This window comes from Alosa sapidissima, chromosome 22 (genome assembly GCF_018492685.1).
Source record: "Alosa sapidissima isolate fAloSap1 chromosome 22, fAloSap1.pri, whole genome shotgun sequence".
NCBI lineage: Eukaryota > Metazoa > Chordata > Actinopteri > Clupeiformes > Clupeidae > Alosa > Alosa sapidissima.
Genome location: NC_055978.1, coordinates 6,527,993 through 6,598,690, shown reverse-complemented (window position 1 = coordinate 6,598,690; position 70,698 = coordinate 6,527,993). Strand labels below are relative to the sequence as shown.

At 40.0% G+C, this 70,698-nt stretch overlaps 1 protein-coding gene, 3 long non-coding RNA genes and 1 pseudogene across 8 annotated transcripts; 3 read left to right on the top strand and 2 right to left on the bottom strand.

Moving 5' to 3' along the window:
• The first annotated feature begins 6,987 nt into the window (after window positions 1-6,987).
• Window positions 6,988-7,086, top strand: LOC121697957 (annotated as a pseudogene).
• Window positions 7,087-27,602: 20,516 nt separating this feature from the next.
• Window positions 27,603-38,995, top strand: LOC121697205. Of its 2 annotated transcripts, XR_006026407.1 has the most exons (3): window positions 27,603-28,806; window positions 30,158-30,250; window positions 38,985-38,995. It is a non-coding gene; the product is annotated as an uncharacterized LOC121697205 (long non-coding RNA). The 2 variants fall into 2 exon arrangements; XR_006026406.1 differs by lacking the exon at window positions 38,985-38,995 and having other exon boundaries at window positions 30,158-30,989.
• On the bottom strand, window positions 32,368-34,268 carry LOC121697204. Of its 2 annotated transcripts, XR_006026405.1 has the most exons (3): window positions 34,045-34,134; window positions 33,204-33,961; window positions 32,368-33,079 (listed from the first exon to the last, which is right to left on the bottom strand). It is a non-coding gene; the product is annotated as an uncharacterized LOC121697204 (long non-coding RNA). The 2 variants fall into 2 exon arrangements; XR_006026404.1 differs by having other exon boundaries at window positions 33,204-34,268.
• LOC121697203 lies at window positions 37,530-38,746 on the bottom strand. Its single transcript, XR_006026403.1, has 2 exons — window positions 38,245-38,746; window positions 37,530-38,035 (listed from the first exon to the last, which is right to left on the bottom strand). It is a non-coding gene; the product is annotated as an uncharacterized LOC121697203 (long non-coding RNA).
• A 1,124-nt stretch (window positions 38,996-40,119) lies between the features above and the next one.
• LOC121697195 lies at window positions 40,120-46,563 on the top strand. Of its 3 annotated transcripts, none has more exons than XM_042078604.1 (6): window positions 40,120-40,650; window positions 40,876-40,992; window positions 42,435-42,691; window positions 43,512-43,730; window positions 45,124-45,342; window positions 46,163-46,563. In XM_042078604.1, exons 2-6 carry the CDS (start codon window positions 40,956-40,958, stop codon window positions 46,406-46,408), a joined length of 978 nt encoding a protein of 325 aa, XP_041934538.1. In that variant the 5' UTR covers window positions 40,120-40,650; window positions 40,876-40,955; the 3' UTR covers window positions 46,409-46,563. The 3 variants fall into 3 exon arrangements, with proteins under 3 accessions (XP_041934538.1, XP_041934536.1, XP_041934537.1); XM_042078602.1 differs by having other exon boundaries at window positions 40,833-40,992; XM_042078603.1 differs by lacking the exon at window positions 40,120-40,650 and having other exon boundaries at window positions 40,784-40,992.
• Window positions 46,564-70,698: the final 24,135 nt, after the last annotated feature.

Here is a 70,698-nt window from a genome sequence, read left to right as displayed (position 1 = left end):
AAAATGCCCAGATCCGTTTATTAGGTGCCACGGATGTCTATCAAATGTGTCTGTGCATAGCTCATCATCGTCTTGCTTTCACCCCTGTTCTGTGATTGGTTCCCTATCTCAGGCGAAAATTTGCTCCATGGTCTCCAGGCTGCCTTAGCAGCATGAATCAAATCGCGCGCAAGGCAGCATGGGAACACCCAGGCTATGAAATAACCTCTTCTTAATATTTTATTATATGTTGTATTGTATTGTATTATGTTGGTTGGATTAATAGCCTACGGTTGGCAAAGAAAAGTCATTTTCCTACCATGGGTCTCCAACACACGTTCTCAAGCTCATTCTCTTGCCGCCCCTTTTGAGCTAATGGCCAGAGGCTGAAGCCTACTACATTTAAACACAATTGTTGCGACTCAAGGCATTCCAGCCTACGAATTTTATTTTTAAAAAAAATACTAAATCATGCATAATTAAACAATAACTCAATTTAGGCTACTTGGCTATGCAAAAAGGTTTCCATTACAGCACAACCCCTATTCAATGAAGGGCTGCCTTGTCTCGCAATAAACAGCAGTGTAAATCCAGACACTTTTTCAACTGCATGAAACTTAACAGTGAACCATCAAATATCTTCCAGATTTCAGTGCCCATCAGTCCCAACATTTAGCAATATAATCAAACAGTCCAAAAGTACATTAAATCCCAAACCAAACCGAAAATGCTTTTGATAGTCTACAGTTATGCATGCCGCTCCAAACGAAATGCATGTCTAAAGCCTGCCTCGAATACCAGCCTGCCTCAAATAAAGATGATGATAAATGATTTATGCTAAGCAAGTAGCCTGGATTATTTTATGATTGTTAGTAGACAAACTGGCTTCAGATATCCAACAGAGTGAATATGAGATTGTGCAGTCTTACAGTACTGTAGATGGCTGTGGTTAGTGTATGTGATGCTGTTAATGGGGAGTTTTACAGTTAGCGCAAATCCTATATGTTATTATTTATTTAGCGTACCTATAAGGCTTTTTTCCTTATCAAAAGTAAGGGGGACGACGGCTGTCTCTTCAGCACTGCGTGGGACATATCCATATCCCCCACGTCCCCCGTGCCTCCTGCGCCCCTGAGTAGTAGTAGTAGTAGTAGTAGTAGTAGTAGTATGTGCTTACCTTTCTGTATAGATGTTGACTGATCAGCAGCCACATTACTAGGATCTGTTGGTAAACCAATATACACACCACCATAGTTCCTAAAACAGACAGACAGACAGATAACACACACACACACACACACACACAGTGCATATTCAGTGGTGCGTGATACAAACAAACATTAATAAACAAAAACGTTAGACAAGAAAGTAATAGTATTACAAACTTAGACTTTTCTTCATCTGGTGACGTTTCTTCTGTCCTGTATGAGGAAAAACAACACTTTCAATCACAATATATCACAATATACCACACACACACACACACACACACACACACACACACACACACACACACACAATGTCATTTTGTCACACTTTACTTTCTCATTCTTTTCCTATTTTTGAAACTATATTGATTTGTGCTGACTCATCCTTTATGCCTTGAACAGCATGACAATGACCTTATTATTATTACTATCGGATTTCACTCCTTAGAATGTCAATGTATAGACAGACATCTAAGTGACGCTAGAGTATTTGTTCCCGACCTCAGTCACTAAAATGCTCTAAACTAATGTAGTACATAACATTCTCTCTCTCATACATTTCTTTGTCCCACCCAGCAAAATGAATATCCTAATTTCACCCTTTACATACATCCCAGAAATGTGAAATTCAGTTGATTTAGGAATTTTAGGGAGTGTGTGGGACATTTAATTTGGAATACTTTTTATCTTCTTTTACTATTTTCTTACAACTGCATGGTTTATTCATGAAAGGAAAAGTGCGTAGAAATAGCTACAGGTGCCTGTGATAACGTGTCCTCACCAGACACGATGCGCGCGAACATAGCGATAAAATCCGTTTAATTACATTGTTTTTGATTGGAGTGTCCTGACTGCAATGCAATGTTTTGAGAGAACTTTTGTCGGACGCCCGTGTCTATTCTTATTCTGTCGCTCTGCTATTTTAAATGAAAAATATGACACAATAGAAGGGCATATTTACACAATAGAAGGGCATATTTAACGGATTCAGTGTAGGCAGATGGTCGCTCAGATCCTGTTAGGACAAGGTGTAAGGAGGTTATAAGTAAGTATAATCCTCTTTTGATCCCATGAGGGAAATTTGGTCTCTGCATTTATCCCAATCCGTGAATTAGTGAAACACAAACAGCACACAGTGAACAAACAGTGAGGTGAAGCACACACTAACCCGGAGCAGTGAGCTGCCTGCTACAGTGGCGCTCGGGGAGCAGTGAGGGGTTAGGTGCCTTACTCAAGGGCACTTCAGCCGTGGACGTGGGCATTGGAGAGCAGTGCTCAACCACTTCCCCAGCCCACATTTTTCCTACTGGGTTGGGGAGCGAACCGGCAACCCTTCAGTTACAAGCCTGAAGCCCTCACCAGTAGGCCACGGCTGCCCCTTTTTTTATATAGGTAAGGTGGAAACACTATGAAAATTATGTATTCTTGGTGTTGATATAAACAGTAAACCACAAGAGGCATATATTCCCACATATTAGGGAAAAGGCAATGTCTCAGCTGTGCATGGCTGGACAACTGGAAAACAATTCCTCATCCCCATCTTAAAAACATGCTGTATTCCAGAATAGAATGGAATAGAATTATAGAACTATAGAATAGTCAAGTATATGCCACACTCACACATCCTTTGATCCCTCTGTATGACCTGTGGAGCACAGAGAAAAAGAGGATTAACCTACAATCTGGACCCTCACACATCACATTGACCACAGATGCACAGATTGATCGAAGAGTCTAGCATGTCATAATTTTGGGGGAATCTCCGAAGATTCCCGTGTTGACACTGACACTATGACAATATGCGACCCATATGATAGGCTCCTGACCAAGATGTGCTGAGAATTTATGGATTTCTAGTTGGACATAGTCAATCCCAAAAGAGAGTTCTCACAATGAAGCAGGTGCGGATGACTGCCGGTGCTCTTGGTTAGTCGACCGAAGAGTTGGATCGTTGTGGGTGTAAACAAGGAGTGGGAACTGGTGTGGTTGTGACAACAACTGTGCCAGCTGGGAATTGAACTTTCTACTTTTCTAGCTACAGTGGGTGGGTTTACATGGACACTATTATTCTGATTAGAATCTAAACTAGATGTACCGCATAGCGGTACAAAATATGACCGCCGCTCAGTCCTGTACATCCGTTCCGCGAAAATAAATCACACTAATCAATTTGTCTCCATCTTTTACTCCATCCCCCACTCTTGAAACTTTTGTGTATGCTTGTTTGGCATGCCTGTGTGTGTGTGTGCGGCTGCACAGAAAGTAGCCTACTGGCGCTGAAAAGGTGAATAGATTGTAGAATAGCCAAAGAAGTTGTAGCATTGTTATAAAACCTTTAAAATCTCTAAACAATCACAAGTAGGGCAGTTCATCACAGTTCATCCATTGCAACTGGATTGATGAAAGGTCACTTACACCTGTAGGCTACATTGTATTTGGGAAAAGCAAAAGGTATCAGCATAATATATTTTATTTATTTATTTATTTATTTATTTATTTATTTATTAATAAATAAACAAAGACATCTCTGTCAGTTCCATGCCGTTTTCAACAGCTATCAAAAACAAAGGTCATTTTTGGATTGATGGATTTTTTGTGAATGTTTCTTCTTCTACATAAGATTTTAGTCATCTTTAGTTCATGTGATACTTTATTGTCAATGCACAAATTAAGTAACAGTAGTCTGAAACGAAATGCTGTTTTACATCTAACCAGTGGTGCAAATAACTGACATGTCCAAATGGGCGTCGCTAGACTGTTCATACACATTTTAACAGGCCAAATTTGAAGAGCTGTTGTCCGTTATTGTTCGTGCAAATATAGGCTGATTCATGTTCCCTTACATTGTGTAACTGAGGTCCATGGCTTGTCTGGCTTTCACCAGACCAAGCTCAATCTTTTAAGAAATAAAAAAATAAATAGCGGGCAGATCAGGCTGGGTTCACCCAGCCTAGTCCATAGATGCCCAATATTGTTTAATTTTCCGATTGAGATATCCACGCTCTGGCTATTCTAAATGCAAAAATGCATCAGGGAGTTATAACAAAACTGTAATTAACAAACTAGATCCTAATAGAAAGCTGTTAGCTTCCCTAAGCTACAGGTAGGCCTATAAGGTAGGCCTATTTACAACATAAATTGTCAATAGGCTATGCTGGCGACACAAATAAAATCTCCTTTGGAAACCAATGGCTTACGCCTTACAGTATCAAGCGGACTTAAACTGCCATATCGTGGCGAAAAATTTTAATAAAATTCACGCAGCTCCATGAGTCAAGGAAAGCGTGAATGAAGTAGCCACTTCTAAATGGGACCCACTACACAGTAGCTTAAGGTGTGTTGCTAAAGCAGCCATAATGAAATGAAGGTGTCATTGTTTGGATACTTCACACACACGTGCTTTTTAATCTCACAGACTACAACTACCAAGCTGGAATCAAAGCACATCAATTCCCCTCTCACACCCTGCACGCACTTAAAACAAATAAACAGGCGTCTCAGTCTCACGCATGTATAGGCAAAACTATATCAGACCGGTGTAACGTTGGTAAATCTTCCATTGCACAGAATGATTTTTGTAGCACGTGCAACAAATGACAGTCAAAAGATACAATTACAGTGCTGCTATCAATTTGCTTGGTATAACCGCATTTATAGTTTTCTACAAATGCAATCAAATTGGCCTCCATCACTCAACCAACGCTAACGGTAACATTATTGTACCTAGGTCCTTATTGATATTATTAAGATTAACGTACCTGCAGTAAAAACCAAGCATGTCCAATAAACATTCTCATATTTATTTCGGCTTCAAGAAGAAATGGGAATTACATTTCATGTGAACATCGTCCTATCCTTATTAGACGTTCTCTGTGGTAAACTACAGTCCTTGTAGGAAGCGTCCATTGTTTTTCCAACCCACTTTTAACTTCCAACAAAATTACGTTTCACTGCAACGATGCGCCATCTAGTGGACAAACGACTGCCAATACTGGAAATGCAGCCATGATGATGATGATGAATATTTGGCTTTCTTTTAATCCTACTGAATTTGTAAATATGTATCGGCCGTTCTAATACCGATAGTATGTGCGTGCCTGTGTGTGTGTGCATGTGTATATGTGTGCACCGCCATCTACAGGCCAATGAGTGTACAGTCACTAAATGTACACATAACCTAAATTTTTTTAGACCCCCCCATGGATGAAATTTTACGAAACTTGCATACCCCCAGAGAATGTCAGGCAGGCCCGGAGTGAGTAATCGGGAGAATCGGGAGAATTCCCGGTGGGCCGCTTCACTTTTGGGCCGAGGGAAAAATATTAACATTTGCCACGTTAATCTATCTTCTCTTAAAGTTGGCTACACACGTTCGCATCCTATGCCTAATACCGCAGTCTCTGCACGGGTTGTTTTCCCCTCCCAAGAAGAGTTAATTGGTTGGGTCCATAGCCGTCTTTTCTAAAAAGTTTTCTCAGATACCAGCTGAGCCGGCCCTACCGTAGTGATAAGCGTCAGGGAGGATGGATGGTAGAAAGAGGTCATGAGGGACTGGAAAGCCCAGGTAAAAAATTCGAAAAGTATTGGAGGAAAATGCTGCCAAATGTGCCAAGCTTCCAGATTTTTTTTGAAGAGGACAGAATAAGTGGCAACTGGTAAATTAGCCATGATTATAGCGCCGTAGGCTAGCCTAATTATTGGGCTAATACTGGACGTGGGGCTATATACCCACCAAATTTCATGTGCACCGGTGTTTCGGTGTCCCGTTCGGTGTCCCGTTCCTACTGGTCAGGGTTTGAACCGGCAACCTTCCGGTTACAAGTCCGAAGCCCTAACCAGTAGGCCACGGCTGACCCAGCTAAGCCTAGCCACCTTAGCCCAGCTCTTTAGCCACTACACTACTATTGTCCATGGTGTGCGTGCATGCATATGTGTGTGTGTCAGTGTGTGTGGCTGTGGTCATGTGTATATGAGTCTGAAATGTTTTCAGGTCTCTGATTGGCCGACATTACAATCTGTTTGATTGACGTGTTCTTGACAGCCTTTAATTTAAAGTAACACGCCACCGTTATGAAATTGGGTTATTCACTTTCTCCACTAGACCTAAATAAGTGAGCAAAAAAAGGTTTGTCTCCATGCATGTATTATCTTAGTATAGTATATGTATTATCGCTAGCTTAGCTTAGCATAGTGAATGTGGAATCTCTCGTCGCCGGATAGAATATCATATATATATATATATATATATATATATATATATATATATACAAATTTTATGTGTGTGTGTTTGCTGTACGGAGATAGGATAATTTAATAAGAGCTGATAAAGCTTGAAAAGATGACCTTCAGGTTTTTGTATGTCTTTTGCACACACACACACCCACACACATCTGCCTAATGTTTGATGAGTCATTGATTAGAGAGAGAGAGAGAGAGAGAGAAGTCTACATTTGCGAAAACATGTAAGGGCTCAAACACTATCTTTCTGAACAGATTAGGCTGAACTTCATTTGATTTCATCACACGGATGCTTTGTTGTTATTGTTGTTGGCTCACTTTATATACAGTACTGTATACAAAGTGAGCCAACAACAATAACAACAAAGCATCCGTGTGTCAAATGAAGTTCAGCCTAATCTGTTCAGAAAGATACTGTTTGAGCCCTTACATGTTTTCGCAAAAATTTAAAGGGGATGTTGATACTGCTGTCTTGTTGCCACTGGGCAACGCCTTGGAGTCACCCTCATGTCCACGACCGGCGCCGTTCATGCTCTCCGTCCAGCGTGCCCTGTGGCAGCCATCGCTCGTGTTTCTCTTCATCTCGTACAAATCTTTCGCCTTTTACTAAAGATTTCCGTGGAGGGGAACTGCCCCGAGTTTACGGTATTCTCTCTCATCGCTCCCCTCTCTCTCTCTCTCTCTTTCTCTCTCTCTCTCTCTCATCAATGACTCATCAGACATTACAGACATTAGGCAGATGTGTGTGGGTGTGGGTGTGTGTCACTAAAAGACATACAAAAACCTGAAGGTCATCTTTTCAAGCTTTATCAGCTCTTATTAAATTATCCTATCTCCGTACAGCAACACACACACACACACACACACACACACACACACACACACACACACACACACACACTTTCAACCTCTCTCTCTCTTTTTTAATCTATCTCCTCTGATGCAACAACATAAATTGCAATACAGTGATTACAATCAGCAGCCAAACTCAATCAATTATTCATGATTCAATCAAACCACTGAATTCATGCAGATAAGAGTTAAACATGAGGTCAGCTATGCATGCAACCTGTGGAAGGATACGCTTAAGCTGTGGACTGCTGCTGCTAATATATGAGAAATTCTAAAACTGATACTTCCGGTCCTTGATTGTGATTGGCTGAATCGCGTTCGATGCCGTTGTAAAATGCAGCATAAACATACACCTTGACCACATTTCGTTCCATATTACTGCGCTACCATAACTTGATGCATACTGTAAGTTAAAGTAGCTGCGTATCGAAGTTGCCTGGCAACCATTCAGATAGAGGAACTATATTTATTGCCGATTATCTATGAATAAATCGTTAAATTTTTTTGTTGCTGTGCCTTGGTTTAATGAAATCTTGCCAGATATGTAGTAACCGTTTTAGAAAATGCTAGCGTGTTAGTTAGTGCCTAACAACACCCCTTAGCTGTTCTACATTCAGTGTAACCTGAGCCTCTCAGGCCTTGTTGCTTAAATACACACTTCTTACAGTAACACACACATATTATAGCATTAACACACACTTCTTACAGTAACACACACATGTTATAGAGTTAACACACAGTCCTTACAGTAACACACACATATTATAGCGTTAACACACACTTCTTACAGTAACACACATATATTATAGAGTTAACACACCCACACCTTAGTCCTCCTCCTTCCTCCTTAGTTTTAGATCGGTGTGTGTGTGTGTGTGTGTGTGTGTCAACACCCGTGTCAACACCAATAAAGTCTTTCAAATTACTCCTTTTAAATTCCTTATCGTAACAATATATACATTTTACAACATGAATGGGCTCCATAGAGACAAACTCACAACAAGGGAATTCCAAAGTAAATCACTTCCACTAGAAAACACAATGTGAGAGCGTCTATCACAAGTACTTGCAACCTGTGTATATATAATGAATAATTTTCATTCCCTCTCTCTCTTCTCTTTTACACACACACACACACACACACACACACACACACACAGACACACACACACACACACACACACACACACACACACACACACACACACACACACAGACACACACACAGAAAGAGAGAGAGAGAGAGAGATAGAGAGGAAATAAAGAGAGAGGTCAGGAATGGACAAAATGAACATCCGTAAACGTGAGTTGATGGGTCTCACTGTCTCAATGTTTCTCAACTATACTCACACCCTTACTCTTAAGTGATACAGACTAATATGTGCACACACACACACACACACACACACACACACACACACACACACACACACACACACACACACACACACACACACGCACTCAGTAAGAGGGAGCTCAGGAGTGCTCCTGGGCACCTCATGAAACACAGATTCTCCAGCTAATTCAATCTGAAGACCATATGAATCATAATTGTTTTTCTCAGTCTCACGTTCCTGTTCTTCTGGATATCTGCTTTGTCCTTGTCATTTTTTATCTTTTTCTCCCTTTCTCTTGTCTTTCCTCAGTATATCCTTTCTTTCTTTCTCTGTCCTTCCTTTTCTCCAACCCTCTTCATCATTCCCTCAGTCCTTTCCACCCTCCATCTCTCCCTCTCTCTCTTACCTTCCATCTCTCCCTCTCTCTTCATCCCTCTCTCTCTTACCTTCCATCTCTCCTTCTATCACTCTCCCTCTCTCTCTATCCCTCTCTCTTCTACCTTCCATCTATCTCTCCCTCTCTCTCTCCATCCCTCTCTCTCCTACCTTCCATCTCTCCTTCCTGTATCCCTTTCTCTAACATACTGTATGTCCTCACAGTTCCGTTCCACTTTCCTTGTTTTTCTATCACCTTCTCTTCTCTTCTCTTCTCCTTCTCTCCTTCACCCTCATTCACTCTCAACGCCCCCCCCCCTTACTGTCCGTCTTTCACCACTCTCCTCTCTCCCTCTCTCTCCCTCTTACTGTCCGTCTCTCACCACTCTCAACATTCACTGCACTGCACTCATTCTCTCCCTCACCCTACCTCTCTCTCCTTCTCCTTCTTATCTCTCTCTCTTTCTCTCTCCCTTCTCTCTCTTTCTGTGTCCTTCCCTTTCCCTCACTCTCTCTCCTTCTCCCCCTTCTCTCTCTCCCTTTCTCCCATCTTTCTGTGTCCTTCCCCTTCTCTCTCTCTCTCTTTCTCTCTCTCTCTCTCTCTCTCTCTGCGTGGGGTTTAGCAGACTGAATGAGTCATGCAAGATTGGTGCCATTGAAGTAAATAGTCCAGACCAGAAAAAAACCAATTACAGGTAACAACAAGTGTCTTCCCACAGGTGCAGGTGCACGCACGCACACACTCAGACTCACACACACGCACACACACACACACACACTCACACACACACACACACACACACACACACACACACACACACACACACACCACTAAATCTTTCCATGGAGCTCTCTCTAATGTTATTGATGGTATATTATTTGTGCCAACCAGTTTCATTCATTCACAAGCACACACACGCACGCACGCACGCACACTGTCTCTCTCTGCCACTTACACTCACAAGCTCACACACTATCCAAAAGATATCCTAATTGACAGATACTCCAATCACATATACAGACACAGACACACAGACACACACACACACACACACACACACACACAGAAAAAAACTCTCACCTCCTCCTGTGCTGGTCCCTGTGGAATGTCCACACCCCATCTGACACCAGCGCCTCAGCTCAGGCAAGATGGATGATGAAGAGAAGCAGAGAGAAATGGGGGCAGAAGAAGGAGAAGAAAGGAATGAGGGGAAAGGGGGCAGGCGTGGAGCGGTGACTAGATGAGAAACGCTGTGCCGAGTTTGTGTGAATGAATAAGAGAATGAGAGTTGTTGTTCCCTCTCTCTCTCTCTCTCTCTTTTTCTCTCTCTCTCACTTTTTTTTCTCTCTGTCTTTCTTTCTTTCTGTCTCCCTTCTGTTTCTCCAACTCTGTTGTTACGCGACTCTCTTCAGAGGCTGAGCTGACTAGGGAGGAGAGAGAACTCTTATACACAGAGGAGGGAGAGAGAGAGAGAGAGAGAGAGAGAGAGAGAGAGGCAGAGAGAGGGAGGGAGAGAGGTAGGGAGGGGGAATGAGTCTGAGAGAGAGGGAGGGGTCAAAAATGAAAAAGCTAAAGAAACAGCAAGGGGAAGAGTGATAAAAGAAAGACAGAAAGAAAATAAGAGAGAGAGAGAGAGTCAGGGTTCAAGAGAGTTGTTAGTTCCTCCACTCTAGTGAGGTTACCCAGGTAACAAGGGGGAGCGTGGGCGGGAGTAGAGTGGGCAGAGCCAATAAGAAGGCCACTCTTCATGAGGAGAATTTCAGGCTCCTGTGCTAAAGACCGAAAGGCAGCTTTCTCACCCTTCTCAGAGAAAGACATACTAGCAGGAAGATTCCATCCTTTCCACACCAAAACATCCACAATGACATAGTCATACTTTTCTTTTTCAGATTTGAACAAAATATTTTTTCTAGAATCATATCTGACTGCAACTCTCTCTCTCTCTGAAGCCTCTGAAGCTATTACAATTATCTCTCTCTCTCTCTCTACTGTATACAAATCTGTAAAAAAAGCCTTTACCATCAGAGGTTGGATTTAAGTTCAAAGTACAAAGAGAACCCTGTTCACTTTTAACTGGGTTACTGTAGAAAGCCCTTAAACAATCTCTCTCGGTCACACAAACAGATATCTCTCTCACTCTCTCTATCTCTCTCTCTCTCTCTCTTTCTGTGTCACACACACACACACACACACACAGACTCACATGCTGTAAATATCTTGGTGTCCATGTCCCTTGTCCCCAGTACCCGTGCTGGTAATCAAGTTAGTCTCTGGAGATGCAGGAATGTGGGCTGGCCAAACACTGACCCCGGACGCTTCCTAAGACACACTCAGCACCAAGCCAGCTACACAACTCCTGAGAAAATGTACTTTTTATTTAACACTGTAAGGTCTTTGATATACTACAGCAGAGGTGGAAAAAGTACAAAAATATTGTACTCAAGTAAAAGTACCAATACTTTGATGAAATATTACTCAAGTAAAAGTAAAAAGTAGTTCATTTAAAATGTACTTTAAGTAAAAGTTACTTAGTTACTTGGGGGGGGGGGGGGTACCAGAACAACCAGTTTTACCAGAGACTAAATGAGGAGATCTAATGAGATACAGCACTCAAAAAATCCTCCATAGTAATGCATGGGGTTAGTTTGTAACGCAGTTGTCTACACATATCACAACCCTTCCGCTGCAAAACGTTGACATGTGAATACATTGAGCCAATCACGTGGTGTGTTGTGAATACATTGAGCCAATCATGTGGTGTGTTGTGAAGACATCGTGCCAATCATCTGTTGTGATCTCGCCGCTGGAGCAAGATTGGTATCGTGAAGCCTTACGCACACACATTTCTACCGAAATAGATGCCCGATAAGTGCCCAAAAAGCGTTGCAATATGGCCGCCGAGTGGAGGTACTTGCCTAAAAGGACTTTGGTCCTAGCTCGAGTTGCTGCAGCCAGCAGCTAAGGCAGCCATGTTCATGCTCCCAGTGTGTAGCGCTGTAGCTGCAGCAACTCGAGCTAGGTAAAACCGATTGTTTCAGTTTTGTTCATACCGACAGTACTCGGTAATGTTGAGAAATGGAGATCTATGTGAAAAATCACCGGAGTGCTTCTTTAAGTTTGAGCAGTAGTTGATTTTCAAAGTAAGTTGCACTCATCCTTGGTCGCTTTGCAGTGAACAGTAATCCAGCACACAGGCAGCTGAGGCAGGCAGGCCAATGTTGAGTTGCAGAGAGTTTTTTTATATTTGGAAACGAGCAGAAGGTTCAGCAGATAAAAGGGCATCGAACTGGGGGGGGAAGTATAGGGCCCCAATGGAGGAGAGGAAAAAGTGGAATACGGGGGGCACAACATTTTCACCAGGCGTTAGTAATAACTCAGGTAATCCACACATAAAAAATCCAAGTAGAGTCATGTGTAATGAAGTGGAATAACACAGGGAAAAAGTATTGAACACGCTAAGAAAAAGCACTATAAAGGCAAGGAAAGGGAAGGAACGAGCTGGAATCTGTAAGTAGTTAGAGAGTAGTTATCCTTTTTATCTGTGCAAATTAATATAAGCTTGGTTAGTAGCCTACATACTGATGGGCTATAAAAATGTTTTTCATTACCAAGGTGTCACACAAGAAACATTTCATGATGGATATAAGCAAAAAGCTCTCACAAGACCTTTGCAACCTTATTGTTGCAAAACATATCAATGAAACTGGTTACAAATGCATTTCAAAACTTTAGAATCTTCCAGTAAGCAGCATGGGAGCCATTATCTGCAAGTGGAAGGAACATCACTGCATCATCAACCGGCCATGCACAGGATCTCCTCGCAATATTTCTGACCAGGGAGTCAGAAGGATAGTTAATTCCAAGAGCCAAGGACCACTCGGAGAAAGCTCCAGAAAGACTTGAAGGCAGCCAATTCAATTAAATTCAATTAAACAGTTCTGGAAGTAACTATAGATCAGGATTCACAAGAGGGACCCCTGGAATCTGTTTAGAACAATGGACCAAAATCATACCTGATACTGTGACTAATAAGTTTTGTCATACAGGAAATGTCTTGAAGCTGTCAGTAAAAAACAAAGGCTTTTCCACAAAGTATTGAAGAAATTTCAGTAGGCACGTTCAATACTTTTTCATTCCACTTTATTACACATAACTCTTATGTTTGGATTTTTTATATGTGTGTTAATATAATGTGTGTTGAAAAGGCTAATTGCTGAAAAAAAAGTAAGCGTTCAATACTTATTTCCACCATATATTTATTTTACCTGAATATTTTAACTTCCAAATTAAATGTCAAAATGAATGCCAGACGAAATTTAAAATGTGACTGACTGGATTTTGTATACAAAACATAGCGAAAACTGTTTAAGGTCACTCTCACTCTCCCTTGCTAAAGAGATAAATGGTTTAGTCCGCCTGAATGATTCATAAGATAGTCTATCTTTAGTTTATTAGTTGAGCATTGCTAGTAGTAGACTAGCGTAGGTTGGTCTGATCTTTGGTGGGGACACCCACTAACCCCCCCAAAAAAGAAAAAGCCACAACTCTTTCACCAGCCACTATAGATATATAAAATGATTAAAATGATGTGCTACTGTCCAACTACTATCCATGATTAAAATGTGCTACTGTCCAACTTGATCTAACTATACTGTGTAGCCTACATAATCTGATTTTGTTATGATTATGTACAGATATGTAGGCTATATTTAACATTTATTTTCTATTTGGTCTGTTATGAAATCATGCATTGACCCATTTAAGCACAGCTCAGTTTTAAGAAACTTAAATACATGCATGCTTAGCATTTTGTGAAAATAAATCATTAAGGCTATATTGACAAACTCTTAAACGTGAGCTGCCTGTATATTCTCTGATTCTAATATTTACAGATATCTAGGCGATGTAAGCACAGCTCAGTTTTAAGAAATGCCGAAAGACCATGTTGAATTTTGCTACAATTTATTTCAAAACTGGATTATTCTGGAACAGCTTACTATGGAGCGGCTGGTCTTAGGTATGCTCAGACCCCAGGTACGCCATGCACTAGACCCTTTACAGTTTGCATACCAGGAGAAAGTGGGCGTGGACAATGCCATCACTTATCTTCTACACAGGACACATTCTCACCTAGACAAGGGGAAAAGTGCTGTGAGAATCATGTTCTTTGATTTCTCAAGTGCTTTTAACACCATCCAACCCCTCAGACTGGGAGACAAGCTCTTGCAGATGGGTGAGGACGCTCACCTGGTAACCTGGATTACAGATTACCTGACCGAGCGACCACAGTTCGTCAGACTGAAGAACTGCCTCTCTGACACTGTGATCAGCAGCACCGGAGCGCCACAGGGAACTGTGCTCTCTCCAGTCCTGTTCACCCTGTACACATCTGACTTCCGCTACAACACCGAGTCATGCCACATGCAGACGTTTTCTGATGATACTGGAATTGTGGGGTGTATCAGGGACGAGCAAGAGGAGGAGTACAGGAGCCTGGTGGAGAACTTTGTGCATTGGTGCAAACTCAATCACCTTCAACTTAACACTTCAAAGACCAAGGAGATGGTGGTGGATTTCCGAAGGTCTAAGCCCGGTCTACTATCAGTGTCCATTGATGGGGTCAATGTGGAGGTGGTAAGCACCTACAAGTATCTGGGTCTCCACCTGGACAATAAACTGGACTGGTCAGCCAACACTGATGCACTCTACAAGAAAGGACAGAGCAGGCTGTACTTCCTGAGGAGGCTGCGGTCCTTCAATGTGTGCAGCAAGCTCAGGATGTTCTATCAGTCTGTTGTGGCCAGCGCCCTCTTCTATGCAGTGGTATGCTGGGGAGGAAGCACAAAGAAGAAGGATGCTGGGCGACTTGACAGGCTGGTAAGGAAGGCTGGCTCTGTAGTGGGAGCTGAACTGGAGTGCATCACTTCAATATCTGACAAGAGGACCCTAAACAAACTGATCAACATCTTGGACAATGAATGTCATCCGCTCTACAGCAATATCAAAAACCAAAAGAGCTTGATCAGCTGGAGACTTCGCTCACTGCCATGCACAACTGAAAGGCTGAGGAAGTAATTTGTTCCTAGGGCCATTGAACTGTTCAATGCCTCACTAAAGGGAAGAGGAGAGATAGACTTCTCTGCTTAGTCTGTCTGCCTCTCCACCCTCTCCATGTCCATGTTTTTTGAGTACTGACTGCCCACTACTGCTTACTACTGTTTTACTACTGTTTTACTATTGTACACAGCCTAATGTTTTCACTACTGTTTTACTGCTACACTGTTACCTCAACCTGTTCTTGCACTGAAATAGTTTTTTATTTTACCTTGTCTACATTACACTTTACTCTCCTATTTGTCTATATTATTTATGCTGGTCTCTAGACCTTACTGTTGCACTGTTGGACTAATGTTGGACTACTTTTTGCACCTTCACCATGACACCCACTCTCTTGAGCACCTTGCCAGGCACACACAACTAAGGACTATGGTTGGACTACTGTTTGCACCTTCACCATGACACTCACTCCCTTTAGCACCTTACCAGTCCCGGCCCTGTCACTACAAGCATCTTATGCTTGATCACCCTCAAGCACATTGGACTTTCTTAATTTAACTTATATAGTGTATTTAGTATTTAGTTTTGTTAGTTTCTTATCTTATCTTCTACTGTCTTTATTGTACAGTGGAGTTTAGTTATATGTTTATACTATACTAATGTTTACCATTTCTGTTGTAAGTGCATGTTGTGTGTTATGTCTGTATGCTACTGAGACCCTTGAATTTCCCCTTGAGGATCAATAAAGTATCTATCTATCTATCTATCTACACGGGAATGAATTACACCTTTGTGTTCGGTAAGGTCTGCTGTTTATTCTGATATATGGCTTGTCATGTGTTGCGTGAAGAGTGTGCAGGCCTACGATATTCCACCGAGACGAATGGATGTGGAGATGGGCGCAGAGAATAATTAAATCTCTTGAAGTTATTTTTCTCGCGAACTGTTTATCTTAGCAAATAGTGGCTAGCTAGCACCGTTTAAAAGCTGAGAAAAGGCTCTTTCATGTGACACATGTGTGATGAGTAGCCTACTTCTCGAGGAGTTCAACAGAGAAGAATGGGTGAATTTGGACGCACTTCATATGCCTTGTAGTGAAGTGAAGCTGAAGCGCTGCGCCATGCTGCGCAGGAGACTGCGGCTCACTGGTAGTTATTATAGGTAACTTCAAATCAGCGCGATTTACCCTTATAGGCTACTGCACATTACAAGATCTGTACGAGATGATCGGCAGCACTGAAGTGAGAAATGATTTAACTCTTTGTGTAGCGCATGTGAGCACTTTTTTCCCCATTTCACCTGAATATTGGTGGGGACATTTCAGTCGTAATTTGACATTGGTGTGGACACGTCCTTCGGTCCCCACGCAAATCTACGCCCCTGAGTAGACCGCTAATTGTTGTGCTGCTGGTGCAATGTCTTTCTCCAAGAAAGCCAAGTCAGGTTACCAAAAAAACAAAGGCCAAAACAGGAAAAAGAGAGACATCAAAATGAGGGGAAACAACTGCTAATAATCTTCTTACCAAAGACAGGTGATATCTCCGCAATCATTAGTGTTAAAACGAACTGAGACAACCCATTGAAATAGCGGAAAATAGCCTACACTTTCATAGGTTAGGCTACACATGTAATCTGATGCATCTCGTGATCCAGCTCCATCTCCATCACTTTCAGAAAGACTGCATGGCGCCAGTTTGATTCATGTCCTGTTGTAAGCTACATGCTGATCATTATCACTAGGCTAGTGGTTTAGGGCACGATTTTTTTTCTCTCCCTTTTTGTTTACGTTAGTCTTAACGTTTTTTTTTACTCAAGTAACGGATGGGATTTTTGATGTAGCGAAGTACAATACTTCACTCAAAATGTAATCAAGACATGTGTTAAAATACCGATTTTATAAACTACTTAAAAAATACAAAATACACAGAAAAATACTCAATACAGTAACGTGAGAAAATGTATATCGTTACTTTCCACCTCTGTACTACAGTATGATACATGTGTGTGCGTGTGTGGCTTTGTGTGTGAGACTATGAACTCATGTGAATTCCGGATGATTCATGAGATATTAAGGAATGAAGTAATACATCAAACATGAATTAATTAATGTATGAATTTATGATAATTCATGTACCCTTACCGTAAAGTGTTACCGTCTCTGCTAACAAATGCTTAGGCTAACAGGTAATGAGGACTTCTATACAAATTTTGAAATTGTAATGGAGTGAAACATATAATTTGTCTTCCAAATGTAGTGGAATAAAAGTTATGTTATATATACAGTTATGAAAGTAAATGTACTGTGTGACTGTCCACTCCTGGCTTATTCACAATCTATAATTATTCTAATCTATAATTATTTATACTTATAGTTATTTAAAACATACTTTTTATTTTCCCTCAAGTATGGGAGCAAGACTCATCACATTTGATGTGCACTATGTCACGTTCTAACATGAAGTGTGACTTTTTTTACCCTAAATGTGGAACTTGAGGCCCAGTATCAAGAAACCACAGAAATAAGCAAACATGGTTAAGTTAAACTTAGTTCCAACCAGTGGCGTGCACAGACATTTTGGGGGGCAGGTGCTCAGGAGGAGGGGGGGGGGGGGGACTTTTTAGCGCACGTAGAACATAAAAAAAATTACACGCACATGTTGAATGAAATTTGTCTTGTGCTGCAATTAGTAAATCAATATACAATTAAGACAATAAAGAGACCAAAATGTGTTAATACATGTTGCCTAACAAAACATATACAACAGAAAACGCTCTTCTTAACACATAAATTTGCAAAATCTACCGAAATGATGTGGTCGTCACGTTATCTGTCATTGATTTGGGCTACAGCGTAAAACTTTATCTAGCTTCATCTAACTAGTTTATCAGGTGACCAGTCGGCAAAAATGCTTGTTTGGTGCTGAATGAGACATTTTACTGCACAACAAAATTATTACATGTTGGGCTTAGAGGGCAAACTGTAAGATTTTGCTTGATCTGTATGTTACCTGGCTGATGGGGCACGGGAGAAGCAGCCTGTCAGCGACCATGCCTGCTATCTGAAGACCTTACTGAACTGCTATGGTGCTGCGCATCTGGCGTGCCCTGGCGTGGCGTTCACGTGACAAAGGAAGAGAGATAGGCTGGTCGGGTGTGCGCAAGGAGGTGGCTCATTTCGGGGCATTGTTTCAGTCGTTTTTAATGGCTCAGGTTTTCAAAAGATCATTTCAAAACCGAATCTTAATAATATTAATAATTAAAAAAAAAAAAAAAAACAAGTTTCAAAAGGGCATTTTCGTTGATAAAAGGCAAACTTCCTAGTGCTTTAGCACCACCTAGTGTCTATGTATGCACGCCTATGGTCATGTGTGTTTTCTGTATGAATGTGTGTGTTCTCTCTCTGTGTGTGTGTGTGTGTGTCAGTCTGTGTGTCCATTTAAGGTATCTCATTGTACCAATGTCATGTGTTTTTTCCTTTTTTTGTGTTTTTATATGTTTATATTCTACAATAGTGACATTTGTCGTCACCATAGTGACATTTCTCCTTGTGTTTTTTTGTGTGTACAGGTGGCTGTAGTTTCACTCTGGACCCAAACACAGCAAACCAACACGTCTGTCTGTCTGCTGATGAGAAGAAGGCCACATGGGTGAAAGATCCACAGCCGTATCCTGCACACGACGGGAGATTTGACTCGGTGCCCCAGGTCCTGTGCGCTGACCCTCTTCCCCAACGCTGCAGCGTGGAAGTTGACTTTACAGATGCTGTGATCGCCGTCGCTTATGGAAGCATCAAACGCAAGGGAGGTGGCGATGATGTCCTGTTTGGCAAGAATGACAAGTCATGGAGCCTGGGGTATGATCAAGACTCCAACAAGTACTTTGTCAACCACAATAACAACAAAGAGGACTTACCTACGCCCCCTCCTGGCTTCACCGGAGTATTAGTGTTTCTGGACAGAGAGGCCCACACTCTGGAGTTCCTCACCTACACTCCCCATCAGGGACTGGAGACCTGGTACAAGTTCAAGCCCACCTTCACTGACGGGGATGATCTCTATGTGGGATTTAGGATGCCTAGGTCCGGGTCATCAGCGACCCTGACCTCGAGCGACTGTTGACTCCTCCGGCTTGAACCCCATCTGCTCTACAGCAGACATACACTGAATCAGTCACTAAGCAAAACCTCTTTACTATTTGGATGTTTATATATATTTGCTGTGATATTCATTATTTCTAATCAAAATCTGTATTGTTTTTATTCATAGCTTTAATGTGAATTCATTAAAGGTACGGTTGGTTAAAATCAGTGACTTTTTACATTCATTCAAGAAGCGTATATGTAGAATTCTGCAGGATTAAAGTTGACTTCAATGCATTTGTGTTTGCAACAACACTCTTCCATTGACTTGGATTGTATTTAACACAGAACAGAAGAATAAGGTGCAATAAAGCCTGCTTCAGCAGAAGCCTAATCCCCTTAGCAATCCAAACACTCAACAAGACAAAGCCCCACAGATAAATATATGCAGTGCAAGTAACATGTGTTTTTCCCATGAACCCCAAATAATATATGTAAATGTCTGTGTCAAATGTCTATGGTATATGAAATGTGTATGTCTGTATGTGTCATCCCTATGTCTGTGACCATGTATGTGCCATCCTGTGCATGTGACCATGTAGGATGAAAAGCGGTATGGAATATGTGAAAAAGAATTTCCCTAAAAGGACAACTAATAAACTAACTAACTATCTGGACAACAAAGACCCTAGGGCTCTGTCTCAAACCGCATACAGTACTTCTGTCAGTACACTGCTAGTGTGCACTGAGCATTTACTTTCATAGTGCCCACTTTTCGATGGTTAGTATTCGCCTTACTCACCCCGGGGCCAGAAAGAGGCTACAGGGTACACTTGCCATCAAACCTCAGTCCAGCAGATGGTGGTAATTCAGTTTGCAAACTGCCAAAAAAAACCTCACTGAAAAAGAACAAGAAGGTTACTCTGCATACGACGGAGTATTAGGGCCAAAAAATTGCCATGACTATTAAACTCGACATGTCCGTGTGACATGGGCAGCCGTGGCCTACTGGTTAACGATTCGGACGTTACCGGAGGGTTGCCGGTTCAAACCCCGACCAGCAGGCATGGTTGAAGTGCCCTTGAGCAAGGCACCTAACCCCTAACTGCTCCCTGAGCGCCGCTCTTGTTGCAGGCAGCTCACTGTGCCGGGATTAGTGTGTGCTTCACCTCACTGTGTTTTCACTGTGTGCTGAGTGTGTTTCACTAATTCACGGATTAGGATACATGCAGAGACCAAATTTCCCCTCACAGGATCAAAAAGAAAAACATATGTCGACTTTATGAAAATATAAAAATTATGAGAATAAAGTTGAAATATCATTGTTTGAGATACAGACTAGGTATTTTTGACATGACATCAAAATGGTTGTATCTTGACATTCTGTTATTTCAAGATTTTACACTAAGTTGTTGATAATCATTGATTATAGATGACCTCCATAAAATGATAATTATAATCTTCCCCTGTGTTTTCAATTGAATCAAATCAGAATAGTGAAAAATTCAATATGCCGGATATTATGGGGTGTGTTGACCTTGGCTTGGTCCAAGGATTGAAATGGTGCCTTATTGTAGAAAATTACTCATATGGTTTAAAAAGTTATGTGTACTGTATAAACGTCCCTCCAAATTTAACACATTGGTAGTGTTAGAGTAATTGAGTTGCGAACGTTGGAAATAATCATGATTGGATGATCATTTACCTAATGATTAAAATTCTCCAGAGAAAAAAAACACACATTTGGTTCCAAATATCAAGGGGGATGTTCAAAATTGCTCAAAACGCTGCCTTGTATTACATAAGCTGAAGAGAGGTTTCCATAGGAACTGAGAGTTAAGATGTATTATAGACAGGGGAAGATGTGGTTTGCAGCACACGGCCACCATACTCCTGTGTACGTGAGGGATTTACACAAGGACCGGTTGTAAGACACGAAGGAAGAGAGGAATGTCAATACATTACAATGTAAATTCCAGAGTTGTCGCGAAAGCACAATTGAATTGTTTCTGCGAGACACTCTGGCAATGAGTAATGATGCAAGTTACTTTTACCCCTTGCATTTTTTGATTGTCGGTGCCATTTAAGTAGTATATAGTATATATAAGTAGTATACAACTTAAACGGCACCGACAATCAAAAAATCCAGTGGAAACTAGATGGCAGAAGTGTGTAGGCCAATCTGCCCACCAGCTTTTTCTACTTCGCTACCTACAGATGTTTTACCGGTATGATATTTCGAAACGCCATGTTATTTCCCATAGACAATCGACGCCAGGGAGTTGGATGGATACGGAAGTTACGGAGGCGGGACTTATTCTGGAGAGGTCTATGAGGCGAGCTAAACAGGTGACGACTGCACTGCAACGAATCAGTCAGTAAACATTGGTTGTAGTGTGATCCAATTGCGTGCAGTAAAGATTTTCAAATGCATGCTTGATGCCACCCCTTGAGTTGGGCCATTTTCATTATTTGTGGCCAGACCCTTAATCTTTCTATATTACAGGGTCTGGATTTTCCAGGCTAGCGGGCCCTGGATTATTAGCTAAGATTGAGGATTACAAGTTTTCTCAGTTGCTCGATTATTGAGCTCTCTTCCTTTTGCGTCCATTGACAGTAGCTTGTGCCACATTCCGTAACCAACTTGTACAGACTTTCTCCACACGTCTTTTTTAAAAATATTTTTGGGGGCTTTTATGCCTTTAATTTGACAGGATAGTAGAGAGAGTGAGAGGAGGCGAGTGGGAAATAGATGGGGTGGGATCGGGAAATGATCCAAGCCGGACTTGAACCCAGGTCCCCATGTGCATGCGGAGCCGGACATGGTACAGGCGCTGTAACCAGTTGCACCACAGTGTCCCCCACAAACAGTAATTTTTATTCCCCTTTTTACAATGACAAAGGTGCAAATACCTCTGCCTGCAGAGATCCTCTCCATAGTAGCATGAATGTTTAATGCCTTTTTTGTCATTAGCTTTTTATTGAAAGTTTCAGAACATAAACAAAACTACACAAACACTGACCGTCATCACAATACCCACACACACACACACACACACATCCACTCTGAAGTCAAGGTTAGTTTGAATAATGACATGAAACCTCTCTGAACTCCAAATATCAATTCAACACATTACTTTCATGATGCAATGACATATTTATACTGTTTTGGACACTCTTGATTATTTTCGGCCAATATTGCTTAGGTATTTTAGCTATAGTCTACTGACCTGCTTAGTTTTTCACAGAATAACATAACAGCATATCATATGTGGCAGTTCAAACTGCTTTATTCTCACTTCCTCTAACTTTCCAATTCCTCTGACTTCATTCTTTGGACTGTGTAACTTATTTTTCTCACTTTCTTCTTCTTACATCAACCCTTTTACTAGTGCTCCTGCTCTGTGTCCTCTTAACAGGACAACATGACTCAAATTGAACATGATTAAATGTAGTCTTGCTTGTACAGTCTCCTCTCCTTGTGTAAAGTGTATACCCTTAAAATGTGCAATGATACAATATTACATGAAAGACAAAAAGCATGTGGAAATGAGTGTTATTTATTTTACCATTCCCTTTGCATTTCATTCATTTTGTTGTAAGTGTTTTTCTAGCAGTATTTCCCAGAGGTTTACAATGGACTAGTTGCACGAAAGGCTCTCGGTGAACTTGTTTGTTTAGAACCAGGTGTGTTTGAACCTGTCACTATTCTGAATGTGTTTTATCATTATCATAACATGCTGATTCACTAGGTGCAACACCGTGTAGCAGGGCCGTAGTCACCACAGACATTCAATATTCAGATGTGACCAAAATGTCCCCCCCAATATTCGGACACATCTGAAATGTAATCAAAGGTAAATAACGCACAAATTAGTGACCTATTAATGGTTTCAGAGAGAGTAGCCTACACTGTGAGTGGTTTGTCCTGGTGGTTTTGCGTTTATTGTTAGAGGCGTGCGCTATCAAAAGCTTCCTGCACCCTACTGCAGTGCGGGCTGCCAACAATATCGCAAAAGATACCGGTACAATTCTCACAAAACTTGTTGGAAAGGTGTAGCACTGTCTAAGGAAACCCCATTCATTTTTGAAGCTGATCAGACTCAAAGGGAACTTTGAAGCATTTTCCATATTGTAGCCTACTTTCTTGCAATGATAGCGAAAGTGAAACATAGTTTCCTTTTATTTGAATTTGTGTGTGCCTGTATCATTCATTTCTTTCACACGTCTTACAACATAAATAATGCATTCATATGCTAGTAGTAATGTCAGAAATGAACCGGTTTATAAGCCTCTTAGAAATGGTTGTTGCATCTTGCATGTTACATTTAGATGCACACTCAATCGTGCATCCATGCAGGCAAAACGTAGCACTCAAATGTGGCGACGGCACAAAAGTTGAAAAAACTTTTACAATGGTGGTGATAGCCTACAGTTAATGTGAATCGCGGACAATAACCAAAGAAAGGAATTTCCACCTCCATTCACCAAATAAAGGCTGTGTTTCTACATGTTAACACAAAACGTAATTTCTGTCAGAAACCAGCCTATAATGCATAGGGTAACTTGAGGTGAATCAGACAGAAGAGGGACCTGTCTTAGTAACCTATCTTGAATCCCATCCCTTTCAAACTCCCTTAAAATTGTGTGATTAGCCGCCAGAATACTAAAATCAAAATACAAAATATGATTGGGCTATAGGTCCAAACCCATGAGTAAGCATTCAGTGTAATATTGAGGTTATCAAAGATACTCTAGTTTGTATTTTCTTTTAAAATATACATTTAGGAGACAAATGGAGTCATACCACAGGTCTATGTCCAGGGATGGATTATTGAATGGACCTACTGGGCCCAAGAGCTCAGGGGGCCCTGAAGCCTAAGACTGTGTTAAGTTGCTTCTCCGCCCTTCTCTTCTATTTCCACAAAATTTGCAAGTCGTCATAATATAAAGGGTAATTTTTTTTTTAAATCTTCCGGAGGAGTATGCCCCCCGGCCCCCCTATCTTAACTGTGGAGGGTTTTTTTGCATCTATACCCTGGGGTTCATAATCCATCCATGCCTATGTCCGTCAAAAGTTTGGTATATCCTAATTCAGTGGTTCTCAACCTTTTTTCAGTGATGTACCCCCTGTGAAATTTTTTTTCAGATTGACAGGTGATGGCGGGTGGCATGTGACAGGTTGGGTGCTGGTATGGGGGGGACTCTGGGTTTTTAGGATAATGAAATTAAATAGCCTGCTGAAATATAAAATTCATTTTATGAACTTATATTTTCCTGAAATAGTTATTAAATAATTGTTTTTAAAGTATTTTTTCATGGGTTCTACTTTTTAAATATATGTATATTTTAATTGTTTCATGTATTAGTACTAGCATTGAATTTATTTTCATTTTTAAAGAATTAAAATATAAAAAGCGTATTATAAAGATTCTTATATTTTGACATGTATCTCACCACAGCAAGCACATAGCTTTACATGCATTTCATGTGTGTGTAGGGCAGACTGTCCTGAATCTGGCCATGGTGGAGGGATTCTCTGGGGCTGAGCAATTTACAGACATATGTGGTGTGCGCCTTACAGAAATAAATGCCATTTTTTATTTAGTGATTAAAAATGACCTTTCTGCACTCCATATCTGTGACAGAACTGATCTGACCTGATTTGACCAGAGTTTACGTGTTAGCCTGTGTGTGCCTATATGGTGTCTGCACCTATGATTCTCTACAACTTTTTACTGCATTGCCATGAACAAAGTAAAGGCAAAAAAGGTGTTTTTTTGTCAAACAAATTGGGATGCAATGTGAGCCTTGAATTGGATGCCATGCAGGAATTTGCTATGATCTCAAAACCAGATTATGAACATTCTTTGCCATAGAGAAACACACAGTAGCGTTGAATTATAAACGTGCTTTGCCACAAAAACAGACAAAAACGAGGTAAGTCGACCTATATGAAGTTATTATTTTGCTGTCACTTCGTGTTTTATAACCCAGAAGGATGCCATCTGACATGCGTGGCATATGTACTATGCGATCACAGGTCCGCGAGTAATTCAAATGAGAGTAATGGGTGTGCAGTATTGGTTTTTGTACACGACGTTATTATTTTGCAGTCACTTCGTCTGTTTTCATAAGCCAGAAAGATTGACATACAGTACCAATGGATAGCCCTGTGTCTCCTCTTTCATCTGATATGCTTGCCATGTCTATGCGTTCACGGGTTCCCGAGTAATTCAAACGAGAGTAATGGGTGCGCAGGTGATCGCAGAGAAGTATAGACTGTAAATATGATGCAATTTGATTTAATTTCATGATTTTTTTAATACTTTTTAACGTACAGACAAGTGCGTGGTCTCGTTGGAAAGCCCCACTTCTGCTCTGTCACGCAATAACAATTTCATCTCGCTGCGATGAACAGTTGCGGAGCAATGTAACAGAGAAGAAAGGGTGTGTTTTTTGACGCCTTCACGTACCCCCAGGGGTACGTGTACCCCCATTTGAGAACCTCTGTCCTAATTGACTGATTTAACTAATGACTTGTTTGTGATTTTAATAATATATTTGCATGGCAGGAAATGTATTAAAATTCTGTTATTGAAATTCAGACCACACCACAGATTTGGTCCCCCCCAATGTTGACATCATGGCTACGGCCTTGCCGTGTAGACACTAATGACATTCAGAATAGTGTCAGGTTCAAACACACCTGGCTCCACAGGAAACAAACGAGCCCACACACTGAGAGCCTTTTGTGTAACTAGTCAATGAAAACTGTGCAGAACACATGGAAAATGGGAGATAATCTCATCATCAGCAAGCATAAGGGGTACTGTAGTCTGAGGGGTCTAACCTAAAATGTGTCTTTTATTCTAATTGGCTCCCTAAAAGCCTCACAGGTTATGTCATAGATTTTCATCAAAATTAATTAATGTATTTTTTTTTTTTAAAGAGTGAGGCTATTTGCACCCCTGGCACAATTAGGCATAATTAGGCACGCCCCATATGAAAAAATAAATAGATACCCACACACTATTATATAAGATCCCAGAGTGTTTTATTAGGATACAACGTTTCGCTGACTTTGACTTCGACCACAGGTCTTCGTCGGGTATCAAGCAGATTACCTTATCTATGAGGCTAATCACCCACTTTGGATATTGGAGCCGACTGCATCTTCAGTTTTAACGTGAAGTCATAATCCCATCTACTTTGATTGAATCACTGCCCTGCGTTCACCTGTCTCCTTATTCCTTGTGCAGGACCCCTAGTTTTGTTCTGTCCCTTGCTTAGACATTGTGGATTGTCATGTTGGTTTCTCTGTTCCTGTTTATTTTACGAGGAAATTAAGTATATTGTGTATTTGAGTCCTAACCCCATATACAGTAGGTTGAGACATTCATTTGAAAGACAGAGGAAGTGAGAAGAAGTCAGGAGGGTAAGTCTGTGTCAATTCATCAAATTTTTAGACCACATTGCCATAGTTTTGAATGAACTTGGAATGCTGATGCGGACATATAACAAACCTGTGGAACTGAAAGTGCATGTGTTTTGGGTCAGTATTAAGGGAGATTTGGGCTATTGAAGTTTGAATGAATTTGGCTTACCTCAGTTTGAGTCACAGAGAAATGGTTCTCATGTATTTTTAAAGCTTTTTCCCATTCAGAATATAAACAGTGTGAGAAGTCATTATGATTATAATATTTAAAATTGAAAGAAAAAGAAAACCTCTTTTCATTTTTTTACAAAAGTTAATTTATAATATCCTTAGATTGTTTACACTGTTAGCAATTGATGGAAATACAGTTATTTTGCAGGAACTCTCTGTACTGACTAAAATGCAACAGATGACTGTAAAAAGACATGACTGTAAAACGGCATTTTGAGAATGACAATTGAGAATTGGTCTGGACACCAATTTCTAGGAGTCATAGCCAGTACTAAAATTAAACTGCAATCAGAGATTTTAGGAAGTCACATTTGTTTGTATTTATGTGTACATTTATTAGCAGGTGCTTTTTCTGCAAAAAATGTACAGTATATTTTAACCAAGGACCAAACAAAACGCCAAAGAGGTAACTCACCCCTACCTTAAGTATTCCCAGAGAAATCCCATGCAGGGTTTAATTTTTGCTTGGGGTCTGCCCCCACTTTGTTTGTTATCAGTTTTTGGAGCCTGGGCTGCCTATACAGAGACCATTTTTACAGTGTACTCACAGAGTGGGCAGCTGCCGGTTGTGAGGAGGTGTTTTGGGCTTGAAATCACGCACAATCGCTGACTGCGCCTTTAAGTTGGTACATTAAACACTTATCAAAATTCTGCAAATGCATACAGTATGAATGCCTTGGTCTCCTCTCTCCAGTAAAATGCAGTTCCATTGTTTATTTTTTTTGCATTTGCATTTTAGTTACTATCCGTTCACTTTTGTATGGGTTGCTTCAAATGTCCTTAAACCCTCAGCTTAAGTGTAGAGGTGTACGCACATCTATATACATTTTACAGGTGCTGGATACTGGGAATACTAAGTAAAATAAAAGAAGAGATATCCGCACACTGTGTCTAAAGCTCCCAGTTTAATGGTGGGTGATACACAACGTTTCGACCACTCAGGTCTTCGTCAGGCGTCTTAAACCCTCAGCTTCCCTGGAATCATTTTGGCTTCAACACAATTGTATTGATATCCCTCTCACTCTTCCTTGGTGTCTTAAAACCGATCATTGTGTGCATGAAATCCTTCACGTACACACGATACAATTTTGCAACATATGCAGTAGCCATGGACAAGTACAGAAACCACATCTTCCCCTGTCTTTAATGCATCTTAACTCTCAGTTCCTATAGAAACATCTCTTCCTCTGATGGTAGACAAAGCAGCTTTTTCAGCAATTTTGCTGGACTATGTTAGAAATTAGGTAAATTGTGGTTGCCCAGAAGGAAAAAAAAAAATGATCAAAAAGATTGTTTTTATTATTCAAAATTTGAAACTTGTTCGAATTCGAAACAACTCGAAACTTCTTGCTTATACTGTATATAAATAAGACAGTTGAGAGCGACAGGAAGTGAGTGTTGAAAAGTTTTCAAACTGAATAAGCCAATAAGAGCAGAGCAGCATCACATCTTAAGTTCCAGAGGGTGTATATAGTGGTGCAGGAAATAGAGCAAGATCAGTAATTGATGAGCAGATTCTGATTAAGGTCAACTGTGAAAGGTTCAGCACAATGATTTTTGAATATGTAAAACCTATCCTGAAAGCAGATGCTTTGATGTGTATCATCCTTGTAGTAGTGGAGTTGCTGCTAGAGAATGCGTTTGCCTGTCCTTGCAATCAGAACAACATTTTTTTCTGCTATGGGCTTCTTTCTGGTTCAAGTCTCATCATCATTTTTGTCTCATTGCTCATCCAGACTCCTCACTACAAGAAACTGAAGGACTGTTGTGGTGGCTCTCTTTTTAACTGTTTGGTCGGCATATTTATGTCAGCGTTGATTTCCTTGTTAACTTGGCTCACTGTGTGGTACCTTGATGGACATTACTCTGTCTGCAAGTGGAGCACCTGGGATGGCGTTTGGACAGAGAACTCTTTGCAAGCCCCCAACAAATGGTGCAAGCCTTTAGGTGGCAACAATACCTTCATCAAACTGCAAGAACTGAACTCTACAAAGTGGTCCACTGAATCTCAGGTATGATACCTGCACCACTACAAGTACTGCATTGAAGAATATGATACTTTGCATAGATACCATTGTGTAGGCCTACACATGAGTAAGCAGTATATTAAGAGTTATGTTCCAAATTGTTATAATATATCTTCCCTGTATATATATATAATGTTTCTCAGGTAATAGACCAGGGGCCGTATTCACAAAGAATTTTAAGGCTAAAAGTAGCTCCTAACTGGCGAATTTAGGAGCAACTCCTAAAAATAATGGGTGTGTCACTCCTAACTTTAGGACTCCTAATTTTTTTCACTAAAAGTAATTCACAAAGCATTTTAGACCTAAAAGTAGCACCTAAGTCTGGGACAGCTTAAAAGAAGTCGAGAGGACTCCTAACTCACTAAGACCTATTCACAAACCCTTTTTGGGGCATTTCACTTCGCAATGTTTTGAAATGCGTATGCGGCTACAGGAGCTTCCAATCGCGAGGGAACAATTTTGCATTGTAGGCAAAAAAGGGATGCAATAACGCCACCAACAACAAGCAAAACTACTCATTGTGAACATGTAAATTAAATGTAACGTTTCATTGTGAATCAAATTAAAATGTTCTCCTCTTTGCAAATGTGGGCATAGACTATGGTGACAGGTTAATTTAATAATGTTGCAAAGATACTGCATCAATCTGCATGTTTCATTAGGCTACTAGGCTATTTGTTTTGCCTTACTCTTGATTTATTTAGGCTAGGCCTTTTTATTCAGTTCAGTTTATTCATCATCTTCCGTCCTTCGCACCTGTGTAGCGCACGCATTCTCAGACCTGTCACCTGTCACTCATCATCGCAAGGGAGGTGTTTGGAATCATGCCCGCGTTACAATCATCAGCCAATCAAGGTGGTCACTTCAGTCAAGCTCGTGCATGAGTAATGACGTCATCCATAGCAACGAAGGCTCACTCTTAGTTTAGGAGTTGTCATTTTTCCTTACTAAGAGTAGGTCTGAAAGGCTTTGTGAATAACTTTTAAGAGAAAACTCCTAGCTAAAATCTTTTAGTGCGATTTAGGAGTACTCCTAGTGGTAAGATAAAAGTCTTTGTGAATACGGCCCCTGAACTGCAACTGGGTAATTTGTTCTTTGATTTTTTTTATAAAAAAATCAAAACAACACACTTATAGATATTACCTGAAATGAGAGAAGAAAAAAAAAAAAAACAGGATTTATGAATATTTTACAATGGAGACATTGTGATTGGAACCAAACTCTTAATATGTAAAATATGTGAAATACTTACTATACGTACTTACTATACTGATAATCCTCTTGTATTGCCATCATCTTATACTGTATGTGATGTACTTTCATTTGTATCTTTCAGGAAATATCCATCAAGCTCTTCGTTGGCCTTACTGGGTGTATACTTGTCTACACTTCTATGCTGATTTATATTAGTTATAATGATGGGGAAAATGTATGAATGCAGTGCCTATTGGTACACACATGTGTAAATAAATTAATGAATAGACTTTATTGTCATGTCAGGCGTAAAAACGGTCCTCAGTCTCACCAATACAATAGACAGTACAATTTACACAGTATAGACACAAATACATAAAACTGTTCACTGAGACACAACATATCCACAGGATACATAATTTTAAATACAAGTAGGTCTTGGTTGCACACACACAGGCATGCTCACTCTCACTCCCTCACAGACACACACACACACACACTCCTTCCAGACCTGGCCAAACTAGGCTCCCATGTTTATTTTTTCCCGGGTTTATTGACCATACTAAATCCATTTGGTAAGAAAGAACCTTTTTTTCTTTTTCTATTTTTTGACTTTGCTTAAAGCAGCACTAAAGATTTGTTCTGGGGGTCCCCCTAGAGTTGAGAAGTGCAATAACAAAGGCATGTGTTCCTACAGAAAACTTCCTAGGCTATTTTTACAAGCGATAAGACCTGCTCAGAGTGCGGCAGAAGTGCTTTTCCCCTTTTAAGAGTGTATGTGCCATCAAAATGATTTCCAGAATGACTCTTAAAAGCATGCATAACTAGTATTGCTGTACAAATGCTGTAAAATATGCTAACATCTGTCCAATGACATGCCATTTAATACCTTATAATGTGAACTCTGGTCATCAGTTCATGAACATACAGAAAACTATTGTACTAAATTGACAAATAAATGTTAAAAAAATCTTTTTTTGAGCATGTAATAAGCTTCTTTGTTTGGGCCTTTAGGCTACATGTGTGGTACCGTGAAGGAGCGCCTTCACAGATCATGTGACACATTTGATCATGTAACACGTTTAAAGGGGAAGCCGTGGCCTACTGGTTAGTGCTTCGGACTTGTAACCGGAGGGTTGCTGGTTCGAACCCCGACCAGTAGGCACGGCTGAAGTGCCCTTGAGCAAGGCACCTAACCCCTCACTGCTCCCCGAGCGCCGCTGTTGTTGCAGGCAGCTCACTGCGCTGGTATTAGTGTTTGCTTCACCTCACTGTGTGTTCACTGTGATCTGATTATGCAAATGCTTTTGGTAATTTTGATTTAGATTAAGTTTTATTTAGTTTAATTTGTATTTTGTATATTCTTTATCTTCTACAGTCCTTATTGCTTAGTTGCGTTTTTATATTATGTAAGGGATAATGTATAAAACGCCGGTCATTGTTGGGAGATACAGTAGGTCCCGACAGGGCGAACCGGTCTTGTTCCGCCCTGAAGGGACCTATCTCCCAACAATGACCGGCGTTCTATACATTATCCCACTTATTACACGGCTACTTACCAAAACGACACAATAAACTCCCCACGATATGACTCTTTAGCCTACATAGCCTAGGCTATAGCCTATTTGTTACCGTTTCATCATGGCTTTTGCTGAGAAACAAATAGTTCGCAACAACACACGCTGAACTTGAATCAAACATTCTTTAGAACACAGCTGATCAACCGTCTGCTTTCACTTTTGAATGAAGTTCCAATCCTTGCGTAGTGATATGAAAGAATTGACTTAGAAGCACAAAGCCCATTTTCCTTGACAGCGATCTGTTATACTTAGCAACGCTCTGTTATTCAGAATTAGCAGACCGCCGAACGTTGGGAAGGCCCATTCAAGTGAATGGAGCATTCTGCAGCACTATGAAGAGCCGTGTAATAAATACTTTTAATTACTTTTTCTGCTGTTATTGAATGTGTGTTGTCTGTATGCTACTGTGACCTTGAATTTCCCCTAGGGATCGTCCGTCCATCCGTCCGTCTGTCTGTGTCTAGTTGTTTACTCCGGTGTTTATCCCCAGACATTAGTCTGTGGTTTAGAATCTGAGTGAAGAATAAATAATAATATCAGAGGAACACCAGCTGAGCAGCAGTGGCCAACACAGTGCTGCCTGCTGGTGGAAGACAAATCGCATTGTGCCTGTGTTTACTGTCATGTGTCCTGAGGGGGGGGGGCAAACAAAAACAGCACATTTGATATGCATTCACACAGTGAAACTTTTTCTTTTGATTGATATTTCACTTTCAGGTTTTTCAGCCCAGGGTTTCTGTAATTCCCATTGTAGTGATCACACACAGACAGGTACCACTTATGGTAAGCATGACCATGTATTGGAACAGAGATCAAGCCATACACAGACATTGGCACAGGGCAACACAAGGGTAGTCTCAACCGCACACGTAACACACAATAAGGTTAAGCACACACATCAACACGAGGATAATCACATAAGGTAGAATTAAAGATACACAATACACACTAATAAATACGCAACATGGAAAACGCAAATACAACTTCACTAACTGATTACACATTATCTCACTGACACACAGAATCATAGGTACTGTAGCACTCACTCAACAGTAGACAATCCACCAATGCGACACTGTACAGTTTTTTGTAAAGGCAGCCCAAATCCTTTCCAGTTTACAGTATACGCGGTGCACGCACAGGCAACTCAGGATCTGTATCAATGAGCACCGTAGAGCTATCAACTTTTCTTGTTTCAAAATCTGTGATCGTGTGGACCCTTGCTCCCACAATGCAACATGTAAAGTAAATGTAAACATATACAGGGGAAATTCCTTCAAAAACATCACATTTCTACAGATATATTTTACAGTGCATCCTTTGCAGCACAGGGCATAGTTTCCTCTGCTTTTTTCATTGCTTTTTCCTCTGTTTCTTGTTTAATTGGTCTTCTTCTCTTAATAGTTCCAATCCACATAAATCAGCAACCCGGAATACATACATATAACAAAACCAAGGGAAATAAACATCCATATGGATATTACCTGAAACAGATGGTTCAGCAAAATTCTTGATTGTCAAATAGTGCAATTAATGTATTGCATAAATGCAATGTAATAGAATATCAATATTTAAGATTAACAAGAATCAACCATTAGAATAGCATACCTGAGAATAAATGAACATATCGGTGGAGAAAATTCTTTGTTGTTCACGAAGAGTTTGGTTATTTGGTTCGCACCACTTGTGAGACATTCGTATTAAAGGGTTGGGCTTGGTCCAAACACCATCCCACATGCTCTGCTGACAGACGTAGTAGTGTCCATCAGAGTACCACAATGTGATCCAAGTGATTAAGGAAATCAACCCTGATAAGACAACAATACATCTGTACAAAACTTTTTCCTTTTTCTCCCTTTTGTGCTCTATCCGACTGAATTGTATAATTTCTTGTGCTTCACTGTTCTCAATTACCCCAGCGTCTTCTCTTTCTGTGTCTTTTGCTTTTTCTCCTGTTTCCTGTTTCAGCAGTTCCTTGTAACGACGTGTTTGGATTTGCAAAGTCATAGAGAAAATTACTAAACATGAACCAATCAGAAGCCCCCCAAAAAATAATTGGTTATATGAGTTGCAAGGACAGTAGAACTCTCTCTCCACCAGTTTTTCCAGTAGAATAAGGACAACACTCGAAAGAAAATCCATTTGAAGGATGAACGCTGTAAATTCAGAAAACATCTTGACCATTACAAGTTTTCTGATGCTCCAAACATGAGACACCCTTCAGAGTTCCCTCCTTGTCCTGGCACTGCTGCCCTCAGGGAGGTGTTCCTGTGGTGTTAACCTGATCTGATTGGCTTATTCTGTTACTGGTTTTACCCTTCCTTTGCAGTGGTCTATATTGCAAAGGGGGGTGTTGGCAGCATTAACTATAAAGAACAACAGAGAAGCATAATAAACTGTTCTGAATAATCTGTCATACTGTACCACAGAGGAAAAACTCCATATTTACCATTGTACCACATTGTAAGGAACACTGTTGTGACACCTGTGCCCGCCAGTGCCCACAGCAACTGCCAACACGCTGAGCTTCTCAGCTATGTGGTAAAGAGATCTGCAGCAATAACTTCCTGCCACAAAAATCCGTCTTCATCTGTAGGCATATACATGCACGCATACTGCATACAGACTTTACATCTATATGTGGCAACTATTAAAACCATGTAAAGTACCATGTAAAAACAAACATTCTGTGAAAACTCAGCTAATGATTTAATTTGACAGAGAAAGCGCTTTTGAATTACTTTCTGATCTTTGACTATAACTGAAAAGCATACAGTAGATACAAAACAAAAGTCGGTGGATGAATAAACAGTGCTTCAAAGAGCTCTAGCCACAACATAAAAAGAAGTGAAACATGATAGATTTTAATCAATGTATTCGTAAAATCAAGAAAAATATTGAGAAGAAAAAAATGGATTGTTAAGCACATGTGTGATGGAAAACAAGGGAAAGGGGGTAAGACTTTTTCCCCCAGTTGAGAATAAGTGAAATTTCAACCTAGCAATATTGCCATCCCCCTCAACTACAACACTACCAACAGTGAACTGATAGGGCACAGAGAGACAAACGTAATAATGACTAAATTAATTAATTTAAGGAATAATTGATTCACTAAAATTGTATATCTAAACATGAACATCCTTTTCCTTTTTTTCCTTATCTCAAAGGTTTGCTTTGGGATTCTATTTGTTTATAAAATGCACTCTCATGAACGTGTCATAAACAAGTTACAAACGTTTATGACATAACGCTTCTGTAAGTGTCATTCGGTTTTTGTCATAACAAGTTAGGGTTAGGATTAGGGTTAGGTTTAGGATTAGGGTTAGAATTAGGGTTAGGATTAGGGTTAGAGTTCATGTGTCATGACAGTGTCATGTGTTCATGACGGTGTCATGCCACTCTTATGTCGATACTGTCAAGTGTTACCCTACTGTCTATACTGCACTATACATCTTATTATATGTCTGTATACTACTGTTTATACTGTACCACCTGTCTATACTGTGTATATCACATTGCACTTTTCTGCTTTTTTGCACTTCTGGTTAGACGCAAACTGCATTCCATTGTATCTGTACTCTGCACGATGATAATAAAGTTGAATGTATAATCTAAACCTTTAAGATCCTCTCCCTGTCCTTATATAAACCCTGGCACTCTCAGCAAGTCATTCGTTTGTATTAGAAGACCTGCTTTCTTGCCCTACTCTATCGATCAGGGGTTTCAACAGATTGTGACCCAGGGATCACCATTCTGACCAAGGAAACATCCTGAGAATAACCACTGAACGACAAATAGTGATAATCAAATTGAAACCACATTAGTCAATGCATGGCCAGGGTCTACCAGCAATACATCCACAAACCACTGATCGAAATCCCCTCCTCTAGATAATGCAGACCACACTGGAGACCACACTGTGCTACATAATACTGTAGCTCAATAGAGACCATTGCAAAAGGAGGGCAGAGAGTGTGATCCAACCAGATCATGTTACCATTACAGAAAGACCTCGCTTGCTGAGTGTGCCAGGGTTTATAAAAGGGCCGAGAGGATGCTAAAGGTTTTCTGGTATGCAGCAGCTCATAGAGGTAGTTTTCGTGATACTTTCATGATGAACATGCTCTTTTCTTGTTCGAGTGTAATTATCCTCTCTCTAACTGTGCTCATACAGTGCCCTCGTTACAAGACACTGCTGAAAAGGTGTGGCCTTGGTGGGCTGTATACTATTTGTGCGTCTCTGTTCTGCTTATCAATATCATCAGCGATCTCTTTATTAACTTGGCTAACAGTGTGGTTCTTTGATGGACACTACTACCTATGTCAGCAGAGCACATGATACTTGGACAAAGAACTCTGAGGGATTGCCTCGTACTGTAAGTGGTGCAAGCCTGATCATAACAACCAAACTCTCTACGAATAACAAAGAATTCTCTCCATCAAGTGGTTCATTGAGTCTCAGGTATGATACCTGATGTTTGTTATTACAGTGTAAATATTATATTATATTATATTATATTATATTATATTATGATAAATTACCCTGTAATAATTATAAAGGTATTATATTTGTGTCATTTGTTTCAGAATACATCCATTGATTTGTTCATAGGCCTTACTGTGTGTATAGCCATCTACACCATTTTTTTTATTCCCATGAGTTTGAAGAATGAACATAAAGATCAGGCTGGAAATGGAAACCAAGGACAAAGGAGCTAACAGCAGATGAAAAATGCAAGGACAAAAATCAGAGATGTGATTATCTTAACATGTATTGTTATTGTGTCGAAGGTGCTATGTACAATTGAACAAGGAATTCTAACATTATAGTCACATTTCTATGACACCCCTCCCATCCCAAAGCAAACCTATGCTCTGAGAAAAAAAAAGATGTTCATCTCTCAGGGTGGTTAATACTGTAATACAGGTGTTTGTCCTTCATGTTTAGATATCAAATTAATTAATTATTATGTTATGTCTCTCTGTGCCCTTTACTTTCACTGTTGAGGGGGATGGAAGTATTGTCAGGCTGAAAGTTGACCTATTATTAACAGGTGAAAAAAGGCCTACCCCTCCCCCCTCTTTTAACATTACACACATGCTTGACAATCCATGTTTCTTCGCTCAACATTTTTCTTTTGATTTACCAGTAAATTTAACATTGATTAAAATCTATCATGTTTCACTTCTTTTTATGTTTTCTGTTTATCTACTGATTTTTGTTATGTATTAAATAACTAACTGAGCTTTCACATAATTTTTGCTTTTACATGGCTATAGTTGCCACATAGAGATGCAGAACGCGTGCATGTACTGTAGGCTACATGTCTACAGATGAAGACGGATGTTGTGACAGGAAGTTATTACTGTAGATCTCTTCCCCACATAGCTGAGACGCTCAGAGTGTTGGCAGTTGCAGTGGGTACATGGAGAAAAAAACAGATCTTGAGAATGGCCACCTAGCAACTCCAGTGTGTATCAGAGCCTACATATAGCCTCTCTACTGTCTTGAGGGCTCTGGGCTGAGGGGCATGAGTAACTGTGTCTGTTAATCTTACAGTTTGTCACAACTGCTTGCCGATATTTTTTCGAATCCTTTTCTTATTTTATGCTATTTTAACATGTACAATATCTGCAACAGATAAACACAATATCTGATGGGAATCAACTGTGGTGCATTAGATATGAGATTTCTTATTGTGTGTGTTTTGGTTTTGGATTTAATGTCTTGGGAAGATGAGAGTTTTCTTTGCACAACACACTGAAATACTAGGTTAGGACATACCTCTTGTACTGAGAGTCCAATAAATGCTGCATTGATATTAAATGACTGCAACACTTAAACAAAATTGATTCCTTCATTTAGAAGACCAGGGCCGGTTCTCTCTATACACACATCTATTGAATGATAGATTGGCACATGTAATGCAGACGGATTGACACAAATATTTATTGACCAATAGATTGACACATACATTGACAGATACATGTATTGACTAATAGGTTAACACATAGAATGAAAGATAGATTGACAAATATTGGCATATTTATTGACCAAGAGATTGACACATACAGATATAAATTACAAAACAAATCCTCCATATTATGCTGTCTACCTATTTAAATATATATCTATCTATGTATGCACTGACAAATTAGATATGGATATGCACTGTGTTTATCAGTGCTCATTAAAAGATCAATGGCAATGTGGAAATTCAATTCAATGTGCTTTGCTCATCATTATTTCCACCATCTTTATTTTTAGCTTGTTTATTTTTAGCTTGTTTATTTTTACCATCTTTATTTTTACCATCTTTATTTTTACCATCTTCATTTTCACCATCACTATCATTATCATCTAAAGTCATAAGAATCAGAATAATATTGTAGAGAAGAATAAACACAGTAAGTGCAATAAACAGCTTAATGGATATGTCCTGAAAGACAAAAAATGAAACAGCCAACATTACCAACTATGCCCATTTTATCAAACATTTGTAATGTGTCAAGTGGCTTTTTTAAAAACTTAAAAAAAATATATGATAATATTTTTAAAAGTTATTTATTATATGTGCTTTACAGTTTAAAGATATCAGGCTCATAAATGGTAACTGCAAAATATATTATAACAATAAATAAATCATACCTGAGAATCAAGGGCCCACATTGCAGACGTCATTCTTTGCAATTCGATGAAGGTCTCGTTGCCACCTGAAGGCTTGCACCATTTGTGAGGGAATCGTGCCAAGTTTTCTGTCCAAACACCATCCCAGGTGCTCATCTTGCAGACATAGTAATGCCCATCAAAGTACCAAGTTATGTACCAACTAAACAAGGATATAAGTGCTGACAGACATATGCCAAACAAACAGTTAAAAAGAGAGCAATCACAACATTTCTGCAGTTTCTTGTAGTGAGGAATCTGGATGAGCATTGTGAGAGAAACGAAAATGAGACTTGAACAAGCAACAAGCGCATTGCAAAAAAAGGCGTTGTTTTGATTGCAAGGGCAGTTAAACTCTTTCTCTAGCAGCCTTTCTATCACTACAATGACAACAATCAAAAAAGCATCGGCTTTTATGATCGGTGCTGATACTTTGGAAAGCATCTCCCTGTTCTTTTTGAAATTGCCTTTGTGAGAGTCTGTTCACCAGTAAGCTTTTACTTTCTCTTTCACACTTAAATAAGCCCTCTCACTGTGACGTCACAGGCAACTTTGTAGCCTGTGTATATATATATATATATATATATATATATATATATATATATATATATATATATATATATAATAAATTATTATTTGTCTCAAGGATGCAACAATGGCCACCACAACTGTATAACTGTATACAAGGGGAGTTAGAAGTGCAGTGATTGCAAGAAATACAGGATGGTAAAAACAAGAAGACACAAAAAGAAAAAAACACGCTTATTAGTAAGACAAGAACTGAGTCACGAAAATGTGGAAAAAGGTGGCTGCTGGTGTGAAACTACATGTCACTGCAAACAATAACTTTAACATAAACAGGAGGGCAAATGTTCAAGACCTTTGTGTTGCTCTGTATGTGTGTGAATGTGATTGACTGTTCGAACACTGGTGTGAGTGAGCGGTTTCCTGTCAAGTTTCCTGCTGTTTGTGTGAGACGTGAAATGTTTGATGAACAAGACTATTTGTGATGAAGTGTTCTGGTGACATGAAATATAGAATAAAGTAATTCTCACAATGCTGATGTTTTATTTTTGGTAACCATGAAAACCATGATTTATGATATGCTTTTATTATCATGGTTTCACTATGGTTAAACCCTATAACCATAGTTACCATAAAGTGCTATAGGTAAACCATGGTAGATCCACAGCCACTATGCTATGGATAAACCATCATACTGCCACAACTACTATGAAGTGGTACTATGGTAAGGAGCATATCGTAATCACCATGAGTTAATATTGTAAAATCATGGTAATTGTATTAAAAAAACACAGAAAACCAGAGTGATTTTTTTGTAAGGGTAGCCTTTACTGTAACATTTTCCCTGTTAAAGTGTAACTCCAGAGTAAAAACAACCTAGGATCTATTTACAGTAGTTAAGACAAGACAGGTACAGGTCATGGGATGAGGATGAGGACATTAGTGTAATATGTGTTTTTTTTTTCATTTCCAACAGGAGAGGGCATTGTTTTCAAACTTGAGAGTTATCTCGCCACTTCAAAGAGTTTCTCACTGGTGGTGTGTTATACATATGGTTACCGGTAATCTTTCTCTGTGGTAAGAAAGATAATTCAGGACAGTTTTTCATGCTTTTATGTCCTTCTTACTGGTTAATGCTGATCACAAGGCTCACTATCTTATATATCTTCTATAGCACATTAGAGACCACTGCAAAAAGAGGGTAGGAAGTGTTATTGAATTAGCCAATCAGATGGGTTAATGCCACAGGAACACCTTTCTTAGGGTGGCAGGGTATATATAAGAACAACCAGCGATTCTAAAATATTTTTTGTGATATGTAGAGCATTAGAAAGGGGCAAGATGTTTTCTTCATTTTCTAAGTTCATCCTTCAGGTGGATATTGTGTTATCATGTGTTGTCCTTGCTGTAGTGGAAAAACTGATAGAAAAAGAGTTCATTTGTCCTTGCAACCCAGATAACAATTTAGTTTTCTGTGGGCTTGTGAGTAGTTCAGGTATCATAATTATCTGTCTTACTATGCTCATCCAATTCCATCATTACACAAAACTGCTGAAAAAGGAAAAAGAAGAAAACAAAGAAGAAGCTAAAGATGAAGAAAAGAAAAAAAAAAGAAGAAACATGAAAATATGTTACGCATGTATTGTTGTCTTGTCATGTTGTATCTCCATATTCACTTGGCTCACACTGTGGTACTCAGAGGGACACTACTATCTATGTCAGAAGAGCGATTTGGATGGTGTTTGGACAGCGTCTGACTCCTTGAAAGGAATGCCTACAAAGTGGTGCGAACCGGATCATAGTAACCAAACTCTACATAAAGAAGGAATAATTAAATCAACCAAGCTGTTCAATTATTCTCAGGTATGATATTGTAATGTTTGATAACAGGATGGGTCTAAATTATTATAATTATAATAATTATGATTCATTGCATTACATTTTACTTATACTTTAGATACAAGTGTCTGCTAACTATTTCCATAGTGTACTAAGAATGAGAAAATTCGAAAAGCGATTAACACATGCCAATCCATCTATTTCAGAGAGTGTCCATAGGGCTGTTTATTACCCTTGCTTTGTTGATAGTGGTCTACATCGTTTTGCTGATTTATGTGGGTTGGCAAAATGAAGAGAAGGATCAGCAGACAGAGAACAATGCAGAAAGAATGCCATTGAATCAACAGCAGTCAGACCAAAGTGAAGGTAAAACTGAAGGGGATACTAAAGAATATGATTGAAATTTAATAAATGGTAATGGTAGGGGTGTGCATGGGGAGGGGTGTTCATGACACTGTCACAGCCATGCCATGATACCTGTCATGAACAATAAGTGGTGGTTTTGAATGTTAAAGTTTCATTAATCTTGTTTTTTTAATGTCATTTTGACTGTCAAGTTGACCTTGTTTGGGATGTCTTCATTATATGACAACTTGACATTCACCAAGCTGACATAACCTTCTGACCACTTTGTCATGACAACATCACATTAACCAAGGTGGTATAACGTGTCAATGTCATGACAACTTGACATTAACCAAGACAGCATAAACTTACAAACTTTACGGTTTATTTATTCATTTAGCTGATGCTTTTGTGGTGCAAATGCTGTAATGTGTTTGGTGCCCACCTAGGGATTCAAAATCTGCAGGCTAAAGTTAAAGACCGTTTTTATTGGCCCGGATGGTTTAGGGATGTTCAGCAGTTTTGTAGAGCATGCCCAGACTGTGCCTCTCGGAAGTCTCAGGGGCCTTCTCCTAGAGCCACCATACATTTTGACCGCTAGAGTGCCTTGCCATGGATATTGGGTCCATTGCCTGAAGCCCCAAATAAAAATAAATGCATTTTAGTAGTGGGTGATTACTTGTTGTCAAAATAGACGGAAGCTTATGCGCTGCATTGGTGGCTCAGGTCCTGGTAGAACAGTGGGTGTCGGTTTGGGGCTCCACATAGCATCCAGTCTGACCAAGTCAGAAATGTTGAGTCCACAAACATTTGAGTCCAAATGTTGAGTCCACAAACTGGTTTGTCAACTGCTCTGTATCCATAAAACACAAACATCTCCCTACCATCCTGAATCTCATAGGATGGTTGAGAGGTTTAATCGCACCCTATTGTTCATGTTGCCATTGTTTGTGGAAGACAACCAGTGTAACTGGGATATATTGTTACCCTATGTTCTTATGGCCTATAGGAGCAGTGTTCACGCTTCTACTGGGTTCACACATATAAGGTATTGTTTGGGCGGGAGATAATTCTCTCTGTGGATGTGATGTGGGACACTTATCATAGGGAATGGTTCTCTGCAGTAACGGATTATGTGGTGGGGCTTACTGACATACTGTGTCTACAGTGGTTGGGGCGGTCAAAAGACATCAAGACCAGGCCTGAGGACAGCAGAAGGCTGTATTTGATGGCAAAGTCAACCATCAGTACTACACTGTTGGGGAGTTGGTGTGGGTCCAAAATAAAGCCAGGAAGGGTGGGGGGGGGGTTCAGTAAAAAAATGCAGAGCCGTTATAAAAGCCCATATAAATTGTTAGAATTCATTTCAAATGTGCTTTATAGGTTGGTTTTGCCTGAAGGGGGACCTGAAATGGTAGTACATTTTAACCGACTGAAACCTTTTGTCCCTCTGTCTGCTTCAGGGGAGTCATTGAGATCCCCATTGCCATACCCATTGCCACTCAGTCAGGGTACAGGGGGAATGCAGCCTGACGTGGACTGTGCTGCGAGGGATGTGTCACCAAGTGCATCGCCAGTTGCTGAACTGCAGCTGGAGGCAGCATCGGCTGTAACTGCTCCAGAGCAGCAAGCACTGGAGGCTCAACAGGAGGGGAATGGGGACTGGCATACCGAGCCAAGCCTTGAAACCGGAGTGCAGAACCCAGAGGGAGCCAGTGAGGTGGGGATGGGTGATGGTGCCCGATAGGGGTGTGAAGCGGAGCAATCATTCGTAGTTAGTTAATTAGACCTACGAGTTAGTATAAGAGAAATATAAGGTTGCTTGATGAGCAATTGCGTTATTACATTTGAATTCCTTCCTTGACAAGGCTATGGACCTACTTGGTGCCTATGGATCATCTGAGTTAAAAGGGAAATCAGGCGAGTTTCCATATAGATCGCCGCTTCTCGAGGAAACCGGGTGCTGTCGGTACGAAAAAACCAAAAGCTCAAGTTTCTACAGTCAGCAGCTAATGTAGCCAGGCAGCTACAGCGCTACACTCTGTGGTATGTGAATGAGAGCTCATGGACATGCCCCCAGAGTGTAACGCAGTAAGCCGCCTGGCTGCGATAGCTGCTGACTGTGGCTACTTGAGCTAGGTAAAACCGATTGTTTTTGTTTTTTTGTACCGACAGCACTCAGTGACTTTGAGAAATGGAGATCTATGTGAAGACTTGCCGGATTTCTCCTTTAAGGAAAAGATAAATACTTTGAATGGGCCTATATCTCATCACAAGATCTAGCCTAAAAGTGGGAGCCAACAATTCATCTGGCACGAATAGCACAATGTTCAGTAGCCTTCAATGACGTTCATGAATTTCAAAACATAGCTTACACCTTTAAGGATGTATCCATAGCTAGTTGCTTGAGCCGCCAAGAACTGACATTGCTTTAAAGGGTTCCTACAGGAATAAATGGTATGGTATGCACACCTACGTAGTTTACCTTGCTCTTGCCTTTCTGAAATAACTCTGACCCACCTTCTTTGTCGCCATCCCAGGCCAGTCAGGGTTCAGGGGGAATGCAGCCTGACGTGGACAGTGCTGCGAGGGATGTGTCACCAAGTGCATCGCCAGTTGCTGAACTGCAGCTGGAGGCGGAATCAGCTGTAGCTGTTCCAGAGCAGCAAGCACTGGAGGCTCAACAGGAGGGGAATGGGGACGGGCATACCGAGCCAAGCCTTGAAACCGGAGTGCAGAACCCAGAGGGAGCCAGTGAGGTGGGGATGGGTGATGGTGCCCGATAGGGGTGTGAAGCGGAGCAATCATTCACATTTGTATTTGTATCTGTATTTGGATAGAACCAGGAAATGAGCGGGGCTTAAACTGGAAGTGCGTTCAAATTATGTTGAAATTTAAAAAAACAAAACTCATTTAGCAAATAACTACACAAATGATCAAATGTCTGGTGTAATATCTGCTTTATAGTATGAATTAATTCAATTATTAACAAAAAATAAATGATTACATAGTTAATCACTATCCATTAAATATAAAATTAGTTAGTTAATTAGACCTACGACATAAGTATAACAGAAATATAAGGTTGCTTGATGAGCAATTGCATCATTACATTTGAATTCCTTCCTTGAAAAGGCTATGGGCCTAGACTACTTGGTGCCTATGGATCATCTGAGTTAAAAGGAAAATCCGGCGAGTTTCCATATAGATCTCTACCCTGGAAATCCAGAGTTCTCGCGAGAGCACAATGGAATTGTCTCTGTGAGACACTCTGGCAAAGAGCAATGATGCATGTTACTTTTTCCCCTTGCATTCCGGGGAACCAGCTAAACTGGTGAAGATAGCGCTGCAACGTTGGAGGACAGTACACATTGTTTGTAGTGTTATCCGATTGTGTCGAAGTCCGAAATCATTCAGAGTAAACATGGTCTAGTGTTATCCAATTGCGTGCAGTGAGATTTTTAAATGCATGCTTGTTGCCGCCCCTCGAGTTGGGCCATTACATTGCTCTTTGCCAGACCCTTAATCTTTCTAGATGATCAGGGTCTGGATTTTCCAGGCCAATAGATCTCCGCTTCTCGAGGACACCGGGTGCTGTCGGTACGAAAAAAACGAAAGCTCAAGTTTCTACAGTCAGCAGCTAATGTAGCCAGACAGCTACAGCGCTACACTCTGTGGTATGTAAATGAGTGCTCATGGACATGCCCCCAGAGTGTAGCGCAGTAAGCTGCTGACTGTGGCTACTTGAGCTAGGTAAAACCGATTGTTTTCATTTTTTTGTACCGATAGCACTCAGTGACTTTGAGAAATGGAGATCTATGTGAAGACTTGCCGGATTTCTCCTTTAAGGAAAAGATAAATACTTTGAATGGGCCTATATCTCATCACAAGATCTAGCCTAAAAGTGGGAGCCAACAATTCATCTGGCACGAATAGCACAATGTTCAGTAGCCTTCAATGACGTTCATGAATTTCAAAACATAGCTTACACCTTTAAGGATGTATACATAGCTAGTTGCTTGAGCCGCCAAGAACTGACATTGCTTTAAAGGGTTCCTACAGGAATAAATGGTATGGTATGCACACCTACGTAGTTTACCTTGCTCTTGCCTTTCTGAAATAACTGACCCACCTGCTTTGACGCCATTCCAGGCCAGTCAGGGTACAGGGGGAATGCAGCCTGACGTGGACTGTGCTGCGAGGGATGTGGCACCAAGTGCATCGCCAGTTGCTGAACTGCAGCTGGAGGCGGCATCGGCTGTAGCTGTTCCAGAGCAGCAAGCACTGGAGGCTCAACAGGAGGGGAATGGGGACTGGCATACCGAGCCAAGCCTTGAAACCGGAGTGCAGAACCCAGAGGGAGCCAGTGAGGTGGGGATGGGTGATGGTGCCCGATAGGGGTGTGAAGCGGAGCAATCATTCGTAGTTAGTTAATTAGACCTACGAGTTAGTATAAGAGAAATATAAGGTTGCTTGATGAGCAATTGCGTTATTACATTTGAATTCCTTCCTTGACAAGGCTATGGACCTACTTGGTGCCTATGGATCATCTGAGTTAAAAGGGAAATCAGGCGAGTTTCCATATAGATCTCCGCTTCTCGAGGAAACCGGGTGCTGTCGGTACGAAAAAACCAAAAGCTCAAGTTTCTACAGTCAGCAGCTAATGTAGCCAGGCAGCTACAGCGCTACACTCTGTGGTATGTGAATGAGAGCTCATGGACATGCCCCCAGAGTGTAACGCAGTAAGCTGCCTGGCTGCGATAGCTGCTGACTGTGGCTACTTGAGCTAGGTAAAACCGATTGTTTTTGTTTTTTTGTACCGACAGCACTCAGTGACTTTGAGAAATGGAGATCTATGTGAAGACTTGCCGGATTTCTCCTTTAAGGAAAAGATAAATACTTTGAATGGGCCTATATCTCATCACAAGATCTAGCCTAAAAGTGGGAGCCAACAATTCATCTGGCACGAATAGCACAATGTTCAGTAGCCTTCAATGACGTTCATGAATTTCAAAACATAGCTTACACCTTTAAGGATGTATACATAGCTAGTTGCTTGAGCCGCCAAGAACTGACATTGCTTCAAAGGGTTCCTACAGGAATAAATGGTATGGTATGCACACCTACGTAGTTTACCTTGCTCTTGCCTTTCTGAAATAACTCTGACCCACCTTCTTTGTCGCCATCCCAGGCCAGTCAGGGTACAGGGGGAATGCAGCCTGACGTGGACAGTGCTGCGAGGGATGTGTCACCAAGTGCATCGCCAGTTGCTGAACTGCAGCTGGAGGCGGCATCGGCTGTAGCTGTTCCAGAGCAGCAAGCACTGGAGGCTCAACAGGAGGGGAATGGGGACTGGCATACCGAGCCAAGCCTTGAAACCGGAGTGCAGAACCCAGAGGGAGCCAGTGAGGTGGGGATGGGTGATGGTGCCCGATAGGGGTGTGAAGCGGAGCAATCATTCACATTTGTATTTGTATCTGTATTTGGATAGAACCAGGAAATGAGCGGGGCTTAAACCGGAAGTGCGTTCAAATTATGTTGAAATTTAAAAAAACAAAACCCATTTAGGAAATAACTACACAAATGATAAAATGTCTGGTGTAATATCTGCTTTATAGTATGAATTAATTCAATTATTAACAAAAAATAAATGATTACATAGTTAATCACTATCCATTAAATATAAAATTAGTTAGTTAATTAGACCTACGAGATAAGTAGAAGAGAAATATAAGGTTGTTGATGAGCAATTGCGTTATTACATTTGAATTCCTTCCTTGACAAGGCTACTTGGTGCCTATGGATCATCTGAGTTAAAAGGGAAATCCGGTGAGTTTCCATATAGATCTCCGCTTCATGAGGACACCGGGTGCTGTCGGTACGAAAAAAAAACGAAAGTTTGAGTTTCTACAGTCAGCAGCTAATGCAGCCAGGCAGCTACAGCACTACACTCTGTGGTATGTAAATGAGAGCTCATGGATATGCCCCCAGAGTGTAGCGCAGCAAGCTGCCTGGTTGTAGCAACTCGAGCTAGATAAAACCGATTGTTTTGTTTTTTTTGTACCGATAGCACTCGGTGACTTTGAGAAACAGAGATCTATGTGAAAAACTCGCCGGATTTCTCCTTTAAAGGTTGTATCAGTGATTGCAGGCCCAAAAAAGGCCCAAACATAAATGATCACATTCATCTAATCTTTCCTAACGATTCGCTAGCTGCCCGCCCCATAAGCAGGCCGTAAAAAAACAAGTCTCTGTAGGCAGCCTAGGCTCTGAGATCTGCACACAAAAACAAATGCTATCAACAAGTGTTGTCAACCACTCAAAGGCAAAATAAAGTGTTCCAACCAATAACCGACGAGATGTGTGTTCAGGAGAGTTGCACAAAAGGGAGGGGGAGGGGGTAGCGAGCTAGCTCTCTGTTTTGTTTCAACATCAACAAAAGTGACATTACCCTGCCATCGCTGATACAACCTTTAAGGAAAAGAGAAATATTTTGGATAGACCTATACATACCTGTCAACATTTAGCTTTCCAAAAATGGGAGATTTTTTTTTCGAGGGGGGGGGGTCAGTGTTTATACCGGATCTGTGTTTGCATATTTAATACGTTTCATACACGTGTTTCAACACTGCATTTCGGTCGTTGCTTTTACCTTACCATTACCTTACGCATGCCAGTTATGTATCCCTCAGCTGCCTGCCTGCAGCCTACTTCCAAAACTCCAAAGCTGCTTGCTGTCAGATTTGGTTCCGAGGGCACAAGTTCAGTGTATCAACACCACTCAATAACAGTTTATGTGATGTGTTAATCAATTAAATTCCCAACAATTTCACAACAGCTAGTTCTGGAGTAGGCCATTCAACTAGCCTGCTTGCTTACGACGAGACTCAGGCTGCGCAGTCGGCACCCGCTTCCTTATTTGGGTTTTGGGTTGCCAGGTTTTAGCCTATGACAAAACGGTTGAAATTGAAACTAAGTGATCGTGTATGTGTAGGGTGTATTTCATACACAATCTGGCAACCTGAATGGATCAATGATTTTAAAATGAAGTTTGATGGCCATGCAAATTACGGGAGTTTTCCGGGAGAAATAACAAAACGGGAGGGTGCTGGGAGATGACCTTGAAATACGGGAGAAACCCGGGAAAAACGGGAGTGTTGACAGGTATGGACCTATATTTCAGAGATCTAGCCTGAAAGTGGCAGCCAACAATTCATCTGGCAAGAATAGCACAATGTTCAGTAGCCTTCATGGATGTTCATGAATTAGCTTACATCCATGAACATAGCTTACATCTTTAAGGATGCATGCATAACTAGTTGCTTGAGCCACCAAGAACTGACATTGCTTTAAAGGGTTCCTGCGGGAATAAATGGTATGGTACACACACCTATCTTACCTTGTTCTTGCCCTTCTGAAATAACTCCAAGCTTTGCTGCCTCTATTCTTTCTGTTTTAGATAGTGCCAGTTCAGACCTCCATGGGGCCCTAAGCAAAATCCTGCTAAGGGGCCCTCCTACCTGAACTCTGAGGGCCAAAATGTAACCACAGCACAGTCTTGTTCTCGTTGCTACGATACACAGGACTCATAGTGAATTGACAACCAATTAAAATTACACATTTTCCGTAGGCTACAGAAGAAGCAATGCATTTTTTTTTCGCGCTGAGCTTACAGTAAATGGCGGAAAGAAACAAACAAGGAAATTTTGATCACGCCATTATTCTCCAAACAAATGGCTTCGGGGTCTAGTTTAAACATACCCTTCTCATCTCCGTACGTGTAGTTAGTCGGTCTGATTCACCCACTGCTAGCCCATCTTAGCACAGGTGCCTCAAAGTGGCTGGCTTAAATAGCCTGCACATTCCCAAAAGTGACAAAATAATTCCAACATTTTTCTATTTATATTCTGTGATTTGTATTGGTTTGTGTACAAATAACAATGTCAAATGAGACACAGCCATTTTGTAAACATATACTGTACATACTTGGATCTATGTTTTCATTCAGGGAAATCACTGCTCCTTGGGGTTTAAAGAAGTAACACCAGAGCTTTGCTGCCTACAAATCACTCCATCCAAGTAGCAGTGCTTCGCCTGAATGTGAGCATACTAGTAACAAGTATGTATAAGCTTTGGCTGTGTCTCATTTGACATTGTTATTTGTACACATTGTAACTATACAAATCATGTATAAATATAGAAAACAATGCACACCCTCCGAGGTGCTGGCAAGGGAAAATAAACTAAGAAAAAACTTGGTCGCCGCACACTCTATCTCTTAATTCTTTTATTCCAACGTTTCGGCCTGTCAGCCTTTGTCAAGTCTTAACTATACAAATCACAGCATGTAAATAGGAAAATGTTGGAGTTCTTTTGTCACTATTGGGAGGTGTTAAATTGAAAATTTAAATTTTCAATTTAATTTCTCTTATAGAGCACCAAAACATTGCACATGATAATGCATGAATCCTATTTAGTGTCAGAAAGTTAAAATAGTCCAGTGTAGGAAATGAATTGCCCAGGGGGATTAGGAGTTGTCATAGGGCAAGTAGTGGGTCGCTAGGCTGCGTGGGCCAGGAATCCAAGCAGGGTGACAGCAACAGGTGATGATAGGGCAGTCGTAAGGATGGGACTTCAGGTGAGATGAGGGCCTTAAGTGTTCTGAAAGCCAGTTTAAGAACACTAGGGCTAAGGATATTTTTGACTGTGACTGTGGTTTGTGAGGAAGTATAAAAGTATCCTCTCTACTCCCAATTACACATCTGGTAAACCTGTCAATTACAGTTTTTTCTCCACTCCCTGGAAGTCAGCAGTGATAACTCCTGTTTTTAAGGCTGGTGATATAACTGACATTATCAACTACAGACCCATCAGTATACTTCCGATAATCTCCAAAGTAACTGAAAGGATAGTGTGTGACCATTTGATAGCCCACTTAAAGCAAGGCCATTTTCCACTGCATTCTATGCAATTTGGATTTAGAGAATATCATTCAACAGAGACTGCAAACTGCTATTTTATTGAACAAATTAAATCCAGTCTTGATAATGGAGGTATTGTAGGTGCTGTTTTCCTCGATTTAAAGGAACTGTATGTAAGAAATGTATTTCAATTAAATCATAAAATCATAAAATGGCCCTGATATGTCACTAGACATTAAGAAATCATGTTAATTTCAAAAACTTATATCACTAACAATAGTAGTCCGGCCAGGATATTGTCATATAAAAAGTGAAGTTGCAGCCCTCAACTGATGTTGATGTTCTGTTTTGTCATGTCATGTTGTGTTTTGGCCTGATGTGCCACGCTCCACCTATGTACTAATCACAAAGTCAGTAGTGTTTCGGCATCCGGGTAGCCAGCTCTGCCAGTCAGGGGGGAGGGGGAGGGGATGCACCGCTCTACAGTAATTTTAAAATGATTGCAGTACCAGTTATGGCCACAATCTTACATATGGTACCTTAAAAAAAAACGTTTGACACTGTAAATCATAAAGTTCTGTTGTCTAAGTTGTCAAAGTTTAACTTATCGTCTAAAGCTCTAACATGGATGGAGTCTTATTTAGATTTAAGAAAGCAGTGCACTAGAATTAAGAATGCATGCTCTTCTTTTGCTAATAGTACCATTGGAGTCCAACAGGGATCAATTGTAGGTCCAATCTTATTTAGCTTATATAGTAATGACCTGCCTTTGATTTGCCCAGAAGTCCAAATACAAATGTATGCAGACGACACAGTTATCTACACACATGCTGAGGATAGAAAACAGGCTGCATCAAAACTCACTGCAGTACTACACAAAGTGTCAGACTGGCTAACTAGCAACTGTCTGACTCTTAATGTCAGTAAAACAGTTGGTATGTACTTCTCCAACAAGAGAAATGCACAGCAACAACCTGACATTTTTGTCAAAGGACAGGAGATTACAATTGTTGATAACCACCACCACTCAATCAATGTGTGTCACTCTGCAGGGACAATGTTAGAGTATCCAGGGCCTCAATGAGAGGCGATTGTTCCACTAAATATAGGAAAACCGCTTTTGGGCAATCAGCATTCTCATTCCAAGCTACTGGAAAATGGAACTCAGTTCCACTACATATTAGGAATGTGCAACTCTGAACAGTTTTAAAACTTCTTTGAAGACTTGGCTGAAAGAGAATCAATCATGCGATCATTGAAACTGTATATAGAACACCAAATGTATTATTCAATTTGTATGATGCTATATCTGTAATGTTGTTGTTGTTGTCTTGTTGCTGATACTGCCTGTAATGTTTTGTATGTATTTTACTGTCTTTTTAACTCCTGCCCAGGGACCACAGATGCAAATTAGCTAACTAGCTCACTCTGGTATTGAACTAGTTCTGTACATGGTCCCTGTCAACTAAAGTAATAAACTAAAACTAAAACTAAACACAATGATGGCTGATGGTTAATATCAATAAGTATATAAATGGTACTATAGTGTTATACCATAGAGAGAAAAGGCAAGAGAGGGAGAGTTGAGAGAGAGAGAGGGAGGGGGAGAGAGGTATGGCGTGACACATGAAAAGTCCATGACAGCACTATGCTGTAGCATCATAACTAAGGCATGGTGAAGGGTAGTCAACACCAGCGCCGGTATGGTCAGTATCAGTGCCAGTCACACGAGGAAACAGCAGGGTGGCCCATTCCAAAAAACCCTGAGGTGGTTGAAGTTCCACACTGCACCATACCTAAATATGGGAAGCCCTGAAGAGGTATGTTTTAAGTCTAGACTTAAAAATAAGTAAGGTGTCTGCTAATCAAATTGAGAGAGGGAGATTATTCCAGAGGAGGGGTGCGCGGTAGCAGAAAGCTCTGCCTCCTACTGTAGTTTTTGAAATTCTTGGGATTACAAAAAGTCCAGTATTCTGTGATCGTAGCAGTCTAGGTGGGTTATATGGGGCTAGGAGATCTTTAATATATTCAGGTGCCCAGCCATTTAAGGCTTTGTATGTTAGAAGTAATATTTTGAAGTCATGTGACGTTTAACAGGTTGCCAGTGTAAAGATGCTAGGATGGGGGAAATAATATGTTCATATTTTTTGGTCCTAGTGAGTGTGCGAGCAGCTGCATTTTCTATAAGATGTAAGCTCTTTAGACAGGTGTTATTGCAGCCAGCATATAGAGCATTGCAATAGTCTATCCCTGAAGTGACAAAAGCATGGAATATTTTTTTCGGCATCTAGTAAGGATAAGGACTTCCTTATCTTTGAAATGTTCCTTAAATGGTAAAATTAAGTTTTGGTGATCTGTTTTATGTGATTATTTAGTGATAGGTCCTGGTTAATTATAGTCAGCCGCAAATATGGTTTGACCCCAAAAAAATTCTAACAAAAGGTTTCTCAGTGGTTTATAGTAGTATCAGATGTACTTAAAAACATACTAAAAGTTTACCAAAGTTTGACTCCAAGAAAGGCCCCATTTTCAGAATGGCCGCCATCAGGTCCTTAAAATGACCATTACTCCTTTGTATTCCTCCTAGACCAGGAATAATGGTACATGAATGGTACCTGGTACATGTTTTGGCCATGTAACATTCTAATTAGCATATTTGCATGATAGATAAGTGATTACAAGTACCATTATATATTAAAGCAATTGGTTATAACTATATTTATGCAAAAAATAAGTACATTTCCCTTAAGTCACTGCATATTTCTCCTTTCTCAAATCGTTTTACCAAGTGTTGGTGGTTTCTGTGGTTCATAACCATTCTTTTGATATACTCAATCAATACTTTTCTTATTTATACATATCTTTTTCTGTTTTCTTTAGTTGTTTCCTCTTATTCTGGTTTATCTTTTATACTTTTTTGCACTGTGACCTTCACTAGATTTACCATTAGTCGTCACACTCTTCCTCCCATAGAGGTTGATTATAGTGATTCTCGCAATTCCCAACTTGACATGCTCCACAAGCAGGCATGCATGGTAGTCCATATGCCCTGCAACTGCACCGTTGTGTTCGGCAGGCAGACGTGCAAATGCAGTGGATCATCTGCTTTCTGGGGCAGCAGTCTTACTAGTCATAACTGGCAGGACCCAATTGTCCACTAGTTTCCATCCCCAATCCACTGTGTTCATGTCACCTTCCTTTCCAATCCACACCATGATCTGGAAATAAAACCTTTGGCAGTGACATTTGGTTGAGGACTCAGTTGGAGGCAGAAGTTCTGGGGTAACAATTTTCTTGCTAGACAGGTTGTAGCGCAAAGAGGCAAGTAGAGAACAGTAGGCCTAAGATGTAAACCAACAATAGTAAACTATTACTAGCCTATAACCACAAACCGTTATTATATGGCCTACAATAAAGTAAACTGGTGAAATCAGTTCCTGTCATGGGTGACTGTAGTTCTTCAGAGCCCTATTTTTACTACCCCTGCTGTCTGTACCACGTCCATTACAGACACGATCATCAATAAGCATGGCATGCTTAGTGGACACCATCGTATACACGCAAAAACGCACCTCCATTCACAGACGCACCGTGACAATCACTGTCAATAGTCGATCATAATCTCCAAAAGGCAGATATTCTCCTTCAGAATCAGATTAGGTGAATAGCATAGCCTACCCAAGACTTCATCACACGTGAACGTTTTTTCAACATTTGTTGTCAGCCTATTTCTACTTCAATTTGTGCAAAATTGTGGCCTGCATCGCTTCCGCGTCATTACAAACAAATGCACCTCTTTGTGTTTCTCGCGTATATTAGTATTTCCTGAAAACTTTGTGCAGCAAATTTGGGCTTGAATCAAAGCTCTGGATGTCTAGCAACTAGTGGAGGAGAGTACAAATAGGATTTGTCACCGTACTTGGAGCTATCGTCTATTTTAACCAGTGTTGTTGTTTGTCGCAATTAAAAAAAAAAAAAAAACCCTCAAGAGCCGAATTACATTATTATTTTGACATTAGGTCGCGGGAATTGGCCCGCGGGCCGGGAGTTTGAGACCCCTGATTTAACTATTCAGCCATTGCAACTGTTAGTTGACATCAACTATAACTCCCGCCAACTGTTTCCTCTGCCCACAACTGTTTCAAAATAAAAGTCCTCACTACAACAATTCCCTATTAAATAATTTAACAATTTAAACTATTCAACTATTTAACTGTTCAGCCATTTCAACTCTCAGTTGTCATCAACTATGACTCCCGCCAACTGTTTCCTCTGCCCACAACTGTTTCCAAATAAAAGTTTGTTTTGCATTTTATGTTAATGTATGTTTTGCTTTTTCATGCACTGGTAATTCCTCGAAATTACATTTTCTAGTTTGCACTTTGCGATTAAACCCTTAGCGATCTGACTCCGTAGTGAGGATCAAGTTTTATCAACTTGATAAAAATGGCAATCCCAAATTCCTTTACCTCTTCCAACACATCCAGTGATAATCAAAAAATCTTTTTTTTCCTACACTGGATTGCCATTAACTCCTTCTTCTGGAGCAAACCGGCAGTCAACCTCCCTGGGTCCACACAGAACTTTCCTTCTCAAATTACTCACTTCACTCAGTGATTTCCTCTCAGTTACAATGTCACAAATCCAATAGTCTGGAATACCATCAATTCAGCTTGAATAGATTCTTCACCGTTGCCCCCGTTTCCAACAACCATTTATTTCCTCCATCCCGTTCCGACCCTTCGTTTCGTCTCTGGTCTACTAACGGTCTCTTCATGTATTTTCAAATTAGACACTTTGTGCAGAAGCTATTTCCCAACTTCCCTGAACATCCCCCTGAGTCAAAAATGTACTCTCTCCTATCCCTCAACTCGAGTCAAAGATGCCTCATCTCTACTATTCATAGCTTCTTGGATACTTTACACACAGACCCTACCAAAGCCTTGAAAAACATGTGGGAACAGGACCTGGCCATTTCAATTTCAGAGACACAGTGGGAGCATATGCTTGACCTGGTTCACTCTTCCTCCATGTGTGCTAGGCATGGCCTGTTGCAATGCAAGATCTTGTATAGAGCACACCTTACTCATGCTAAGTTAGCCAGGATATACCCTGATAGAAGTGGTGCTTGTAATAGGTGCAAGGGGTCACCAGCCGATCTGGTGCGTATGCTTTGGTCTTGCCCGAGATATTCCAAAACTTTGGGAGTGCCCTTAACTGTCTTTGCACTTATTTCCCACATCTGTAGTGTTGAAATTTTAGCTTTAAGAATTCTTGCAGTAGAAAGTTTCATCATAATAACATCCTGAAAGTAAAACAGCCATTTTTTAACAGGAAGTGTATGTGGCGGTATCCACCTCTGCACAATTAGTTTCTTTGCTAAAGCCTGCAAGGCAGACTTTATGCTGTTTTTCTGTAAACTTAATTTGTGAGTCATCATTAAGCAATAACAGTCTAGGTTGTAAAGGAATATCCATTTCCAATAACTCTGACAAGTGGACACCCTTTCTAGTTTACATAGCATCTATTGCTATTAGCCCTGAGAACATTTGAGCTGGCGGAACTCCCTCACAAGCATTAGTCTTTATCTAATCTTTATTATTTTTAACATTTTATTATTGCCTGTGTTATATTAATTAGTTATTTTGTTGATTGGTATTATATATTTTGTTGTTGTTTATTAAGTGTGTGGTGGGTTGAATGGGATAGTGTAGGGTGGGGTGAAATAAGCTGACATTATTGCTACTTTGCCTTTTATATCTTTATATGTGTACATTGTAATCATTGTACACCTTTATACTCAAAAACATCTATAGAGAATGCATTACCTTATTCAAATTGAATGAATGGCCATTTTAGAGGGTTCACACATAGGCCTCTGTTCAGGCTAACTCAGAGTTGTTTATGATCAAAGTTATACAATTCCAATTTAAGTTACTTTTGGGTGCAAGTCTGTTTTAGCAAAAAAAAAGGGCATGTGTCCAAAAACACATACAGAGTAGGAGTTACATGACTAAAACGTTTACATCTCTGGTTCACCCCAAACAAAGATAAATCTTTACAGTAATTTCACAAAATCATGTATTCCATAAGTATGTAATCATGTCAGTGCAATTTAGACGTCCAATGGATTCATATACCCAGAAAACATGGGGTTAGACACCAAGATTACTTGGCTAGGTCAAATAATGAAGGAGTTAGGATATTTTAAGGGCTTTCTGCCCATCTTGGACGCCATCTTGAAAATTACACTTTTCTAGTGGTCAAACTTTGGTAAACTTTTAGTATGTTTTTAAGGACACCTAATGCTACAAAAAACAGCTGAAAAACCTTTTGTTAGAATTTTTTTAGGGTTAGGTGGTTTTTTTTTTTCATATATGCAGCCGCCTATTATAACTCCTAGGTTTTTAACACTTGTGGATGAGGTCAGTGGAAGATCACTATATGTACCCTATGATGAGGATAGGATATCCCTAATCTTTTTAGGACCTAAAACCATGACTTCTGTTTTATCTGAGTTCAAAAGCAGGAAGTTATTCGTCATCCATGTCTTTATATCTCTTATACATGTGTCAAGTTTGGCTAACAGGGTTAATTCATCAGGTTTTATGGAGCGGTATAATTGTGTATCTTCTGCATAAGAATGGAAATGAATGCCATGTTTCCTAATTTCAGAGCCTAGGGGAAGCTTATAAAGAGAAAAAACAGGGGGCTCAGTACTGAGCCTTGAGGCACTCCATATTTTACCGTCTGGGTAGATGGTTCATTATGGACCTGTATGCCTATCGAATGTTCAAGCCTATGAAGTAGTATGTGTAACAAGTCATCCATGACGCAGGAGGTTTCTTTTATTTCGAAGTCACACCAGTCAACCAACCAACTTGCAGCAGTATTAAAGCCAAGAGTAACAAAAATGACACCAAAACTACACTCCAAACTGTTTAGAAAACAGAACACAGGACAGGGCTTAGCACTGTGTAGCATTACAACTTGCAGCAGTATTAAAGCCAAGAGTAACAAAAATGACACCAAAACTACAGTCCAAACTGTTTAGAAAACAGAACATAGCATTACAAATGCTGCTCAAAGACGGAATTGTAACCAAAGAGTTTAAATAACAAAACATGTGATGACTACAACCAATAGGGAGTCCCAGCGTTCAGGTGCTGCTTGTCAGGGTGACAAGGGAAATCATTCAATCAATAAGTGGGTGATGAGGACCTAATTGGGGCTACAGCTGTTTGAGTAGACCCAGGAGTCGTCACAGTATGTCATGGTCAATGGTGTCAAAGGCAGCGCTGAGGTCCAGGAGGACCAGTATTGATACATATCCATTATCAGCAGCAATGGAGGAGGTCATTAAAAACTTTAACTAAGGCTAATTCAGTACTGTGGTGAGCTCTAAGGCCAGACTGATGTAATTCCTGTATTTTGTTCATATGTCAGAAGGCAGAACATTTTGTTTGGACACTATTTTTTCTAGTATTTTTGACATGAAAGGGAGATTAGATATAGCCAGGGTTGGGTAGTAACGGATTACATGTAATCTGGATTACATAATCAGATTACAAAAATCAAGTAACTATAAGCAGCCCAGATTACAATAAAAAAAATGTGTAATCAGATTACAGTTACATTGTTGGGGATTACCTGATTACATTTTATCATGCAAATAATGCAACTTTTTTAGGATAGCCTATTAATTTGACAAGCAGTTCATTCGGATGTTCACTTTTTAGACTTTTTAAAGATAGTTAAGAACAAAATTATTCATACCCCTGGCAAATATTGATTTTCTCTTGACCATTATGTTTGGTAATTAAAATGACACTTGCACATGCCAAAAGGTTGCAAGACAATGTGGTAAAAACATGGAATAAAAAAAGTGTTTTTATTAAAAATTGCGTGTTCAAAATTATTCATACCCTTTTCAAACAATCACTGGAAACATTTTTATTTACCACCACAGCTCTCAAATGGTTCATATAATACCCACTAAGCCTCTTCATGTCTCCACAATGATTGTAGACTGCACCTTTTTAGCAGCAATCTGGGTTTTGAGGCAGGAACGATTATTTGCCATCACTTTGGCCTTGTGCTCACTTTTTTGACGGATTGAGGTCCACTCTAAAATATTGATATTGTTCTCTGTTAACCATTTCTTGCCTTGTTTGGCTGTATGTTTTGGATCATTGTGTGATTTAATGTTCAAATGCTACCTTTTGGGGCAGCCATGGCCTACTGGTTAGGGCTTTGGCCTTTGGGCTTGCCGTTTCGACTTCACTAATTCACGGATTGGGATAAATGCGGAGACCAAATGTCCCTCACGGGATCAAAAGATATACTTACTTACTAACTTACAGTACATACTATTGGGGCAGGTCTCTCGGCACACTGCCTGATCTTTTCCTCCTAATCTTAATCCTCTTGTTTTAGCGTTACCGTTTACTTTGAGAAAGTCACCAGGTCCCCCTGGTTGAAAAACATCCCTTAATAATACATTTCTCACCCCCACAATTGAAATGGACATGGTGTCATTTGGGTTTAATGCTTCCCTTTTTTATACCAATCTCAGGCCATGTCCCTGGGTCAAAAAAAATCCAGCGAAAGCTGAATTCTTTGTCCAGGTGTGCCCTTATAAAGGTTAAGCGGAGTTGTGCATGTTTGGAGAAGAGCAGAGAAAAATAGAATGAGAATTCTTTCATCAATTCTGTGGTGGTGTCTTTTACTTAATGGGCATACTTATTGAAGTAATCTAAAAGTAATCCTAAAGTAATCAGATTACGTTATAGTGGGGGGCCTTAAGCACATAAATAGGTCATTTCGCGCAAATTCTTCTAAAAGCGCCAAATTTCGCACAGATGTAGCTCAAGTTATACTGAAATAATTTAGCTAGGGCACCAGAGCCAGAGACCCTCGGGGCCAAGATGGCAGCCAAATCCAATAAGGCCGCTACCTGAAAAGGGTTCTATAACTTTTGAACCACATGAGCTAATACAAACTTGATGTCTTTTTCAACTTAATTGATCATGGGAAACACATAGGAATGTTTATATTTATGACCCAGTATATCTGGACCACTTAATCCTCCAATTCCAATATGGCCGCTGTCTAAAAAAGCAGTTTTCACTGTAGTTACACCCCATTATTTGCTCCAATTTATCTACAAGCACCAAATTTGGCACGGATACAGCTGACGGCATACTGAAATGATTTAGCCAGGGCGCCCGAGTTAGTGATCTCTGAGACAAAGATGGCAGCCAAATCCGCCACCTGAAAAGGGATTTGGCTGCATATTTTGAACCAGATGAGATACAAATGTATAATTGATACAGTGGGGAGAATAAGTATTTGAACCCATGCTAAAGTTGACTAAAAATTGATCTTAATGCCTTAATTTAAAAAATGAGTAAAAATCCAACCTTTAAGGACACCAATTTTCTTAGTTAATGAAAAATGTATCGTAAATAAATACATGTTCTTCCTTAAATTACAGGGGCAATACGTATTTGACCCCTATGTTAAATTCCCATAGAGGCAGGCAGATTTTTTATTTTTAAAGGCCACTTATTTCATGGATCCAGGATACTGTGCATCTTGATAAAGTTCCCTTGGCTTTTGGAATTAAAATAGCCCCACATCATCACATACCCTTCACCATACCTAGAGATTGGCATGGAGTGTTTTTCACTTAGCCAGCAAATAGGCTAACAAAAAAAACACCATGCCAATCTCTAAATATTTTAATTTATGATTGTGTATATGTGGATCCTCAAAGTCCCCAAATCCAATATGGCTACTGTCCAAAAAAGGGTTTTTGACTACAACCTTTGAATCAAATTATGCGCTGAAAACGTAATGTCTATTTATTTTTTTACCATGACAAACACACAGGAATGCTTAAGTTTGTGATTGCCTATGTTTAGATCCTACATTTGCATTTACAAGAAAGCAACTACCTGATAATTTCTACTTTCCAAATATTCTCACCAATTTTAAAATTGAGAATGTAGGGAAGGCATATATAAGGGAGAGTCAGAATTCCAGCATACAGTAGATTTGGGCAACTTTGAGCAAATATAGAGAATGCTAGTTGACTGTATGGACTGTGGTGGAACAGCTGGACTTTATGAAAACCCTGAAGCCCTCATGCTGGCAGGGCCTGACTGTGCCAGAATTAGTACAAGAGTTTCAAGCTGTGTATGATAGCAGCTCAACATCATCATCATCATAACGAAGAGACATACAGCTTACAAGTCATGTTCAAGACGGATGTTAAATTTTACCGGTTATGGAAACCCATGGAAATCCCTTCTTATCAACAAATCATGACCTCATAGCACTTGACACCCAAGATATTATGGAAAGAGAAGTGGCTGATTCGCTCACTACTGCTCACAAAGTTGGTGTAGCCCCACTGCCTATGTAGAGCAGCGACTTGACAAGGTCACCAAGCCTGTATCAGATATGATTCCCAGAGTCCAATGCATGGGGATGGTAGCGGTACTCTACGAGCAAGACTTGGAAACCTTACTGGACTAATTTTGGAGACGCCAGTAAAGCCTCCCAGGGCTCTACAGTGCGCCCATTTCACTCGCACATGCGAGTAAAAATTATTGCATGCGAGTGCAAAAAATTATTTAGGCGCACTGGTGCGAATGACTTCTAAACATGTCAATGTTTGTCTACAAAATACACTGCAACATCGAGAAACATTACTGGTGCAAACCATAGAATCGCGTCGCGAATGCAGCATAAAAACTACACCTCCCATCAACGTTAGCAGTTGTGACTCGCTAGTAGTCGCTTCTATCAAATCCAAGAGCGCACAGAAAAAGCGGAAAGTTAGACTAGCCAGCCAAGATGCAAAGATTGAAGAAATTAGTTCTTCTATCCACCGAATTCATCGGTTATAGGAGGAACAGGATGAGATTCTGAGAATGCAGTGAGAGAACGAAAGGTAACCTAACATGCCTTTTAGCCCAGTTGACGTATTGGCTGCAATATGCAAAATATAGCTGTAGCGAACAGGCACAAAAGTAGCCTCCCGTAATACTTCCATTTTATTCAAAGGTAGAACGCTACTGACAACTCCAGGCTTCCACGCATTCTTGTTTGTTTACACTGAAGCTGAAGTGCAAAACGAAAGTAGGCCTAATGTTTGCCTAACTGCCCCCATCAATGCAGATATTTCAAATAAAAAATAAAAGTATAAAAAATGTATTCTTGATTAGACTATGTTGGGTTTTGTGGAAGAACAAATGGACTGTTTTAGTAGTAGTATTCAGTATGCAGTCAGATAGGTCACCATAGGCATATTTGGATTAGCTAAATTAACAAAATGTAGGAAAATAGAACAGACTCGCATAGAACAGACAGTAGGCACTGATCTTTAAAATCCTGTTACCTATAGCCTAAATGTCGTCAGTCATTCTTAATCTTTGCAATTGGTGCACTGGCATGTTTAACTGTTAGCTGCAGTGTAGATTATGTGTTAAGTACAGAACTGACCGTGCGCCCAAATTTGTGTCTGTGCTCCTACATTTTTTAACTTGGGCGCACAAGTGCTCCTGGAATTTTTTTTTAGTGTAGAGCCCTGCCTCCACTGTGGTTGCTATTTGAACTTTCTGACACTAAATTAGGATTAATGTACAGTAGCTTAGAAATCTAGCGAATTACATTTGCTGCCAGGGCTAGTCTAGCAACTCTCCGTTGGTTTGTGAGCTCCAGAAATCGAAACTTAATCAGGCCAATGAAATCGTGTATAGAGTCGTTAGGTGGGCTTAACATAATGATTGATGGCAGAGTTGCAACGGTTTGGCTTGAATTCGCTGCTACTTGAAAACAAATAAGATGGATGTTGCTGCTGGCGAACAGTGTGACACGAGTTAAGCTTTTTTTAAGTTGGCAAACGTTTGAACTAGCCAACTAGCTCCGCTGGTGGGAAACGCATGGGACTCATAGCGCTGCCGCTGTCCTATTGCGTGCAGAGGGAATTTGAAAGACAACTGATTATCCCGCCCCTCGGACTGAGCACTGCGAACGGTAAGTGACCAGACCCTACATTTTAATGTGGGTCTGGCTCGTCAGGCTAGGATTAATGCATTATCATACCGGATATGTAATCATCAGGCTTTAAACACCATGTCCTATTCTCTACACCTGCTTATCATATGCATTAGTCATGTATACAGACCTTACTGTCCTGTATTTGACCCTAGACAGATGGGTCAGGCCCTTGAGTCGAGGATCTGCTCGAGGTTTCTTCCTATATGTATCTCCAATTCTAGGGAGTTTTTCCTCACCCCTGTTACCCATGGGCCTTCTTTTCTTTTCTTTTCTTTCCTTTCCTTCCTTTCTCTTATTGTCTACACTCTGTAAAGCGCCATGATACATGTGTAATGTTTTGGCACTCTATAAGCACAATTAAATTGAAATTGAAAATAGAGAGCACTGCAAGTGCTGTTAAGCCGGAGTTCGTTGCAGTTCTATATGCATGTCAGGGTGCTTGTACAAACAATGATGGTGGAGACGATGAGTGATCTGGTGATCGTGAGTGATAATGAGAATTCACTGTTGTTTTTTATGTTATTGCTTTTTTTTGTTATGCAGTTGTGAAGCAGAGTTTTGGACAAATCGACTATATTAGTCAGGGGGCCTATGTGGTTTCTGTGGCATTGAAATGTTAATTTTTGGAGAGTGGTTGGACTGTCTTTAGAGGTCATTGAACATGGAGAAAAATGATGTCTCAAATGATGTAACACCATACATTCCGCCTAAATCACTGGCTATGTTGAATAAAGTTCACAAAACAGTTATTTTCTTATTTTTAACAGTATGATTGTATGTCAGTATTATGATTGTATGTCAAACAATTAGAGATAAGATCAATAACCAATCAGTTTCACTGAAAGATAGCAAAATCACAGAATCACAGATGAGACCTTAAACAACATTTAATTAATTTACATATACACAACATATTAGATCTCACCTCCACAATTTCCTCATCAAAATCTACAACTAGTCTACTAGACCCTATTCCTACTCACCTTCTTAAGACTGCTCTCCCCTTCCTGTATAATGTTTTGCTCTAGATTATAAATAATTCAATGCTATCAGGGCATGTACCGCAGTCGTTTAAAGTGCCCATATTATGCAAAAATCACTTTTTCTGGGATTTGGGGTGTTATTGTGTGTCTCTGGTGCTTCCACACGCATACAAACTTGGAAGAATAACCATCCATGCTGTTTTGAGTGAGATACAGGTTTCAGAATTGATCCCGCCTTCAGCCTCTGGGTGAGCTGTTCAAAATCGCCAAGGCTTCACACGTCACAAGCCGACATATTTAAATATTCCCACCCCCTCAGAGCATACGTACAGTGTCTCCACCCACCAGGCACAGCAGTAACTTCTTGGATAGCAGCCATTACCGATTTGGAAGCACTGGTTCAGATTAGAAGACACCATGTCAAAGTACCACGCAAAATGCTCTGTTGTTGGCTATACAAAAGAGCACAAAACACTTCATCTTGTCCCAACCGACGAGGACAGAAGAGCGGTATGGATTGCATTTATTTTTGATGGCAATATCCATGCTACAGTTGGCAAGAAACTGGCAACAATCATTTAGAGACTGACTGTTTCTCAAACTAACGTTACCCTAGACTGTATATATAGTTCTATATATACAGTCTATGAACGTTACAGTCAGTACAAGGCACGATTAGCCGGGAAACTCATCTTAAACGACGGCGCAGTTCCAACTTTGCGCGAAATACCTGCAGACGAGGAACATGTAAGTAGTTCTATACAATTCAATTTGTAAATTAGTTCTAGGGTAAACTCGTGTGTGTTGTGTTTTGCCATTGACACCGAGGCGGCTAACCGCTAGCGCTAGCTTCTAACATTAGTTAGTTTACACGTCTGCTTGGTTTCTCCTGCAAAGCCATTGTCCAGCGAAACTTTCGAAAGTTGTGCATTTGTAAAGATTTCTATGCTGTAATGGGTTGCGCAACAAAAAGTCAGTTTAAAACAAGTGTGTGTGTGTGTGGGCGAGATTACAAGTTTGGTCGTCAAGCTAACGTTACAGTAGATTTTTGCCCACCATCCTTGCAATCTTCCGGTTACAAGTCCAAAGCCCTAACCAGTAGGCGACAACTGCCCAATGACACGTTTCCAAAACACAACAAAACATGTTTTCAAGCAAAAATAACATATACTGTTCCAAATGTATTTTATTAAATATTACACATATCAGCCAAAATATTAAATGTATTAATTTTCCAGAAATGCATTATTTTTACATCTTTAACTTAAAATATGTGTTGTGATGGAAATGACAAAGTGTGGTTGGAGATGACATAATGACATACATAGACAAATTTAAGATTTAAAAACATTAAGATTTAAAACAAACAAATGCGTCCCTGCCATATGTTATGTAATTATGATGTTTTTTTTTCTACTCGATTCTTTAGTAGGCCTACTATGAAGCAAATAAACTGTGTTTTAAGGGCAATGTCATTTCCACCACCAAAAACTAAAAAGTAGTAAATATTTTTTAGTTTTTCTTATTTCTTCCAAGGACAAGGAAAGGATCATAGTTGAAGAATTACTCTGCAGTGTTACTTCGCATTACATCTAGCAGCTATTAACTCCAACGCAAATTAGGGTCAATAAACGTAATTCGTACAGAAATCGCAGGAGTAAATAATAACAAAAAATACCACAAATCAATATGACCACTCAATACATAACCACTTTGCCGGTCGTTGACCGTGAAAGAGGCCCTACCTACAAAAGCTTAATTCAATTAATATAAAAACATGTCCCTTCAGTCTCCTGAGTACGAAGTGGTGCAACAACCCCACTCAGTGACCAGAAGTGTCATACGGTCTTCTCTTCTTATGGCTTGTAGCCATAATTTTCTTCTGTCAGGATTTTTTTTGAGGACATGGTAGGCAAAAGAAACTCAGGGAGGGGTTCTTAGCTGTGTGGTTGGTACATGTCTACCGGTTCACTCTGGCTTGTTCTGAGGGAATGTTTTCCCCTCAAAAGGGGCATGGCGCAAACAACCTGCTCTGTGTGACGCGGGTCCGGTTGTAAGTATACTGTTTGTCTGTCCAGTTTCCACTAAAGTAGTGCAATAACAGGATGGCTGGCTGGGTGACAGCTTAGACAACAAACTTTAGTTAACTCGCTAAAACATGCAGCTAGCCCGCAAAAGGTCTCTCTTACATAACCTACTCTTTAGCTGAGGTCTGCCCGCTGGAAAACGGTACACAAAGAAATAAACAAAGTACACCTACATTAAGGCGCGTTCTTACCTTTGTGTAGAGGCTATAAGGCTTGCAGTCTGATGATGATTGATGGATCATCTCACTGATTGCTTGCAGCTTGCCTGCTACATCCTGGGTGCGCAGCAGTCCTTGCAAACAATTAGTCTTAGGCCTACGATGTCAAAGTGTATCAATTTACAACTGCCACAATCGATCGTAGACTAATTCATTCACCATTCATTGGGATTTCCGATTTTTTTTTTATTGGTTTATGTTGGTTTGTGTAGGTTATTAGGTTATTTGCCATGTTCATATGAACCTAACCAATGAAGTTGCACGTCTTTATTACGTCAGACGTAATTTCAATCCACTCTTGAAAGAAATGAGTTTGGGGGTCAGTTCTACTCATATGCTAAGGGGCCGTTTATACGAGAACGATTGCGAAGGAAGACGACAAAATATTTTATCATAAGTGCCTTTCGTTTACACGGCGACCCCGCCATCGGGGCTTGAAGACGCAAAAATCTGAAGACTCCTTCCAGAGTGTAGAGTTTTGAAGAGACCCGGGTTGCGTCTCCGTCTAAACGGCTAAACCAAAGATCCTTGATTACCTCTCTGGCTAAACTGTCAAATTAGAATGTCTGCGTGTGACGTACCGGGGTTCTATCACACCACCACCCTTCGGTCTGGAATGCATATCCAATCGAATATCACATACTCTTGTGTCTTTGTAAGGGTCAGGTGCCATGTGCTCCTTTGTTTGTTCCCCATGTGCTTTGTGTTTACCTGCCTGTCACCTGTCTTTGTCTCTGCCCCATCTCCTTATTTGGTCTGTGCTTCCTGTATTGTTAGTTTTCCCTCCGTTTCTGTTTCCACACCTGTTCCCCGTTAATGTCTTGTTGGTCTCGTCCAGTCCTCTGTCTTTCTGTTAATTAGTCTGTTAGTTTAATATTGGTTTCCACCTGTCTCTTGTTTTACCTTGATCATTGTCCACCTGTGCCCTGTTACCTATAGTCCTGGTCGGTTATTAGTCTATGTGGGTTGTGTTCTAGAATAAAGATTCTTGGATTTCAAAAATTCCCTTGCCTTGCCACACTTTGCCCGTGCAGCCGTGACAGTCTTCATATAAACAAAGATTTCCCCCTGAGAATGCTTGTCTAAACGCAAATAAAAAATGAAGACGAGACGCCACTTCTGCGTCTTCTTTTTTCATCGTCACCGTATAAACGTAGCCTAAGAGCTAATCTTGTCAAAATAATCAATAACTGGGAAACTAGTTGAGTGAACTTAAAACTTTTGTGGTGCCTGAACAATATGCCAGCTTTGAGTACAGCTCTGCAATTTTATTGAGTTTATTGGGGAATACAGTGCCAAGATCTGTATACCCCTGAATCAAAGGTTGACAAAGAAATTCAAAACATTTTTGGACACGTTACAGCTCCCAGCAGTAACTAAGGATCAGAACGAAGAGTTAATACAGCAAATAACTGAAATAGAAATAGTGAAGACTATAAAGAATGGGAAGGCTGGGAGAAGCCCGGGTGATGATGGGTACACTTATGAATTTTATAAGGAGTTTCAAGGGTTATTAACACCCATTTTGTGTGTTGAGTTTTTAATACGATTCTGGAAACAGGACTCTGGCCTAATACCTGGAACTCAGCAGTAATTTCTGTGTTGTATAAAGAAGGAAAAGATCCTGAATGTTGCTCTTCATATAGGCCTATATCCCTATAGTATCCCAAATATTTACAGCTATAATTGCTAAGAGATTGTCAAATATAATGCCTAAAATAATCAACTTGGACCAAACAGGCTTTGTGAAAGACAGATTGTTGAGTGATAATATTCACCGCACCCTTAATATTATAGACCACGCCTCCAAAAGTAAGTTACCTATGTTAACTATAACACTGGATGCAGAGAAGGCGTTCGATAGATTATTTTGGCCCTTCCTAATTGAAGTGTGTAAGAAGTTTAAATTCAATCAGACATTTGTTAATTTGATCAGAGGAATGTATAAATACCCACAGGCCAGAGTGAAAGTTAACGGAACCTTGTCTGATTCATTCACAATAAAGAGAGGAACCAAACAGGGTGACCCATTATCTCCACAACTATTTGCCTTATGTATAGAGCCATTAGCTGAAAGAATCAGACAGAATACAGAGGTGAGAGGGGTTATGTTAGAGAGGAGGAACATAAAATTGCATTATTTGCGGATGATATAATTCTATACTTGACAAATGTTTGCAAATCCTTGCCAGCCCTATTGGGTGAAATAACATTTTATAGTAATGTGTTAGGATATAAGTTGAACTTAAATAAAACAGAAGTGATGCAAATCGGCTGCCAATTAGAAAAACTATTAAAAAATAAATATAATTTAAAATGGGACCAAAATAGTATAAGGTACCTGGGAGTGATTGTACCAAATAACCTTGAACAGCTTTACCAATGCAACTTTGGAACACTGGAAAAGTCTGTTAAACAAGACCTACATAGGTGGAGAAGTTTGCCCTTTACGTTAATGGAAAAGATCAGTGCAATAAAAATGAATATTTTACCACGATTCTTATTTCTATTTCAAAACATACCACTTTATATACCTCACATAAGTTTCAAATACTGGGAGAGTTTGTTGAGAAAATTCTTATGGGACGGAAAAAAACCAAAAGTTAAACTTAAAATTTTGCAACAGAGGAGAAGGGAAGGGGGGTTTGCACTACCAAATTGAATTAACTACCATTATGCAGCACAGGTCAAATTAATTTTAATTATGTTGAATAAAGGTTTGTGCCCAAAATGGAAAAACATTGAGACAATGCTGGTTGGTAACTTAAATAAACTCTATACCACAAAGCAGACGAAAACAAATAATTTTGTAATAAACAATACTGTCAAAACTTGGAGAATAATATGTAAGAGCATGAAAATTAACGAAGGAGATTTGACTTGTCTAAGAGAAATACAGAGCGACCCAGACTTCACCCCAAATACACTCGATAACACCTTTAAGAGCTGGAGAAATAAAGGCCTCATTACGCACTGCCAGATGCTCTGTGATACTGGAGTAGATTAATTTGAAAATATAGCAAGGGCACATCAGCTCCAAAACAATCAATTCTACCGATATCTGCAGCTCAGGAATTATCTGAATGAAAAAGCCCAGCTAAAAAGCCTTAATGATTTACATTTACTTATACAATACATGGCGAAAAAATGCCAGAGCGAGAATACTCAACGCTTAACTGGACAAATATGTAATATTCTACAGGAATGTGGGCCTGAAAAGCTAGATCACATTAAGGACAAGTGGGAGCAGGAATTGAACAAAACCATTAGTGAAGAGGAATGGAAACAGTGCCTGAAAGATACTAATATTTCTACTAGATCCCCCTACTGGCAGGAATATGCCTGGAAGATAAATATTAGATACTTTTTAACACCATCAATAACAGCTAAATACGCGCAAACCAACACCAGCTGCTGGAAGGAATGCGGTGCAAACAACGCTGATTATACACATATATTTTACTCTTGTAATAAACTTAATAAATATTGGCAAGCGGTTTAACATCTTATGCGAGAAAAACTAAGTAAAGACGTGTCAATACAACAACACAATGCTATTCTGGGCATAAGACCCAAAGGACTGGAAAAGGGACACCTCTACCTCTTTTGGGTCTTTAGAATAACAGCCCTTAAACAAATAACAAGGAATTGGAAAAAAGTAGAACCACCTAGTACTGATAAGTGGTTGGAAAGTATAGAGGAAATGAGAAATATGGAAAAAATAACGTATTGAATTAATAATAAAGAAGATGTATGTGACAAAAAATGGGCCCTTTACTAATGTTAAGATGAGGAGCCATCTTAAACCATCCTCATGAGAAATCAAGACTCAATACTCAGTTAACAAATATGCATACCCTTTGTAGGTTCATTCTTGTTTTCATTTACGTTAGGGTTATTTGTATTATTATTTTGTGTATGGGGGTTTAGACATGAGTGTGTTTGGGTGTGGATGGTTGAATGTGTGTGTGTGTGTGTGTGTGTGTGTGGGGGGGGGGGGGGGGGGGGGGGGGGTGATGAAGGGGAGGGATGGGGGTTTGAGAATGCACGTGGATGCATTTATGTGGGGGTGAATGTGGGTGTAGGTGTGGATGGATAAATGTAGGTGAATGTGGGTATATAGGTGGATGGATGTATATTTGCAGATGCAATTAGGGGAGTGAATGTGGGGGTACGTGAGGAAGGATGAATGTAGACCTGCAGGTGGGAGCAAAAGAAGGGTTAAAAAGGTGGGAGGGGCTATGAGTACATGCAAATGCATTAAAGTGAAGATGAATACTGAGCACAGGTTAAATTGCATGCATAGGTGTATGTATTGTATTGGTACAGATTTGCTTTTTGTGTTTTGTTTTGTTTTTGAACATTTTATTATTATTATTTATTATTATTATTTTTTCAATTATTATTATTACTATTATGATTATGTCTTACTTGAGGTATACACGGGTGGGAAGGTGAAATGCACACAAGGGGATGGAAACAAAATGATGGAAAATGTGTTCACAAATGAATGATCATGATTGTTTATGAACTCACTGAAACCTGAATGAACACAATAAAGTATAAAAAAAATACAGTTCTTATTTCATGAAGTAACACAGTTGGTCTGTTTATGCCTACCTGTATTAGCACATTTCAAGACTTGAGAATGAGGACATACATGTAATATGGATATATACTTATCTGGTACACTTTATTTTAATGGATTTGTTCCACTGTATTAAAGAGTATTTAGTGTGTACCAACACAGTTGATACATGTACTGTGTGGTGTAACAGCAGACACGTTTCAACACATCAATTATAGGATGCATGACATCATTGACAGGATGTATATAGTATGTACATGTAAGTACTTAACTGGTACACTTTACTTTAATGGGTTTATTCCACTATATCAAAGAGTAATAAATGTGTACCAACACAGTTGATACATGTACTACAGTATGTAGGGTAATGGCAGACATGTTCCAACACAATATGTACTGTAATTGTAAGTACTTAACTGGTACACTTCATTTTAATGGGTTTATGCCACTGTATAAAGAGCAATAAGTGTGTACCAACACAGTTGATATATGTACTATGTAGTGAATTAGTAGACCTGTTCTAAGACATCGAAGACACAACATACATGTCATATGTACATGTAAGTAATTAACTGGTACACTTAATAGGTTTATTCCACTGTATCAAAGAGTAACAAGGTTGTAGCAGCACAGCTGTTACATGTACACTGAAGACAATGAGGCCTTGACTGGAGCTAAGAATGGTTTGTATATCAAATCTATCATGACCAGATTTATCCCAACCAGCAGGTCTCAGCCTCTGATGAAAATTTAGGCAAATTGGCAAAGTGTTGTAAAAGCAGTCAGTATTACAATGTAACCACCATATGTAGGTACCCACAAATACATAATGCAAGTACAATAATAGTACCTGATAGTACA

Bases quoted from the DNA above. Each gene is read 5' to 3' on its own strand.
- LOC121697195 (XM_042078602.1), top strand. From the start codon at position 40,129: ATGTTTTCTTCATTTTCTAAGTTCATCCTTCAGGTGGATATTGTGTTA. The intron at 40,993-42,434 runs GTAAAACTGAAG...TGTCTGCTTCAG, and splicing joins GCAGTCAGACCAAAGTGAAG to GGGAGTCATTGAGATCCCCA. The intron at 42,692-43,511 runs GTGGGGATGGGT...TCGCCATCCCAG, and splicing joins ACCCAGAGGGAGCCAGTGAG to GCCAGTCAGGGTTCAGGGGG.